Source organism: Nicotiana tabacum, chromosome 10 (genome assembly GCF_000715075.1).
Source record: "Nicotiana tabacum cultivar K326 chromosome 10, ASM71507v2, whole genome shotgun sequence".
Taxonomy (NCBI): Eukaryota; Viridiplantae; Streptophyta; class Magnoliopsida; order Solanales; family Solanaceae; genus Nicotiana; species Nicotiana tabacum.
In genome coordinates, this window is record NC_134089.1 from 73,925,549 (window position 1) to 73,997,637 (window position 72,089).

The 72,089-nt window shown below is 39.6% G+C and overlaps 1 protein-coding gene across 1 annotated transcript; it reads right to left on the reverse strand.

Annotated features, from left to right (window-relative positions):
• Positions 1-13,049: 13,049 nt before the first annotated feature.
• LOC107805395 (leucine--tRNA ligase, cytoplasmic) lies at positions 13,050-17,933 on the reverse strand. Its single transcript, XM_016629424.2, has 2 exons — positions 17,717-17,933; positions 13,050-16,603 (listed from the first exon to the last, which is right to left on the reverse strand). The coding sequence occupies exon 2, from the start codon at positions 16,570-16,572 to the stop codon at positions 13,330-13,332; it is 3,243 nt and encodes a 1,080-aa protein (XP_016484910.1). The 5' UTR covers positions 16,573-16,603; positions 17,717-17,933; the 3' UTR covers positions 13,050-13,329.
• Between the last annotated feature and the right edge of the window lie 54,156 nt (positions 17,934-72,089).

The window sequence follows — 72,089 nt, forward strand, 5'->3', positions numbered from 1 at the left end:
TAAATAACAAGTAGAAATCCACCCTTTGGGAACAGTGTCAATCACTCAGAACAGTATCAGCTCCTCGGGATCACTCTCATCACTTAGTGCTCATTCTCAGCTCTCGACCCATATATCTCTCATAATAACAGAAATTAGAATAACCGCTGCGGCGTGCAGCCCGATCTGTACATCGCTGCGGCGTGCAGTCCGATCCATATAGATAGTCAACTATGCTCACTAGGGGTGTGCAGACTCCGGAGGGGCTCCTACAACCCAAGCGCTATATTGTTGCGGCGTGCAGCCTGATCCATATAAGTATTGTTGCGGCGTGTAGCCCGATCCACATCATATATAATATCCTCACCATTGGGTTCTCAACCCCTCTCAGTCATTAACCTCACAGCCTCTCGGGCACAATAATAGAAGATAGGGATATCACCCCACAAATTCCTCTCATTTAGGAATAGAATGATAAAAATCGACTCGAATCGTTTAAAACAGATAGAAACATGACCAAGGATATGATTTTTAACAAGTATAGTATGAAAAATCAGTCAAAATGCCCGAAGGGTTCAAATAGATGGCACGAAGCCCAAATATGGCAATTATCCCAAATCATGATGATAAAAAATAAGTTTCAGTCAAATACGTTGTAAAATCATCAGTCGGGACGGACCCAATCTCAATCCCCAGTAGTAAAAGACCCCACGCTCATCATCCAGCGTGTGTCTCACCTCAATATAGCACTACGATGTGCAATCCGGGGTTTCAAATCCTCAGGACATCATTTACAATCATTACTCACCTCAAACCAGCTACAACTCTAGCTCGCGACGCCTTTGCCCCTCGAATTGGCCTCCACGTGCGTCGAATCTAACCAAAAGCATAACGAATACGTCATAGTATGCTAAGGGAACAAAGCCCAAGCGAAAACAATCGAAAAATATCAAAATTTCCGAAATTAGCAAAACCCCAGCCCCGGGCCCACTTCTCGAAACTCAAAAATTTTTACATCGACGGGTTACTTATCCTTCCACGAGTTCATACATATCAAAAATTCTCAAATCCGACCTCAAATGGTCCTTCAAATCCCAATTCAAAAGTTCAAAATCTCAAGCCCTAGGTCTTCCATTTTTAGCTTAAGTTCCATGAATTTCTAGGTTAATTTCACAGTAGAATCATGTTTTAGGTTCATAAATCTTACCTCCAATCACTTCTCCTTGAATCTCTCTTCAATCTCCCTCAAAGAGCTCTCAAAATGATCAACCATGGTGGAAAAATGACTCAAAATCGCGGATGAAATAACTTATAAACTTTCTGCCCAGTTCTGACTTTCCTTCTTCGCGAACGCGGTCAAACTCCCGCGTTCGTGATGCACGACTTATCTTGACCAGATTTTCCTTCTACGCAATCGACATAGGACTTGCGAACGCGATGCTTTGCCTAGGCGACCCTTCGCGAAAGCGACATCATACCTGCGGACGCGAAGCACAATTTCACTTCTAATCCCCTGACTTGAATCCTTCTATGTGAATTCGACAGTACCCCTCGCGAACGCGATGCACCAAGCTCACTCCCCTTCGCGAACGCGTGGACTGCCTCGCGAATGCGAAGGCCAATTTCACACCTTCCTCCGCTTACACTTCGCGAACGCAAGGATCCCTATGCGAACGCGAAGAGATAAATTGCTGCAACTGCTGAGATCAATTTTTCTGCAACTTTCGAAACTCAAAAGTGGTCCGATTGACCACCCGAAACTCACCCGAGGCCCCCCGGACCTCAACCAAAAGCACCAACACATCATAAAACCTCATTAAAACTTTCTCCAATCATTAAAACACCTCAAAAAATACCAAATCCATCAATTCACATTGAATTCAAGCCTAAGTTTTCTAAAAACTTCCGAAATACGCTTTCGATCAAAAACACAACCAAACCACGTCCGAATGACCTGAAATTTTGTACACACATCACAAATGACATAATGAAGGTACAGAAACTCTCGGAATTTCATTCCGATCCTCGGATCAAAATCTCACCTACCAATCGGAAATCGCAAAAATACTAATTTTGCCTTTTTAAGCCTAATTCTACATCGGACCTCCAAAACCAATTACGGTCACACTCCTAAGTCATAAATCACCTCTCGAAGCTAACCGAACCATCGGAACTCACATCCAAGGTCTCTAACACACAAGTCAACATCCGGTTGACTTTTCCAACTTGAACCTTCTCAAAAGAGACTAAGTTCTCATTTCTTACCAAATCCACTCCGAATGCAACCTACTCAACTCGATCATATAAAACATGGATAACGAAGTATAATAAAGCAGAAATGAGGAAAACGGAGCGGTAACTCATGAGACGACTGGTCGGGTCGTCACAATACAACAGGATGAAACATATAAAAAATAGAGACAATAAGGAAACTCTTATTATGAAAATAATTATATTGTGGATTTTCATTTAATACTCCGCTTAAGGCTTTATTGTGGTCCGGGCCCGGCCCGGGACCGGACCAGGATCGCGGGCCAAACGGGCCGGTTCAAGCGGGCCCGATCTCTAGTGGTGCATAAGCTCGTAGCGGGTCGGTCCAACCCAAATAGCCCGTGAGCCCGGGACCGTTAAGCCCAGGACCGACAGGCGGGCCTGGGCCGGTCCCAACGGCTATATTTTTAAAAAACGACAACAACGACCCAGTATAATCCCACAAGTCGGCTATATTTTAAAAAAAAATGACCAACGGTCAGATTTTTAAAATCTAACCGTTGGCCATCAATATTCAACCGTTTGGCACTTTAAAAAATAGTCATTTGGCCCCCAAACTTTATTTTAACCCCAAACCTTTTATAATTACACTTTTTCCCAATTCTCAACTATAAATACCCCCCCCCCCCCATTCTTTCATTTTTACTCACAAATTCATCAATCTCTCTCAATCTCTCTCTAATTTTCTTCTATAATTGCTTACTTTATTGTTGCAATTTCGTGAAAAATTGTGAAGTTGGTGAATTGAAGTATTCAAGTCTTCAACGATATTCAATTTTCAAGAAGTTCAATTCGGTAAACTCGTTCCAACTCTTAAATTTTAATATTATAGTTTTGTTAGTTTTATTTAGTATAATTATAATTAATATGGCATTTTCTTTGGAAAAATTTTTTTGGCGGTAAGGGTAAGGGAAAATCTAAAATTAGTGAATCCAGTAGACAAGCTACTACTCTTCCCCCGGCTCCCCGACCCAGACCTGTTACCCGTCCTCATCCACCTATTATTCTTGATAGTGATAACCCTTGATTTCAATTTTCCGATAGTCAATCTTGCCATGATGTTGCACCAGGTCAACAATTAAATGAAGAAGTTATGAATGCTCTTTATCCTAATGAAACTATCTTTTAAAATGATGAGGAAAATGATGATTTAGATGAAACGCAATTGGATTTAGATGATACACCTACTAGTCCTATTAATAACCCCAAATGATGTCCCGCGTGACCCTCCTGTAGTAACCCCTACTTTTAATAGACAACCTGCTAAACGGCCTGAAACATCTCTTGTTTGGCACTTTTTTACTCTACTAAGAGAACAAAATAAGGCTAAGTGTAAAACTTGTGGGTCTCAACTAGTTCATAAATTTACTGGAGACCGTAGCGGTATGGGTAGTTTGACTAGACACATAAAGACACACCCTAGAGATAAAGCTAGATTTTTACAAATGAAAGTTGCGCAAGAGGGGACAAGTGTAGATACTACAGTTAACCCTAGTACAGGTTCAAATCTAGTTCAACCGGGAATTAACACTGTTACCGGTGGCATTTTATATTATGATCCAAATAAAGATCGTGAAGAATTGGCAAAAATGATTATTGTTATGTGTTTACCCTATAGTTTTCCTTCTAACCCTCATTTTGTGCATTATATTAGAAGAGTTTTTAATCCTACTTATAAAGGATGGCCTCGCGCAACCGTAAAGAGCGATATTTATAAATATAAACATAAATATGAACAATATTTGCGCTATTTATTTACTCATATAGATTGTCGCATTGCTATTACTGCTGATATTGGTAGAAATGGTAATTATTGTGATTATCTAACTGTTACAAGTCATTGGATAGATGAGGAGTGGATAATGCAAAAGCACATTATTGCTTATAGAATAATTAATTCACGCCACACAGGTAAGTTTATTGCTAACACAGTTGCAGATATTTGTAGATATTTTTGCATTAGAGATAAAATTATGTCGGTTTCAATGGATAATGCTTCTAGTAACACTAACACTATAGGCTTGCTTACAACTACACTAAATCCTGCATTTAGTAATATTTTTCATGTTAGATGTATTTGTCATATTTACCATTTAATCATCGGTGCTGGTATGAAAGTTTTAAATGTAGAAATCGAAAAGGTTAAAATGGCTCTTAATTGGCTTTTTTATTCAAATCGTAGAAGTAGACTTAGAGACTATTTTAAAAAATGTGATGAATTTGGCCTTAGAGAAAGAAAGGTTCCTAAAGCTTGTCCAACTAGATGGAATTACATGTATGAAAGTTTAGTTGTTGCATATGAATATAGGAACCCAATAAGCGCAACGTATAATGCTCGTGTAGGTGATGGTGATGATAATGATGATGATGAGCACCTTACAAATCGAGATTGGAGTAATGTTAAAATGCTTGTAGACTTTTTAGAACAATTTCATATTGCTACAAATGAATTATCTGGCCAATATTATCCTACTATTTCTAACTGTTTAGTTTATATTGCAACACTTGTAGATTTATTTACTCAATTTTCAGAGGGTGGAGTAATTTATCAAGAAGCTGTTAATTCTATGAAAATTAAGGTTAAAAAATATTTTTTTCCCTATCCCTTCTATTTCTGGTGTTGCTGCATTGTTAAATCCTACAATGAAATTAGGAGGTCCTCACTTTTGGTATTCAAAAATTTATAACGCTTTATCACTTTCAGCTGAGGAATTTGCTACACTTGGAGATGCAAAAACCTCAATTAAAATAAATGCTCAAACAATTTATAATGCTTATCAACCTGCCTTAGATCAAGCTAGACCAAATGTTTCAACTCCTACTTCGTCTAGTTCGCAAGCATCTAAAAGAACTGCGGGCCTAAAAGCCCTTAGTTCTTGGACGGAGTTCAGGGGTTCTCAAGGTGATAATTTTGGTGATAGTTCACAACTAAATGAGCTTCAAGTTTATTTGTTGCAGGGACTTGAATCAGAGAATCCCGACGGCTCCTTCGATGTTTTGGAATGGTAGAAGGACAAACAAAAATACTATCCGGTTCTTTCAAGGATGACTCGAGATATTTTAAGTGTTCAAGCTTCAACAGTGGCATCGGAGAGCGCATTCAGTCAAGCGAGACTTCAAATCGGTGATCATAGAGCGTCTATGAGGGAGAGCTTGGAAAAATCAGTAATCTTCAAAGATTGGATCCGTTCGGAAAGAAGAAATTTTAGACTTGCAGAATCACAACCGGAGATAGATGAAGCTTATGAGGAAATGCTAGCAGAACTTGCGCAGGATGCTGCTTCGCCTGGAAGCGGTGATGAACAAGCTTCTTTTCCACCATCACCAACGGAAATTCCTCCGGACCTTGAAGGATTTATGAGATTTGTTAGAGATAATACATAGACTAACATGTAACTTGTATTTTGGCACATCTTCCTTAGTTTTTTTTCCTTTTAATGGTGGTATTAGTACCTTGTTGTGCTCATTCCATTGGGGGGAGGAAGACTAAGAAAGATATTGGCATTCTTTGTTAATGTCGTAATAGTAAAATATATAAGACATTCCCTTGAATATTTCTTTGCAATTTATTTTGTGTTTAAATTTGATATAGTATATATATTATATATCTAATACATATAAACTATATATATATATATATATATATATATATATATTACATAAGGCAATATATAATTATATATACACATAATACACCCTTATATATACATACTATACATACTATATATACTATATATATTTATATAGTTATATATAAGCAATTTATACTAGTATATACATATATAGTTTACAAGAAAGTGCCTTAGATAAAAAAAATTAAAAAAAATAGCCCGGAACGAAAAAAGCCTGTTAGGCCCGTTTAGGCCTGCAGGCCCGACCCATTTAGCCCGGGACCATGTGGGCTTAGGACCACTGTGGGCCGGTTCCACACATTGGGACCATTTGGCTCGGGACCGTTTGGCTCGGGACCGCCTCAGCCCGGCCCTCCTCAAGCCCAGGCATGTTTAGGCCCGTTTGGCCCGGGCCTGGACCACAATACAGCCCTACTCAGAATATGGCCCCTCGGGCAACCTCTATTACATAAGGTAATATATAATTATATATACACATAATACACCCTTATATACATACTATACATACTATATATACTATATATATTTATATAGCTATATATAAGCAATTTATACTAGTATATACATATATAGTTTACAAGAAAGTACCTTAGATAAAAAAAAATTAAAAAAATAGCCCGGAACGAAAAAAGCCCGTTAGGCCCGCGGGCCCGGCCCATTTAGCCCGGGACCATGTGGGCTTAGGACCACCGTGGGCCGGTTCCACACATTGGAACCATGAAACCCGGGGCCGTTTGACCCGGGACCGCCTCAGCCCGGCCCGCCTAAAGCCCAGGCCCGTTTGGCCTGGCCCGTTTAGGCATGTTTGGCCCGGTCCCGGACCACAATACAGCCTTAACTCCGCTATAGATAATCTTCCTGAAGAAGATTATCCATTTAGTACTCCATTGAAGTTTATCTACAAGCAGCTGATGCAGGCAGGTTGCAAGCAACTCAATGAAATGATCTGCGGCAGTTTCTTATTAAACAGGCAGGTTGCAAGCAGCTCATACAGATAGCTTACAAGCAGCTCAAGAAAAACCTCGTAGCTACTTCCTGGAAAACCTTGCAGCTGCTTCCTGAAAAGCCTCGCAGCTGCTTCTTTTCTTTTTGAATAATATCAATCTCTCTCTCTATACTTGTCTTCGGTTTATTTACTTTATAGTCTTTATTTTATAACACGTTATCAGCACGAGACTCTGCCTTGATCACTTATTTTAAAAGATGTATTACTGTAGTTATCCTCATCGAAAGGCATCAGTTCTCACTGTAAGTAAGACCAAATAGTTGTATTTATGGATTTCTTCCCTTTTTATAGTGCGTTGAACAATTGATATTTCTTAAGCGTCATTTCCATAATTGCAAAGTAAGCATGGAAATAATTCCATGTTTGGCTTAAAGGTTAGTACTTCCTTCATATCACATATTCATGTTTTTTTTGTTGCTACTAACAATATAATTTTTATTCATTTGTCCTAAAGAGCCTAATTGGTTCACTTGGCAGTTCATGTCATAAATTTGTTCCTGAAGAACAATATTATGAGAAGAGATCATGATTTATTATTTTTAACTTTATCAATGGCTATGCATGGGAGTTTGCAAGAAATATATAGCCACCAGTAGTGGCAATATTTTCTATGTCTTGTTATGACTTAAATTTATGATTCACTTAAACTCCAGCAGAGTTTGCAAGAAATATACAGTCATCAGAAGTGGTTATGTTTCGTATATCTCATTGTAATTAAATTTTGTTAACCACCAAAAGTTGTATATGTCTATGACCACCAGAAGTGATAATTTAGGCTTTCTATGGTTACAATTGAAGATAAGTTAGAGAAATATTTTTTATATTACTTGCATACCTCGATTTACTCCTAAAGTAGCATTATCTTAAAAGAGGTTCTAAGCTATCACACAATTTGGTGTGATTAATGCACGTTCAGATAATTATGTTCTGTTCCCTGAAGGATGAGAACTTTTGATATATATATATTCCCTGAAGTGAATATGACAATATTAATAAAGCTCGTAAATATGAACGCATTTTTTATGTGAATATATTACAATTCACCTACAGAAGAGGTAATATGATTGAGGGAATATATACTCAATATTTTATATTTTAAATTTGCTACTGAAGAAGTAACACAATTGAAATTTCCTCCTGAAGTATGAAAATATTACGAAGAGATGTTTTTTTTTTGTGCTTAAACAAAATAATGCGCTATTCAAAGTTATTTTTGAAGCACATTTTCATTCCCTGGAGTGAATGAAGAAATATCACAACTCACCTCCTGAAGAGATAGAATAACAAAGGATATAAATATTATTTTTATGGCATAAAGATCATTGTCGCACGTACCTGTTGTACGTAAAATATCTTGGATAATTTTATTAAGTATCATTCTAAAGCAAAAGCACTCTTGTAGAATGTTTTCTACTACAACCACATTAATATATTATGGTTAGTTATTGAGTTCCCCGAAGGAAATAACAACTCATGTATCTTTCCCTGAAGGATGTAATGACTATGTGGTTGCCGCTTTGATATAAAATATTCAGATGTTAATGGCGTTTCTCCCTGAAGGAGACATTTGTCACAAAGTTGGTGGTAAAAATACTAAAGTTCTTAATTTCTTACATTTATAAATTTAGAATTGTCTTTATATTGTTCATTTGATTATAATTTTCTCTCATGATACTAGAAGTGTCTGAGCAATATTTGATAGTACAAAATATATCAAAAACTCCTGAAGAGCTAACTGTTTGTCTAGAAGACACATGACACCAGTAATGTCAGATAAATATTAAATTGTGGATAATAAATGAAGGCTCTCAAAGAGTTTATATACAAATATGTCATTCATATTATATGATTATGGTCTAAATATATGTTGTAGTAAACCTGAAGTTTATTAATACAAATGACTATCATATTGAGACTATAAATGATTGGAAGATTGAAAATCTTCATGTTTCCACAATCATAGGGGGTAAAATAATATGTATGTGAGAAGTTACCTGCCTTATTCTTCAATTTTGTACTATATCATGTATAAGAGTAAACCAGAAGTTTACTAATGCAAAAACAGTCACAGTAAATCAGAAGTTTACTAATGCAAAAGTTTATGCCATAGTAAATCAAAAGTTTACTAAAAGATATCACATGTCATGGTAAACTTGAAGTTTTCATTTGACATTTTTCAATGAGCTATTTGAGAATTCAGATAAACATATACTGAAGAACTCTAAGATTCTTCAAGAATTCTCCTGTGTTGCTTGTTCTCATAATAAATTAATTATACTAGCTAAATTTGGGACTAAGACCCCTGAATTCTGGAATATATAAAAGGTGAATATGGGCTCATTCACCAATCATGTGAACCACTTATAGATGCATATATGAGATGGTTACATGTATGATTATTGTCAACCTGCAGTTTGGCATTTGAAATTGCTTTTCTCAATTAAGAGCATAATTTTCAGATTATGAAATCAAGACAGTTCATCTTGATAATGCTGGTTTATATCCAAGCTGGTTTAGCATTGAATACCTCCTATTAATGGCTAAATCATTGCTTATGAGAACAAAACGTCATGTGTTGGTCTAAGATTTTCTAAATTGCATATAGCAGCACTTGTATACATCAGACCAATAATATATGATAAGTCCTCCCCTCATAATTGGTTTAGGATCAGAAACCAAATATTTTTACAATCTTTTGATGTGTGGTATATGATTAATTTCTCTACCACAATACACAAAGATATGTTTCTCAAAGAAGATTGGGGATATATGTTAGTTTTTCTAATATTTGGGGGATGAAATAAACAGCTGAAAAATATGTTATATGAATCAAATTATCATTAATATGATCCTCACTCAGAAGATAATTCAAATCAAATGCCAGAAGCATTTGCTGATCCAAAACTAAATATTATATTTCAGCTGCAAATGCTCCTAATTAAAGTCCCTGAAGGATAGAGTTTACTATACGCATGAAGCGTGGTAGACTAATCGGTTCCAAAGGTAAGAATCCTTGAAAATGATAGGAGATGATGATCAAAATGATCATAATGAGGAGGAAATGAGTTCTAGAAGAGCCCACGACATAACATTTCATGAAACTCCAGAAGAAGTTCAGGTACCTGAAAATAAAGAAAGTGATGAGATCTCAACAAGTTATGTCACTTAGGAACTGATAAAAAATGATCGTCGACGATATATTTGATACAATATAGTGCACAATATTGTAAAAGATTATGAGGATCGGACCAGTAGTCCAGACACCTAAAGATGTCATGCCATTTAAATGCAAGTCATAACCTATATGACTCATTTGATTAATTTTATATGAAGATACCCAAAGGATTTAAAATGTCTGAAGCATATAGTTCAAAGTCTCGAGAAATGTACTCGATTAGATTACAAAGGTCTTTGTACGAATTAAAGGAATCTGGGCGCATGTGCTATAATCGCCTCAGCAAATATTTGCTGAAAGAAGGTTATGTAAATAATGTTATTTGTCCATATATTTTTATAATAAAAATATCATCAGAATTCATTATACTTGTTGTTTATGTTGATGACATAAATCTTGTTGGAACTCCAGAAGAGCTCTAAAAAGGCAATTGAATATCTTAAGAAAGAAGTTGAGATGAAAAATCTTGAAAAGGCAAACTTTATCTTGGTTTGCAAATTGACGGGATCTTTATCCATCAATAAGGGTCTTAAAACGCTTTTACATGGACAAAGCGCACCTATTGAGTACACCCATGGTTGTTCGATCACTTGAAGTGAATAAGGATATGTTCCGACCTCCAGAAGAGGATAAGCAACTCCTTGGTCCCGAAATACCTTATCTTAGTGTGATTGGTGCACTTATGTATCTTGCTAATGCTACAAGGTCCGACATAGTATTTTCTGTTAATTTACTAGCAAGATATAGCTCTTCTCCTATACGGAGACATTGGAACGAGATTAAGCATATATTGCGATATTTAAAGGGAACTCTTGATATGGGTTTATTTTATGCTATCAAAGATAGTGCAGATCATGTTGGTTATGCTGATACAAGTTATTTATCTGATCCCTTTAAAGCTCGATCTCAAATCGGGTACGTGTTAACATGTGGAGGTACGGTCATATCATGGCGCTCCACAAAGAAATCTATTGTTTCTACTTCTTCAAATCATGCTAAGATAATAGCTATTCATGAAGCAAGTAGGAAATGCGTATGGTTGAGATCAGTGATTCATTTCATTCGAGAAAAATATGGTTTGGAATGTGATAAAAGATCCACAATTTTCTACAAAGATAATCCTGCATGCATAGCCCAATTGAAGGGAGGATTTATAAAAGGTGATAGAACGAAGCACATTTCACCAAAATTATTCTACACACATGATCTTCAGAAAAATGGTGACATTGATGTGCAACAAATCCGTTCAAGTGACAATCCGGCAGATTTGTTCACTAAATCTTTGCTAACTTCAACTTTTGAGAAGATGATATACAAGATTGGAATGTGGAGACTCAAATACTTGAAATAAGGTTTTCAACATGGGGAGTGAATACACGTTGTACTCTTTTTCCCTTACTAAGATTTTTCCCATGGGGTTTTTCTTGTAAGATTTTTAATGAGGCAGCTAGAAATGTGTATTACTAAATATGTGTACTCTTTTTCCTTCACTAGAATTTGTTCCACTGGGTTTTTTCTAGTAAGGTTTTAACGATGCACAATATCTTTTAATGAACATCCAAGAGGGAGTGTTATGAAAATAATTATATTGTGGATGTTCATTTAATACTCTGCTATAGATAATCTTCCTGAAGAAGATTATCCATTTAGTACTCCATTGAAGTTTATCTACAAGCAGCTGATGCGGGCAGGTTGCAAGCAACTCAATGAAATGATTTGCAGCAGCTTCTTATTAAACAGGCAGGTTGCAAGCAGCTCATACAGACAGCTTACAAGCAGCTCAAGAAAAGCCTCGCATCTGCTTCTTTTCTTCTATAAATAAAGGAGATTTCAGTTCATTATGTACTTCAGTTTGAAGTTGAATAATATCAATCTCTCTCTATACTTGTCTTCGGTTTATTTACTTTACATGCTTTACAGTCTTTATTTTATAACCACTCTTATTTTGTACAATAATGAAAAGTTAAATCTTCTAAATTTTCAACTTCTAGCTCCAGAGAAAATCGTCTGTTTCCCAACCCTTTCAAAGATGTCTTTCTGGATGTAATTAATGAAAATATTAAAATTAAAATAAATCCAGCCACAAAAATTTATTTGAATAGTCACTTCAATTAATTGAGCCCTTGGTGGTTGAGCCTTGCAAAATTAAAATCAGAAATACGTCGCGTAACATTCATTATCATTAGATATACTATGAAAAATTAACCTATACAGCATGAATAAATATCATATATTTACTGGTGATGCTGGTGTGAATTGGTTTCATTCACATTCTTTCTAGACATTGGTTTTCTTCGAATGATCTCTAACATGGCTAGAATAGGCTGGTCTCTAGCTTCTTGAGTCTAATGGTTAAAAATTTCACACATATCACTTTGGCAAAGTAGAAAATGCTCCACTGATTTGATGAAATTATTTACAACCATCTATGAGCTTCTGCATTTCTTTCTTGACTAGCTCCATGAATTTCTCGAAATCTGCAGTTGTACACGATCTAGCTGCAGCCCACATCCAAGTTTGAAATAGGCATACATATGCGTAACACAGAATTTGTGATCCTGCAAAGCAAATTACTATTATAATAGTAGTTATAGGAAATATAAATAGAAGTTTATGTTAAAAAAAATGTACCTTTTTCTCTATCAGCCATGAAAGTCCATCCTTTTGACATCAGTCGTTCAATAAATGGCTGTGGCTCATCAATGTTCTCCATATCTGGGTTGAGTTGATTTGTTAAAGCTTCTTCTAGAGGTTCGCTTGAGTCGGTAAGCTTATCACCATCTGCAGAGTATTCAAAGTCATTTTCTTCATCGCTTTCAGGCAAATATGTTCTATCTGAGTCACTATCCTCCCCTGCTTTATCCTCCTCAACATTATCTTCAACTGGTTCTTCTATCATTTAAGTAACTACATCTGAAATTGTCTAAAACTGTGAAGTAAAATACAACAATACTTGGAAAAATATGCAGAGCAGCAAGAGACACAATTGAGCGATAAGCAGAAAAATTTTATAAGCAAATACAGCTAGGAAAGATGTCTTCGGTTCATATAAAATGTCAAATTGTTACTCAACGAGTTCTAATGTTGAATAAAGTTGCAGTAGCTCTATATTCATGATTGCGGCAAATAAAACGCTAGTTTTGACTGAAAATTCAGTAGAAAATAATTGCATGTATGCAGAATTCTGGGACAAAAAGACCTAGAAAGAGAAAATTATAACATCATTTAGGTTTCAAATCATCACTTGTGCTGCAAAATTCTTGTACTCAGAGAAAGATCGCAGTTGGATCCCCTGGTGATGGAGGATTCTGCCTCACAACAGCAGCATGAGGCCCAGCTCTCTCCAGAGCATCATCCGTCGTAGATAATATATCCAATCTCTCAAGACCAAGTTGTCTCTTGATCAAGTCTGAGTTCTTCTCAAGGACTTCAATCTCGCCAAAAGGAAGCCTCACGTCCAACGCTTGAACCCCAACAGCCACAACTTCATCTTTCTTGAACCTCAAGAAGGGCATACAGAGTTTCTGTATTTGCTTGAAATTGCCTTGTTGCCCAAAATCGCTCTTCTGCAATTCAGAGAGTATTTCTTTGTCAGGTGCAAAGGTGCCGGTTGAAGCATCAAATTTCCTCTGCAGAATCTCCAGACATTCCCTTTTCCATCCACGGTACTGCTCATCCACATATATAAGGCCCATAGTAGGTTTGTTTTGGCTACTCACATTTACATTTCCTTTCTTTGAACCAGAAACCTGCTTCTGCAGGAGCTTCCTCATTGAGACAATAGTGTCTTGCAAATACTTGTTAGCCTTTTTAAGGGTAAGATCTGGCAATTCAGCCTCTGGCCACCCAGCTTTTATGCCACAGCTATCCTTCTTCAAAAGCTCTCTCCAAGCATATTCAGCATAGTGTGGGCATATCGGAGCAATAAGTCGTGTTTGAACATCCATAAATCGCCATAGCAAATTCCGGTTCATGCCTCCTGAACCACACGAAAGCCTGTACTCATCTCTAGCAGCCTGAAGATCATAAAATCCAGTTTTCAGAGCTTCCCGGAACATATATTCACTATAGTTTTTCTCTGTTGTCCTGACTGCAAAATTTATTTCATTAGCAAATACGCAGTCTGCATATGTGGATGGTGGCCCGCTTCTTAAAGATGACTCTGCAGCAAGAACCTCCTCCATCCATGCTATTTCTTTCGTAAGACGTAAGATGGCGGCATTAGCTGTTTCAAAGACAAAGTTAGCATCGTCCATCCCATCACCTGCATCTGCAAGAGCAAATCGTGTGGCATCAGCTGAAAATTCTTCAATTGCCTGCCGCAGTGTCCGGAAATTTCCAGTAGACTTGGACATCTTCTCGGAGTTAAGCATTATATGCCCATTGCATCGGAAACCACGTGGCCAATGGTGCTTAGGGAAAATGGCAGTGTGGTTATAGATGCAAAAGGTAAGATGATTCTGAATAAGATCCTTGCCAGAAACTCTGAGATCGAATGGATACCAGTAGTCAAATTCCTGCTTCATCTCCTTGAGGAGTGAAGAAGATAAAGAAGAATTTTCAGGATAAGGCCCATTACAGAACAAGAATTCCCAGACCTCATCTGTCAGCTGCTCTGGTTTCACTGAAGAATGATCGGTACCATACATGTCCCCTTTCTGCAAGAGATGTGCCACAGTGTAATACGCCATGTAAATAATGGAATCGGATAAGGACTCAACTAGGAAATCCTCATCCCAGGGAATATGAGTTCCAAGGCCAAAATTGCGAGAACATGCCCACTGATTAAGCCAGCTGAGAGTGTGCTCAAAGCCATGCCGTGTCTCATCAGAGTAGAGATTCATACTGGCTAAACAGTCCTCTGCAGCCTTCCTCCATTCCGATTCTCCATAAGTGAGATACCACTGATCAGTCAAAGCCACAACACACTCATCCCCGGATCTCGACATGACCTTCTTCTCAGGTTCACTATATACTACAGCTTGATTCATCTCCAAGAGCTTGCTCCTGATCAGACCTTTCGCTTCTTGGACTCTCATGCCAGCAAATTCTCCAACAATCATGGTTCCCTCATAAAACCCGCCCTTGTATATTGTTTTTTTGGCCTCATCAAGCTTATCTCTCTCATTCTGGCTCTTAATCTTTTTCTCAATGCATATTCTCTCAGCCGACTTGTCTCCAAAATCGGGATGGTTGATAATCGGAACTATCTCAAACGGCAAGACCCACTCATCCTTCAGACCAAATTTGGCCCTGAAAGCTGGCTTTGACTTCAAATCATGGAGGGCCATATAATCATCTGGGGAATCACTGGGAACACTAGTTACAACTCCAGTACCCTTGTCAGTAAGAACAGATAACATGGGCAGAGTGTATATTATCTCATTAAATGCCAAGGGAGACCTCAAGGGCAAACCTATAAGATCTTGACCAGACAATTCAACCAAACAAGTCGGCTTCTCAGGGATACGAGACAACCTTTGATAGGCTAGATTAAGTGCTGCCCTATAAGTCACCACAAAAACCTCAGTATCATTAATCTCAAAAGCCCCGTATTTTCCATCTGGCAATACCCAAGCATTTGTTTGCCCATACATGGTCTCTGGTCTCAATGTAGCTGCCGCAAGGTACACCTTTTTTCCCTCCAGAACACTCATCTTTGGTGGAAAAGGTGGGACAACTTCCATCTTGATAAGAGTATACTCCTGAGGAATAACTCCTTCACCAGAAGCACGGTCATGATCAGCACATGGCTGACCATCTAGGGGTGAATATACGGTGTACCTAAGATCTTTAACGATCTTTCCCAAGGTTTTCAGTTTCCTCATTTGCCACCGGACAAATGAATCAAAGTATGGATTCATATCAGTTGTAATAAAAGTTCTCCGCCAATCGCAGCCCAATCCAAACTCCTTTAGATCCTCCACAGCCAGTGGTGGAAAGTAGGTTAGCCAGTAATATGGATCCGTAAATCTAGCAATCTCCTCGTCAGATAGACCATAGCTCTGCATTATCTGCCACTGGTACTTATCACCTCCAGCCTTTGCTACGGCCTTCGACTTTTTCCCTTTGAATTTTCCACCTGGTGCGGGCTGGTTTCCTTCAGTCTCAACCTTCACATCTGTTTCAATACTCTCCTCTTCCTTCACTACAGGAAATACAGGAGGGTTCCCAAACTTCGCAATTTCCCTCGAAAGCTTATCTGAAGATGCCTTTATTGGCATCCCAGTGCAGTGAAAGGCAAAAGGTAATAACACAGTAGCGCCTCTCAATCTGTGATATGCTGCAGCAAACTCAAGTTTTGACAATGAAAATGCATGGCCCAAATGTAGATATCCATTCATGTAAGGAAAAGGGAAATTCCCATAGAACTTTTCACCCACTTTAGGAGGTGAATCTTTAGGATCAGCTCTGAAAACATCATCTTCTGCCCACCACTTATGGACCTGTGTTTCTATTTCCCGCAATCTGTTCCTTCGGGCAAAACTTCGGCCGCCTTCTTCTGCCATTACTTCTCTATCACCAGCAACCCCGCAGAATCTGCATAATCAGCAAAATGGAAATGAAGAAACACTTTTTCTTTTTTCTTTTTTTTTTGCTGGGTGATTAGAAAAGAAGAAACTTTCCAAGCCACTTCACATAAGCTGCACTGGAACATCACTCAAACTATGTATATTTTAATTTCAAAAAAAAAGGAGAATAGCAATACTGGTCCCTCAGTTATTTGTAAATTCTGATTTTGGTCCTTGTGAAATATGACTAAACGTTTTTAAAAAAAGTGGTGACGGACCAGCTTGCACGCACCTCAACTAATTCCACCGTGTACATGCTATCTCTAACCAGCAAAGTTACACCAACCAGCAAAGTTACAGGGCACCTCTGTCCACCATGTTTTAGACAGATAGGAAGAAATAAGATAGTGTTTTTGCCTCCACTAGGATTTGAACCTGAGACCTCATGGTTCTCCACTCACTTCATTGACCATTAGGCTGCACTATAGGGTTGCAATATGACTCAACACATTTAACCTTCAATTAATTAAAATGTCTTTTTGCTCCCTTTCATTAGGAAATATGTCACATTTAGACTATTTTTAGAACCATATTAGCGTCAAATATGGCAGTACAAGTTTAACATAACACATGGGTAATTAAGTGATGGAAATGTTAATAGTTATGGTCAATTTCTAAATATTCACAAGATGGATCAAAGGATCATATTTCAATTAATTGAAAGTTAAATGTGCTTATTCAGAAATCAAAAGGACCAAAAATCAGAAGTGCTATTAACCAAAAAAAAAAAAAAAAAAACTACTCAAATTATTAGGATAACGAAACAGATGAAATTCAACTGCGCCATTGTTTCAGAAGCTCGCTCTGTTCTTCAAAGGCAAACTACTCAAATTATTAGGATAACGAAATACTTATTTTAAAAACACCAAGATAAACAACAAACAATAAAAGTAACTTAACAATGAACCCACTCAAGACTGAGGCTTTATGATTTTTCTTTTTAGTAGAGGATTTAAGGGTATTAGGAAATTGAAAGAAAAGCAAAGTGATCCATCTGAATTTAGAGAACTATTCCTAACAAATGTAGTTCAGGAATTGAGAAAAATACAGAAAAAAGAGACAAATAGGGAAAAGAGTTTACCTTGATTTGCTTAAATTGAATGGGAAGACAACATATGACGAAAATTGCTTGGGCTGAAGCAGATATCGTCTCAGCGCCACAGTGAAGAATGAGAAGCGAACTAGAATGGAAACTAGGGTTTTTGCTCGAGCAAACTGTTTCCTTTTGTCTTACCACTAAATTTTCTAAGTGGTCCGTACAAAAGCTGGACTAAGCAATTTCACCCCACGAGATTGTCTATTTTATCTCACTTCTCATTTCTTATATAAATGTTCCAAATAAATCCTAACTTACCGACCTCTAACAATTAATTATAGACTTACAAAAACTATCTAAACACATATAAAAATTGAAAATCCAAATAAATAAGGTTTTATTATCTCCAAAAAATCACATACAAAGATCTTCTTCCATATTTTTAAAGTGATCAGCAACATTAGATGCAAGACGGAAAGAAATTTCATGGACGAGGTAGCAAATAAGGTGATGAAGGACCTTTTTCAATGGGTATGGTTGAAATTCATTGAAAACATATCGATAAGTCAATATACAAAATTTGAGGCAAATTGGAGTGATTTGGAGTATTTTGGACTGATTTGGTATCAAAATTCGTAATTAAAATTAAGTTGAAAACAATTCTTTTGCGACACATGTATCACATACATGGGTATTCATGTGATACATATTTGATACATAGTGATACACATATTATTACTTTTCATGTTCATCTTCTATTTCGAATTGTTAATTCAAATCACCTCAAAACTCCACCAAATCATCCCAAAACAAAGATTCAAACTCCTTAAGATGTACCTAATCTACTGTAATAACACTCACTCAAAAGAAAATTAAAATTTAATCTTTTTTGGCTATAAAATAGCTAATTGGCTAGTATTGGTAAAATTTTATGAATTGATCAACTTTTGTAATAAGCTACTTATAAATGAACATTGCTGATAGTTTTTCAAATCTTTTTAGGTCTCATTTGTTTGCGCTTGATAGGGTTATGAGTTTGAGTGATCCTGAATTCAGCCCATTAAGGGCATTTGTTTTTTTAGTTTTTACACGTTTGAATATGTCTGATTGGGTCTGCATCGGTCAGACCTTGAACCTAGTCTTAATAGTATCCAAACCATTTAAAACACGTTTTTATTTCCCAAAACTTCACGCTTCATTTTTTCACGCCTCTCTTTCCTTTTCTCTCTCTCTATCTCTCTCCAACTAGTCGGCTACCCAAATCCTTTTCCCCTGAAAAATTTGAACTCGTAAGATTTTAAAACTTTCAAAAGCATTTCGTCTATTAATTGTCAGATTCATTATATTTTTGGTAACTGCTTGTTTTTTATAAAGAACTCTGTAAATTTTGTTATCCAAATCTTTATTGATTCATTAAAGTGCAAAGGAACTTCATAAGTGACAATATATTATGAATTAGGTGGTGTATCAGAATCGCAAGATCCTATATGCATGTTAGGCTCTCTTTGATAAACAATATTTAATTGCTGGAATATACGTATTCCATGTATATGAACATTCTCAAGAATTGAAATTTGGTTGGAATAATCATGTGTATATGAATTTTGTAATCTAATATCACAACAGTTATCTTGTTGTCGTTATCTTGTTGTCGTGTCTGATTTTCTTTGTAAATATCGCGAATTCTTGATTTATATAGAGTTTAAAGTGAGATATTACAAATATATAAAAAAAAAATCAGTTAACTTGAAGCTTACACCATTCCCTCTTCTTCATACTCTTTAATCCTCTTTTTTCATATAAAAATATTGGGAGAAAAAAAAAAGTGCGGCATTCCCAGATATGGAACTTATTTTTCTTTACAATCACGGTAAGCAAGTCTTTTCATCAGCATTTTGATAAGAACATGAATCAAAAGCCTATGGTCTTTAGCCTATCCTTTTAGGACTAGAACCCATGAGCAACAAAAATGGAACTATTCTGCTAATATCCAATAGCCTAACTGAATATTTGTCACGATCCAAAAATCGATCCGATCGTGATGGCGCCTATCGTGAAACTAGGCCAACCGATGCAACTCCCGAATCAACTATTTTCCAATAAAAGTTGTTTTTATACCATTTATAAATCAATAATCTCATAATGAAATTTAAAAAAAAAGAAAAATGCGGAATAATGACACAAGCCCGACATCAGGGTGTCACTAGTCATGAGCATCTACCAAGGTCTGAATACAACAAGAGTCTAAAAATGCACTAAATACAGTAATGAAACTGAGGGGGGAGGAAAGCAGTGCTGCGAACGTTGTGCAGCCACCTTGCTAACTCCGATGACTCCGCCTCTGAGTAATCAACACTCGTTACTGGATTTCGAAATACCTGAATCTGCACATAAGGTGTAGGGAGTAATGTGAGTACTCCAACCTAGTAAGTAATAAGAGTAAATAAAGATTGAGCAATAAGAAAACGCGTCAACCACGTCTTAGCACCATAGTGATTACAACCTGTTTCCAAATTAGGATACCACTCAAATCATTTCGTTAAACTCCCACTTCAGTAAAATCCTTTAAAAATTATCTTTCTAACTTTTCAATATAGGTTTAATGAAATATATATCTGAAAAATATGATCTATATATTGCAAGTCATGAAAATCATAATCGGCCCCTCACGCGAAACATAGTTCGTATACAGCCTTTCGGCAAAACAGAAATTCATACCCATTTCATAACTTAAAATTTCAGTTCAAATGAAAGTTGTTTAAAGCATTTGTTCAACATTTTCAATAGGGCTCGGTCTAAAGATGAGTGAAAGCAATAATTAAATCAACATATTCAATAGAAACTCACTTTAAGGAAGAGTGAAAAACACTAAGCTCATGACCAGGCCCCTCAGGCAAACATCACTCATGTACATGTATATAGATAGCCCCTCGGGCAAGCCTCTCAGTCACTCGTTACTCAACTCTTATGAATCAGCGCTCACACTCAGCACTCACACTCAATAGGTACCATATAGTAACCGCTGCGGCGTACAGCTCGATCCATATATTGCTGCGACGTGCAGCCCGATCTATATATATAGTCGACTGCGCTCATTGGGGATATGCAGACTCCGGATGGGCTCCTATAGCCCAAGTGCTATATAGCTGTGGCATGCAGCCCGATCCATATATATATATATATATATATTGTTGTGGCGTGCAGCGCGATCCATAAATGTATAATCCTTACAACCAGGCCCTCAATCTCTCAGTCATTAACCTCACGATCACTCGGACCATCAGTAAAACAGGGAACTCAGCCCAAACAGTTTTCACATTTTAAGAAGTAAAGTGATAAAACCAGATTTAAACAATAAACAGGTAAAACATGACTGAGGAAATGTTTTCGAAACAATAGAGTGAGGAAAAATAGTGAAAGTGCCTCTAAGGGTCTCAACAGGTCGGCACAAGGCCCCAAACATGGCATATAACCCAAAATATAATATCAATATCTAAAATATGGAATATCATAAGATTTCAAATCAAATACGCAACTTATCAGTCGTACGGGACGGACCAAGTCACAATTCTCAACGGTGCACGACTCCACGCTCGTCATCTAGCGTGTGCGTCACCTCAAAGTAGTACAATGATGTGAAATCTGGGGTTTCAAACCCTCAGGATAGTATTTACAATCATTACTTACCTCGATCCGGTCCAAACTCTAGCCTGCGATGTCTTTGTCCTTACGAATCAACTTCTGGATGCTCCAAATCTAGCCACAATCAGTACATAACTATTAAAATATGCTAAGGGAACAAAGCCCACTCGAAAATATCTAATTTACATAAAAAATCTCGAAATTGCACAAACCCGGCTCCCGGCCCATGTCTTGGAATCCGAAAAAAGTCACATCAATAGAATTATCATTCTCTCACGAGTCTATACATACCAAGAACATCAAAATCGGATCTCAATTGCCCCTTCAAATTCCTAATTTACACTCTCAAATCCAAGCCCTAATTCCCCAATTTTTAGGCTTTAATTTCCACATTTTTTTCATGATTAAACAAGTAAGAATCAACATTGGATCAAGTATTGAGTTAAAAAATCTTACCTCCAGGTGTTATCCCTTGAATCCCTTTTCAAGTCCTCTCAAAAAGCTCCAAAATCGCCCAAAAATGGTGAAAGTTAGCCCCAAAATTGCGGACAATGGCTATTTAAACGTTCTGCCCAGGCATCCAAAACCTTCTTCGCGAACGCGGTCAACGCCTCGCGTTTGCGAAGCACAAAATAACTTTGACCCAAAATTACTCTTCGTGATCGCGACCAGCCACTCGCGAACGCGATGGCTCCTCAGCTTGACCCTTCGTGATCGGGTTACCTCTCTCGCGAACGCGATGAATAAAACACCTCAAGCCCAACTGGCTAATTTCCTCTACACGAACGCAGAGCTTCACCCGCGAACGCGATGCCCAAACAATTAGCCCTTTGCGAACGCGGAGCCTTCTTCGCGAACGGAAGGCTAAAATTCCAGCCTTTACCAGCTAACCCTTCGCGAACGCGAAGGCCATTTCTCCGCAACACTGATCAGCAATTTTCTGCAATTTCAAACAACATGCAATGGTCCAATTGACCACCCGAAACTCACCCGAGACCCTCGGGACCTCAACCAAACATACCAACATATCCCATAACATCATTCAAACTTGTTCCAACCTTCGGAATGCTCAAAGCAACATCAAAATATCAAAATCACATCGGATTCAAGCCTAAGAATTCCAAGAACTTCCAAATCACACTTTTGATCAAAAACTCATCCAAACCACGTCCGAATGACCTGAAATTCTGCACACATGTCACAAATGACACAACGGAGCTGCTGCAACTTCCGGAATTCCATTCCGACCCTATATCAAAATCTCACCTATCAACTCGAAAATGCCAAAATCTCAATTTCGCCAATTCAAGCCTAAACCTTCCACGGACTTCCAAAATGCATTTCGGTCACGCTCTTGAGTCCCAAATCACCTAACAGAGCTAACCAAATTATAAAAATTTCGATCCGAGATCATATACTAACAAGTCAAATCTTGGTCAATCCTTTCAAATTTCAAGCTTCAAACTGAGAATCGAGATTCAGCCCATTATGGGCATTTATTTTTTTATTTTTTACACGTCTAAATATGTCTAAATAGGTCTGAATTGGTGAGACCTTAAACCTAGTCTTAATAGTGTCCAAACCCTTTAAAACACGCTTTTATTTCCCAAAACTTCACGCTTAATTTTTTCATGCCTCTCTTTTCTTTTCTCTGTTATATCCCATACTTTAATATTAGTAATTGAAGAAAATCGAGATTTAAATTAAGAATAAATAATAATAGCACTTTTTATGGAACAACATATGTTACATTTCGTTTCTAATATTTCTTTGTTAGGAAATTTTTAGAATTAAACTAATGGCTATGGAATGTTCTTCAAATGTAAATTTTAGTTAATTAGAGCCAAATAACAATGATGATATTAGTAATAATAAGAATAATAATCAAGACTATAAACGATCAGGCCTTTTATCACTCGCTCTAGCTTATATTTGATTGCCACTTTTAAGTAGTTAAAGCAATGCAGCCGTGACGAGGATACTCTAGGATTTCTAGGAATTACAGGCTCCAGAATTTAAGTAGATAAACAAAGAAATTCACAGGACAATAAAGACCCCGTAAGTTTAACAACATTGACACCGTTATATATATTAGATATGATATTTTGAGTGAAATATTTTTGTAAAAAGTTTGAAAAAAATATATATGATTTTATATAGTTATTAATATTACTACTTTCGAATATGTTGTAAATTATACATATATATAACATGAGGAAGTTTATGAGATTTTTTTTATTGTAAAGATAAAAATTATTTTCTCACAAGAAAAGAAGGTTATCTTTTACCATATTAAAAATTAAGCGTACGAAAATTTTACTCTTTATATGAGAGTAGGAAAATTAGAAGTTGAGAAAATATATGAAAATATACATGGATGTTTTAATGAAATAATAGTGTATATATTTTTTATATGATACCACATGACCATGATAGTAGGGTATATATAAAGTGTATTAAAAGTGAATAGTATATCAAGTAATTTGAAATAATTCTTAATTATACGGGTAATTAATTAATTATCGGATAACGGGTCATTACTTAGTTAATTAATAGTTAAGAGATAAGATAAAATACCCTACCCGCATGTGACAGCCCCCTTTTAATTTAAAAATGACTCATTAGTCATTTTTCTACAACAAAAAGCTAGAGCCTTTTTGGTATGTAAGCAATGTAAGGCACATGCTTTCATAGTTTTCCTAGTTCATCTCGGACTCAAAATCTTAACTATTATAAGATTATGGTTTTACTATAAAAGTGCACACAAATACATTAATCAACCACTATACATTTTTCTACTTCAAAATCAATCCCTTTCCAGAATACAATTCAAGAAACAACAAAATTCCTTTCCAAAACCAGTACTCACTCAAAGAAATATGGCAGTTGAGATTGCAGGAACAACAACACCAAGGCAATGGTCTAATTTTTCAAAAAAATTGGGTTCAAAATCCACTACTTACATGCTTGGACAACAAAAAAAGTGCTCGCTCCGACCCTTATTCCGTCCATGTTGAGAAGTCCATTACATTGTCTGCATTTCCATTTGAGATATTCCAAAATAGAAATATCTGTTAATATAAGTTGTTTATTTAGGTTTCTACACCTTTTATTGGATATACTAAGAAATAGTTTAACCTGAGGAAATTGTGGAAACAGTTAAATGAAGGTGTAACGCTCACAGTAATGCCTCCTCAAAGAAGTGGAAGTTCGAACTTAGAGAATATCATACGGATTTTTTCTTACTTCAGGTATGTTAAGGCTATCCATTCTTTCCTTTTGGCATGATCCATACGATGCAAACGAAACGAGCAAATGTACAACTTCCATAAATGACTCTATTCATAGAAACGCTAGAGATACTTATATTATTGATTCCATATTATTATATCATTTGGTCATGAGTCTCAGAAAAATACGTAAGTTGAAAAAAGTTTATTTCATGATATTATTCAAAGGCATAATGGTCTTATGACATTCCGAAAGATTTTATTAACGTACTTCTCATGCATTGCATTCGTTTACATGTGCATTTACCCATGACTCAGACGGCGTTATATACGTGTATATATGTATATAAATGTATATGGGATATGGGAAAATGTTACGGCGTTATATACACACCACTACCTGATCAGCTTGTATACGATGATGATGTTGCCCATAATGGCTGAAATATGACTCAGAAGGCATTATATATGCGTATATATGTAAATGGGATATGGAAAAAGGTTACGACGTTATATACGCACCACCACCTGATCAGCTGGTATACGTTGATGATTTTGCCCACAGTGATCCAGATGATATGATGGGATGTCCTCAAAGGCTTAATGATGTTATGAGCACATGTACCTATGCACAACATGGCATTCATACGCATATGCATGAAACTATAATTATTAAATGATATATAGAATTATCCAGTCTTACAGGTTGAGTCATGTACTCCATGTTCTTTCATGTCCTTTATATACTGATTTACATGCCTTACATACTCAGTACATTATTCGTACTGACATCCTTTTGTTGGGGACGCTGCATTCATGCCTGCAGGTATAGATAATCAGTTGATGAGCCTCATAGTAGACGAGATTGGCATTCAACGAATGATCGGTAAAACTTCACCTCATTCGGAGTGCAGTCGAGTCTATGCGTCATCGTGTCAGAGTTTTGCTATAGACTTATGGATAGGCCGGTACCCTGTTCCATTTGATGTCAGTTAATCTTAGAGGCTTTGTAGACAGACGTTCAGTTTGTACAGTAGGTCAGAGGCCTTGACGGCCCATGTGTATTCATGTTTTAAGAAAAATGGTTGAGTGGTACAATGTTTTTTTTCCACTTACAATTGTACATTATGACTTGTAGCCATGGTTGCCCATGATAGTTATAAAAGGAATGAATGAGTTACAAAGTGGTTCGCTCGAGCCGCTACGACACCGGGTGCCAGCCACGCCTCCCCAGGTTCGGGGCGTGACAAAGTGGTATCAGAGCGGATCGTGTCCTAGAGAAGTCAAAAAAGTCGTGCCTAGTAGAGTCTCACTTATGGGTGTGTTGCGCGCCACATTTATAATTGAGAGGCTATAGGGCATTTAGGAAATGTTACCCTTCTTTTGTTTCCAGATCGTGCCATAGAGTTGAGTCGTAACAAATCAGTATGAAGCTTTCGTCAAATATTGTATGCACCAGAGGTGTAGGTATCGAGCTTTAAGGCGTAATAGTCACTTATGTTGAAGAAATGTTATGAAAGCGACAAAAGATACGATGCAAGATTGAAAGGTAAATAAGGTAAAGGTGAAGAGGATATAAGATACTCAAGTGCAAAGGGTGTGAATTGTCCAGACTTCAAACAGAGGTTGAGTTTTAGTTTAAGTTTACAGAGGGGACTTTAGCAAAAATTTTGTTAGTTTCTAAGAGTCAACATTCGAGGATGAATGTTTCTAAAGGGGGGAAGGATGTTACATTCCATACTTTAATATTAGTAATTGAAGAAAATCGAGATTTAAATTAAGAATAGATAATAATAGCACTTTTTATAGAACAATGTATGGTACATTTGGTTTCTAATATTTCTTTGTAGGAAATTTTTAGAATTAAACTAATGGCTGTCACACCTTCTTTTTTCTACCCCGAAAGGGGTATAGGGGAGTTTTTTTCAAATTAAAGTGATAATAACCAAAACATGATTATTTATTTAAGATTCAGAGTCGCCTCTTGGGATAATTTATAGTATCCCAAGTCACCGGTTTAAAATCCTGAATCGAGAAAGTTGACTCTTATTTATGGTCTGCGAACACAGAAATCTAGGTAAGGAATTATGTTAACCCGGGAGAAAGTGTTAGGCATTCCCGGATTCCGTGGTTTTAGCACGGTCGCTCAACTATTATTATTGACCTAATTATCTGATTTTAAAACATCTTTGAAACCTATGTGCATTTTTATCTCTTTTAAACCGCTTTTAATAATCCATGATTGTCATACAGCTAATTATTTGATACACAATTGCGAATCATATCACGGGAACCGTACCCATGATCTAAAACATATTTATTTTATTAACAAAATTAAATTATGACCGGGTCACATAGATGTACCCCGGATTTAGGAATTACGTATCGTAACCATACCACGAAAACCGTAACCATGACCACGATAATTTATTTACGCACCTAAAACAAACTATGTTTGTTTATAAGTTAATTAATCTATTAATTTACAAGAGACAAAATACTTATTAATTTCCCTGGGCTTAATCATCCCATAGCCAAAATATTCAGTAGCCAGACTTACCGCTTGAAAGGTTAGGCTAACTTCTGCCGAAACCCAAATGAACTTAAAAGCTACACTCTCAAAAGATGCCATATGACCCCTTAACAAATGAATCAGCTCCTAATTAACAATTGGCCAACATGAATATTTTTTCCTTCTTAATATAACATTCACAACGTGCTAGAAATTAACAACTTATGCAATAACCAACAAAGCTCAACAATACGATGGAACAAAAATTTGTAGGAGAATTATTCTAATCTCACAAATCACATAAAGACAAAATCATATATCCATGAACTTGGTATTCAAATAAAAGTATATCGGAAGAGAAGAACCTCAATGACGGCTGCCGAGAAGAATACTTGAACAAGAATCGAAGACCGTTGATCCAGACCTCGGAACGGCAACCTCGACATCAATGAAAATTCCTATCCGTTTTCCCCCTTTTACTGTATCTCTACTAGTTGAAAAGGCAATTAAGCATAGGAAAATAGCGACCTTTAACCCAGTTTTGCCATCCATGCCCTTGAAACTTCTATAAGCTCAATCGGAAGCTCCGCATAGAACAAATTGTATTATTTTCTTTTTCTATCTTATGATCACCGACGACGGCGATGATTTGCAAGGTCCACCGACGATAAATGCAGAATGGTCCAAGCTTGTAGGCAGGCAAAAAAAGGTGAATTGGGTTTGACTATAATTGCAATTATTTATCTTCAATGTGAATTTTTCTGCGGCTTCTATTTAGAGGTTGCCTTCGGAATTTTTGAAAAGGGCAGAAGCTGCCGTTTTTGCTTTCTTCTTTTGGAATTAGGAATTCAAAGTCTGCTCCTTTTTTGTTCTTTCAAATGAGAGTCAAATATCCCTTTTCAAAGGGCTGTTGGTCTTTGAAGAAAGAGGAGTGGTTCGGCTATTGCTAAGGAGAAGATGTCAAGCTCCTCCCATTTTCTTCAGCCGTTTTTTTTTTAGTCTAGGTCCTCATTTAGGAATTAGGAATTCTTTTTTATAGGAGTTAGGTTAGATCAAATAGGGAATATGTATGTACTTTGATCTAGGAAATTGGGTTGGACCATGTCTTTTTTTTGTTTAAATTTAGGCTAAGAAGACCAAATAATACAATGTATTTATAAAGTGTAAAAATCATTCTTAATTAAAATAAACTAATATAAAACTAAATACTAAAAGTGAAACTAATTTTTTTGTATTTTCAAATGTTATATACTATAATATAAATATATTAATTGTTACGACCCCGGTTCGCCCTCCGTGAACCATCGTGACGGCACCTAGCCTTTACGACTAGGTAAGCCTAAACTTGCGAAAGTAAAACAATTTAAAAACAGAAATAAGGCAATAATAGTGTAAAATGTGTCGCTCGATATACACCATATTTATATAGATCTCAAAACCAATATCTAAATCCAAGACCCGAAAATCCACGAATCACAATCTAAGATCAATACTACATAGCTCTAACTCCGGAATGTCTAATAAGAACAGGAAAGTACAGAAGGGCTAAATACTAAAAGCAGAAATAGAAAGAGACTTCTCGGTCTACGGACGCGGCAGATGTACCTCAAAATCTCTAGAGCAGTCGCCTCCCTTAAGGATAGTATGCCTGAGTAGCGGTACCTGGATCTGCACATGAAAAACATGCGCAGAAGAGGCGTGAGTACACCACAGCGGTATTTAGTAAGTGTCAAGCCTAACCTCGGTCGGGTAGTGACGAGGAAGGTCAAGACCCTACTGAGGTTAAATACAATATAAAGGTTAATAGTGTGGAGTAAAACAGTATAAATAAGTGCAATAGTAAGAAATAACATAGAATTGATAGAACAACAACAACTAGAACAGAGACAAAATAAACCACGGAAAGAAATACAGCTCAACACAGAGATAACAACCAGGGCACCTTCCAGAATACCGTCCTATAGTCCCAATTACAACTGTCCAGTGGATTTTTCGGGATACCGTCCCGTAGTCCATCATATATATGTCCGAAGGATCTCCCGGGATCTCGTCCCGTAGTCCAACTATCAATGTGCGGGGATCTACCGGAATCCCGATCTGTAGTCCCAAATGTAAATACCTAGTACTGGGGGAATCTACTGAGTGCATTCTCGTAGTTCCATATAACTGTGCAGGGGATCTACCGGGAATCTAACCTATAATCCCAAAGTAAATGTGCAGGGGGATCTACCGAGAATCTAACCCGTAGTCCCAAAGGAAACAGACAAGGGGGAGCTACCGGAATCCCACATCTGTAGTCTTAAAATAAATACACAGCAGCAGCAGGAAGATATACAGAAATGACAAAATTTCATATTAAGGAAATAAGTGATTCTAGCCTAGCATGCTGCACAGAATTCAAGTAAGGCAGGTTGAATCAAAAGCAATTAAATCACTTAGACATGCTTTCCTAAGCTAACAACAGACTTAATAGAGCAAGAAATAGAAACAGGAAAGGAAACATACTAGTAATTATTTAAAGAAAACCAGATTTCCAACAATCAGCACAAGTACGGACTCGTCACTTCACGTACAAGGCATTTCAATTACCAAATATACCAATCCTAAGGGGAAGGTCCCCCACACAAGGTTAGACAAGCCACTTACTTCGATGCCATGAACACAATTCACGACTCAACTATAGCTTTACCCCTTGATTCCACCACCAATTCGCCTGTATCTAGTCACAAGTTACTTAATTTCATCAATAAACGCTAAATGAATCAACCCCAATGCATGAAAATTAGTTTTCCAAAGTTTTACCCAAAAAGTCAAAAATCGCCCCCAGGCCCACATTGTCAAAACTCGAGGTTCGAACCAAAATCTGATTACTCATTCCCCCACGAACCCAAATAAATGATTTGTTTTGAAATCGGACCTCAAATCGAGGTCCAAATCCCCAATTTTTGAAAAACCTAGGTTCTACCCAAAACACCCAATTTCCCCCATGAAAATCATTGATTTTGAGTTGAAATCATGTTAAAAGATGTTAATGATCAAAGAAAATTAGTTAAAAATGACTTACAATTGATTTGGAGAAGAAGAAGCCTTTGAAAAAGCGTCCTAGGTTGTTTATGTTTTGAGAGGATATGAAAAATGGGTTTAAAATCGGTTAAATATAAAAGTTGCAGGTCGCATGTATGGAAAATGCGAACAGGGGTTCGCAATGGCGAGCCCTGGCCTCTGCTAACTTGGGAATTGCAAAACAGGATTCAGAAATGCTGAACTTTCGCATTTGCGAAAATAGTGTCGCATTTGCGATACATAGGTTGCATTTGCGATCATTGGCCCATTGGAAAATCTTCGCATGTGCGATGAAAATCTCGCATTTGCGAGCCAATGCAGGTCTGGGCTGGTTTCGCATTTGCGAGCCAGGCTTCGCAAATCCGAAGCCTGCAGGCCTGGGCACACCAGCTAAAATTCTGCAATTTTTTCTAAGTTCAAAATACACCCCGTGACCTATCCAAAACTCACCCGAGCCCTCGTGGATTCAAACCAAATGTACACACAACCTCAAAAACATCCCACGGACTTATTTGTGTACTCATATCACCAAAATAACATCAGAAACATCAAATTAAACCTCAATATCAATGAAGTTTATCAAAACTTCTTAAACATCAAATTTTGCAATTAAGGTCCGAATCACGTCAGATAGATTCCGTTTCTTACCAAACTTCACAGAATTATCTTAAATCTTATATAAGACCTGTACCGGACGCCGAAACCAAAATACGGGCCCGATACCAACATGTTCTGATCAAAATTCATTTTCAAACTTTATAAACAATTTCAGAAAATAATTTTCTTCAAAAATTCATTTTTCGGGCTTGGGACCTTGGAATTTGATTCCGGGCACACGCCCAAGTCCCATATTTTCCTACGGATCCTTCGGGACCGTCAAATCACGGGTTCAGGTCCGTTTACCCAAAACATTGACTGAAGTCAAATAAATTCATTTTAAAGTCAAAATTTATCATTTTTCACAGATTTTCACATTTAGGCTTTCCGCCAAGTGCCCAAACTGTGCACGCAAATTAAGGTGATGCTAATATAGGTTTTTAAGACCTCGGAATGCAAAATTTCATTTTAAAACAAGTGATGACCTTTTGGGTCATCACATTCTCCACCTCTAAAACAACCGTTCGTCCTCGAATGGACAGAAGAAGGAAGTACCTGAGTCGGGGAAAAGATGGGGATAACAGCTCCGCATATCCTGCTCGGTCTCCCAGGTTGCCTCCTCGACCGGGTGACCCCGCCACTGAACCTTCACTAATGTAATGTTCTTTGACCTCAGCTTTCTAACCTGTCTGTCTAATATTGCCACTGGCTCCTCAATATAAGATAGATCCTTATCCAACTGGACTGAACCGAAATCCAACACGTGCAACGGATCGCCGTGATACCTCCGGAGCATCGAAACATGAAATACCGGATGAACTCCTGCCAAGCTAGGAGGTAAGGCAAGCTCATAAGCAACCTCCCCCAGATGCCTCAATATCTCAAAAGGTCCAATAAACCTCGGACTCAACTTCCCTTTCTTCTCGAATCTCATAACGCCCTTCATAAGCGAAACCCGAAGCAGAATCAGCTTTCCAACCATATAGGAAACATCACGAACCTTCCGGTCTGCGTAACTCTTCTGTCTGGACTGGGCTATACGGAGTCTATCTTGAATCACCTTAACCTTCTCTAAAGCATCATGTACTAAGTCTGTGCCCAATAGTCTAGCCTCACCCGGCTCAAACCAACCTACCAGAGATCTACAGCGCCTCCCATATAAAGCCTCATACGGTGCCATCTGAATGCTGGACTGATAGTTGTTGTTATAAGCAAACTCTGCCAATGGCAAGAATTGATCCCAAGACCCTCCAAACTCAATTACACATGCACAGAGCATATCCTCAAGAATCTGAATAGTGCGCTCGGACTGTCAGACCGTCTGAGGGTGAAATGTTGTACTCAACTCCACCTGAGTACCCAACTCATGCTGAATGGATCTCCAGAACCGTGATGTGAACTGGGTACCTCTATCTGAAATGATGGAAACCGGGATACCATGCAGACGAACAATCTCCCGAATATAGATCTCTGTCAGCCGCTCCGAGGAATAAGTAGTACAAACAGGAATAAAATGAGCGGACTTGGTCAGCCGATCCACAATTACCCAAATATCATTAAACTTTCTCAAAGTCTGTGCGAGCCCAACTACAAAGTCCATAGTGATCTGCTCCCACTTCCACTCCGGAATCTCTATCTGCTGAAGCAATCCACCCGGTCTCTGGTGCTCATACTTCACCTACTGACAGTTGAGGCACCGAGCTACAAATCCAACTATTTCCTTCTTCATCCGCCTCCACTAATAGTGTTGTCTCAAATCCTGATACATCTTCGCGGCACCCGGATGGATGGAATACCGCGAACTATGGGCCTCCTCTAGAATGAACTCTCGAAGCCCATCAACATTGGGTACACAAATACGACCTTGCATCCTCAATACCCTATCATTACCAATAGTCACATCTCTGGCATCACCGTGCTGAACCTTATCCTTAAGGACAAGCAAATGAGGGTAATCATACTGCCGCTCCCTAATACGATCAAATAAGGAAGACCGAGAAACCACGCAAGCTAGAACCCGACTGGGCTCCGAAAGATCCAATCTCACAAACTGGCTGGCTAAGGCCTGAACATCCATCGCCATAGGCCTATTTGATGCTGGTAAATAAGCCAAACTCCCCAAACTCTCTGCCCGGTGACTCAAAGCATCGGCCACCATATTGGCCTTGCCCGGGTGATAAAAAATGGTGATGTCATAGTCCTTCAGCAACTCTAACCACCTCTTCTAGCGCAAATTTAGATCATTTTGCTTGAATAAGTGCTGCAAGCTCCGATGGTCAGTATAAATCTCACAGGGAACCCCGTATAAATAATGGCGCCAAATCTTCAGGGCGTGAACAATGGCAGCTAACACAAGGTCGTGAATAAGGTAGTTCTTCTCATGTATCTTCAACTGTCTGGACGTGTAGGAAATCACCCTACCATCCTGCATCAACACCGCTCCAAGGACAACCCTTGAGGTATCACAATAGACCGTATAAGACCCTGAACCTGTAGGCAGTATCAAAATTGGGGCTGTGGTCAAAGCTGTCTTGAGCTTCTGAAAGCTCACCTCACCACTCCTTCGTCCACTGAAACGGAGCACCCTTCTGGTTCAACCTGGTCATAGGGGCTGCAATCGATGAAAACCACTCCACAAAATGATGGTAGTAGCCAGCCAAAGTAGCCAGCCAAACCAAGGAAACTGCGGATCTCTGTAGTTGAGGATGGTCTGGGCCAACTCTGCATGGCCTCTATCTTCTTCGGATCCACCTGAATACCCTCACTCGATACCGCGTGGCCTAGGAATGCCACTGAATCCAACCAAAACTCACATTTTGAGAATTTAGCATATAACTTCTTCTCTCTCAAAGTCTGAAGCACAATCCTCATGTGCTGCTCATAATCTTCCCGACTCCGGGAATACACCAGAATATCATCAATAAAGACAATGACGAACGAGTCAAGATATGGACGGAACACACTGTGCATCAAATGCATAAAAGCTGCTAGGGCATTGGTCAGCCCAAATGACATGACAAGGAACTCGTAATGGCCATACCGAGTCCGGAAAGTAGTCTTCGGGATATCTGGCTCCCGAATCTTCAACTGATGGTAACCTGAGCACAAATCAATCTTAGAAAACACCCGTACGCCCTGAAGCTGGTCAAACAGGTCATCAATACGAGGCAAAGGATAACGGTTCTTCACTTTAACCTTGTTTAATTGGAGATAATCAATACACATATGCATAGAACCATTCTTTTTCTTCACAAACAAGATAGGAGCACCCCAAGGTGAAACACTGGGTCGAATAAAACCCTTATCAAGCAATTCCTGTAACTGATCCTTCAACTCCTTCAACACAGGAGGAGCCATACGATATGGAGGAATAAAAACGGGCTGAGTGCCCGGCAATAGATCAATGCCAAAATCAATATCTCTATCATGTGGCATGCCCGGAAGATCAGCTGGAAACACATCGAGAATATCCCGTACTACTAGAACTGAATCAACTGAAGGGGTATCACTACTGACATCTTTCACATAAGCTAAATACGCGTCACACCCCTTCTAAACCATACGCTGAGCTTTAAGAAAAGAAATAACTCTACTAGGAGTGTGATCTAAAGTACCCCTCCACTCAACATGCGGTACACCTAGCATAGCTGGCATCACGGTTTTAGCATGACAATCAAGAATAGCATAATGGGGAGACAACCAGTCCATGCCCAAGATAATATCAAAATCAATCATGTTGAGTAATAATAGATCAGCTCTGGTCTCAAAACCACTAAGAGCAACCAAACACGACCAATAAACGCGATCGACAACAAGAGAATCTCCCACATGAGTAGAAACATAAATAGGGGAACTCAAGGAATCCCGAGGTACACCCAAATGCGGAGCAAAATAAGAAGACACATAAGAGTAAGTAGAGCCTGGATCGAATAGAACCGATGCATCTCTGTGACAAACCAATATAATACCTGTGATGATAGAATCGGAGGCAACAACCTCGGTACGGGAAGGAAAGGCATAGTATCTGGCCTGGCCTCCCCATCTAGGGCGACCTCTACTTCCCGGACCTCCACCTCTAGCTGGCTGAGCAGGTGGGGTAGTAACTGGCACTGTAACCATAACCTGAGAACTTTGCGAGGCACGCTGTGGCTGAGAAGTCTGTGGAGGTGCACCCCTACCAAGTCTGCGGCAATCCCTCATCATATGGCATGTGTCACCATACTCAAACCAAGCTTTGGGAGAACGTGGTGGCTGTGACTAGCTAGGGCCAGGTCTGTTGGACTGACCTCTGAAAGCACCCCGCGCAGGAGGCGCGCTAGATACCGGTGGTGCATAATAAGGCTCATGAGGTCTAGGAAGAGCTGGAGCACTACTAGCTACTGGAAGAGCTGAATGAACATGGTGACTCATATAAACCCTACCATGACGACCTACAGCTGGGGTACGGGCACCAGAATAATGGCCCGACTCTCGAGACCTCTTGGCCTCTCTCTCCTCTCTCTCCCTAGCATGCATACCCTCGATCCTCCTAGCAATGCTCACCACCTGCTGATAAGAAATATTCATCTCCAATTCACAATCCATGCTAGATCTGATGCTGGGGATAAATCCCTCAATAAACCGGCGAACCCTCTCGCGGACAGTAACATCCAAGGCTGGTGCATGCCTAGCCAGACTGGTGTAACAGACTGCATATTCTGAAACAGTCATAGCACCCTGGCGCAAATGCTCAAACTCTGCGCGCTATGCGTCCTGAGGCTCTGAGGAACATACTCCCTCATGAACAGATCTAAAAACTGAGCCCAAGTCAGTAAAGCAGCCTCATCTGGACTGTCTAACTCATAGGTGCGCCACCACTCATAGGCGGCTCCTCGAAGCTGAAAGGTAGTGAAAGAAACCCCACTCGATCCTGAGATACCCATGGTACGGAGAATGCGGTAACACTCATCAAGAAATCCCAGAGTATCCTCCGATGCTAGACCACTAAATATAGGGGGATTGTACTTCTTGAACCTCTCAAGCCTCAACTGCTCAACCTCAGAAGCTGCTGCCCTGTCCTCGGGCTGAACTAGCACTACAGGAGGCACAGGAATAATCTTAGGGACCTGATCAACATGCACTCGCTGCTCAAGAGTGCGGGCGGCGGGAGTATGTGCTCCTCCCCCGGTCTGAGATGTGGCTACAACAAGGGGAAGCAACCCTGCCTAAGCCAAGGTGGTGTACATGCTCATGAATTGCGCCAAAGTCTCCTGAAGGGCTAGAGTAATAGTAGTAGTAGGTGTATCAGGTTCCTGGACTCCGGCTGGAACTGCGGGTGGTACCTCAGCTGCAGCTTGCGTAAGTGCTCTGGCTGCACCACGTGCGCGTCCCTGACCTCTACCCCGGCCCCAACCTCTGACGGCTGCAGTAGGGGGCGTAGGTTCCTGATCATCTCGAGTAGCTCGTGTCCTCACCATCTGTGAGAGAATAGAAGATAGAAGTTTAGAATTGTGATGTCAAAATATTGCACGATAAGGAAATCAAATGAAGTGGAAATTTTCCTAACAGTTACCTAGCCTCTCGTAGATAAGTACAGACGTCTCCATACCGATCAGCGAGACCTAATAAACCGCCTTGTGATACATAAATCCTATGAACCTAGAGCTCTGATACAACCATGTCACAACCCCGGTTCGCCCTCCGTGAACCATCATGATGGAACCTAGCCTCTACGACTAGGTAAGCTTAAACTTGTAGAAGATAACCAAACTTGCGGAAGTAAAACAATTTAAAAACAAAAATAAGGCAATAACAGTGTTAAATGTGCCGCTTGGCATACACCATATTTATATAGATCTCAAAACCAATATCTAAATCCAAGACCCGGAAATCCACGAATCACAAGATAAGATCAATACTACATAGCTCAAACTCCGGAATGTCTAATAAGAACAGGAAAGTACAGAAGGGCTAAATACTAAAAGCAGAAATAGAAAGAGACTTCTTGGTCTACGGACGCGGAAGATGTACCTCGAAGTCTCTAGAGCAGTCGCCTCCCTCAAGTATAGTGCGTCTGAGTAGAGGTACCTGGATCTGCACATGAAAAACATGCGCAGAAGAGGCGTGAGTACACCACAGTGGTACTCAGTAAGTGCCAAGCCTAACCTCGATCGGGTAGTGACGAGGAAGGTCAGGGCCCTACTGAGATTAAATACAATATAAGGGTTAACAGTGTGGAATAAAATTATATAAATAAGTGCAACAGTAATAAATAACATAGAATTGACAGAACAACAACTAGAATCGAGACAAAACAAACCACGGAAAGAAATACAGCTCAACACAGAGATAACAACCAGGGCACCTTCCAGGATACTATCCTGTAGTCCCAATTACAACTGTCCAGTGGATTTTCTGGGATACCGTCCCGTAGTCCATCATATATATGTCCGAAGGATCTCCCGGGATCCCGTCCTGTATTCCAACTATCAATGCGCGGGGATTTACCGGAATCCCGATCCGTAGTCCCAAATGTAAATACCCAGTACTGGGTGAATCTACCAGGTGCATTCTCGTAGTTCCATATAACTATACAGGGGGGATCTACCGGGAATCTAACCCGTAGTCCCAAAGTAAATGTGCAAGGGGATCTACCGGGAATCTAACCCGTAGTCCCAAAGGAAACAAACAAGGTGAAGCTACCGGAATCCCACATTCGTAGTCCCAAAATAAATACACAGCAGCAGCATGAAGATATACAGAAATGGCAAAACATATTAAGGAAATAAGTGATTCTAGCCTAGCATGCTGCACAGAATTCAAGTAAGGCAGGTTGAATGAAATAAAGCAATTAAGTCACTTAGACATGCTTTCCTAAGCTAACAACAGGCTTAATAGTGCAAGAAATAGAAACAGGAAAGGAAACATACTAGTAATTACTTAAAGAAAATCGGATTTCCAACAATCAGCACAAGTACGCACTCATCACCTCACGTACAAGGCATTTCAATTACCAAATATACCAATCCTAAGGGGAAGGTCCCCAACACAAGGTTAGACAAGCCACTTACCTCGATGCCATGAACACAATTCATGATTCAACTATAGCTTTACCCCTTGATTTCACCACCAATTCGCTCGTATCTAGTCACAAGTTACTTAATTACATCAATAAACGCTAAATGAATCAACCCCAATGCATGAAAATGAGTTTTCTAAAGTTTTACCCAAAAAGTCAAAAATCGCCCCCGGGCCCACATGGTCAAAACCCGAGGTTCGAACCAAAAGCTGATTACCCATTTCCCCATGAACCCAAATATATGATTTGTTTTGATATCGGACCTCAAATCGAGGTCCAAATCCCCAATTTTTGAAAAACCTAGGTTCTACCAAAAATACCCAATTTCTCCCGTGAAAATCATTTATTTTGAGTTGAAATCATGTTAAAAGATGTTTATGATCGAAGAAAACTAGTTAAAAACGACTTACAATTGATTTGTAGAAGAAGAAGCTGTTGAAAAATCGTCCTAGGGTGTTTATGCTTTCTGAGGATATGAAAAATGGGTTTAAAATTGGTTAAGTATAAAAGTTGCAGGTCGCAGGTATGGGAAATGCGAATTGCGAACCCTTCAGAAATGCTGATTTCGCATTTGCGAAAATAGTGTCGCATTTGCGACTTCGCATTTGCGATACATAGGTCGCATTTGCGAGCACTGGCCCATTGGAAAATCTTCACATTTGCGAATAAAATCTCGCATTTGCGAGCCAAGGCAAGCCTGGGCTGGTTTCGCATTTGCGATCCAGCCTTCGCATTTGCGAGCCAGGCTTTGCAAATGCGAAGCCTACAGGCCTGGGCACACCAGCTAAAATTCTGCAATTTTTACTAAGTTCCAAATGGCACCCCGTGGCCTATAACTCACCCGAGCCCTCGGGGCTCCAAACCAAATATACACACAACCTCAAAAACATCCCACGAACTTATTCGTATACTCATATCACCAAAATAACATCAGAAACATCGAATTAAACCTCAATATCAATGAAATTTATCAAAACTTCTTAAACATCAAATTTTGCTATTAAGGTCTGAATCACGTCAAACGGATTCCGTTTCGTACCAAACTTCACAGAATCATCTTAAATCATATATAAGACCTGTATCGGGCAACAGAACCAGAATACGGGCCCGATACCAACATGTTCTAATCAAAATTCATTTCCAAACTTTATAAACAATTTCAAAAAATAATTTTCTTCAAAACTTCATTTCTCGGGCTTGGGACCTCGGAATTCGATTCCGGGTACACGCTCAAGTCCCATATTTTCCGACGGACCCTCCGGGATAGTCAAATCACGGGTCCGGGTCCGTTTACCCAAAATATTGACCGAAGTCAAATGAATTCATTTTATAGTCAAAATTTATCATTTTTCACAGATTTTCACATTTAGGCTTTTCAGCTACGCGGCCGAACTGCGCATGCAAATTGAGGTGATGCTAAAAGAGGTTTTTAAGACCTCAGAACGTAGAATTTCATTTTAAAACAAGTGATGACCTTTTGGGTCATCACACTAATTGACTTTAAACTAAAGATAAACAATATTTTTTTTAACTTTTATTTTTTGTGATAAAATTAAGTAAAAGAGTCAAGACTATTTAGAATAGCAATACTGAACCTAAACTAAATATATTACGCTAAAAATGTATAAAATCTTGGGGAGGGTAAAAAATTACATGTCTACAGCTGCCCCTCTTTGACTCGAAACACGAAGAGTTTTTAGACAAAGAACGATGGGTCAAGTTTTTTGACCCGACCCTTATTTAGAGAGACCAAAAGCTAAAAGAAAGGAGAATGTGACCGAGCCCTGGTATTTGAGCTGCCTACATATCCTTGGCTATAAAGGAATTAGGCCACGTGTAGTTCAGAAGTAAGAATAATGATGGAGTATACTGAGGTGGAGAGCCAATTGAGGTGCCGTTCCATCAAGGTTTCGGTTCGCGGTCCTATTATTATATCAAAATCAAAAATGAAAAAGACTAACTAAGCCTGTCAACTATGAGTTATAAGATTCCTATCTATAAGTCTTCTGAAGCTTGATCTTGAGTCTTGCGTGGTTCTTCATACAGACTTTAGATTTGAACCTTGACGCTTGCTAGCTGTAGGTGCTAGTTCATTCTTCTTCGGATCAAGACCGGACATGCAATGCTCGTGATTTCATCCATGTTTTGAGCAGTTCACATCTTTCTCTACTTCTGCATTTTGGATTCACTATTTTCTTTCTTTTTTATTTTGGATTGTGACTAACTTCTGTTGATCATCTCGGACTAATGACTCGCATTCTTGCCACGGGCTTCTACTACTTCTAACTTGAATTGGACTCTGAAATGACTTTCCTTGTTTTCTAGGTGGGCGCCTGATGGTGGATATTTTGAAATGGATTCCCTTATTTTTTAGGTAGGTGCCTGATGGTGGATATTTTGAAATGGATTCCCTTATTTTTTAGGTAGGTGCCTGATTACCAAAACTTGAACTGTATTCCCTTGTTCTCCAGGTGGTCACCTGATTTCCAAAACTTAAACTGTATTCTCTTATTTTCCATGTGGGCACCTGATTGCCAAAAAATTGAACTGTATTCCCTTGTTCTCCAGGTGGGCGCCTGATTGCCCAAACTTGAATTGTATTCCCTTGTTCTCTAGGTGGGTGCTTGATTGCCAAAACTTGAACTGTATTCCCTTATTCTCCAGGTGGGTGCCTGATTGCCAAAAACTTGAACTGTATTCCCTTGTTCTCCAGGTAGGCGCCTGATTGCCAAAACTTGAACTGTATTCCCTTGTTCTCCAGGTGGGCGCCTGATTGCCAACACTTGAACTGCATTCCCTTGTTTTCCAGGTGAGCGCCTAATTTCTAAAAACTTGAACTGTATTCCCTTGTTCTCCAGGTGGGCGCATGATTTCCAAAAACTTGAACTGTATTCCCTTGTTCTCCAGGTGGGTGCCTGATTGCCAAAACTTAAACTGTATTCCCTTGTTCTCCAGGTGGGCGCCTGATTGCCGAAACTTGAATTGTATTCCCTTGTTCTCCAGGTGGGCGCCTGATTGCCAAAACTTGAATTGTATTCCCTTGTTCTCCAGGTGGGCGCCTGATTGCCAAAACTTGAACTGTATTCCCTTGTTCTCTAGTTAGGCGCCTGATTGCCAAAACTTGAACTGTATTCCATTGTTCTCTAGGTGGGCGCCTGATTGCCAAAACTTGAACTGTATTCCCTTGTTCTCCAGGTGGGCGCCTGATTGCCAAAAACTTGAACTGTATTCCGTTGTTCTCCAGGTGGCCGACCGATTGCCAAAACTTGCACTGTATTCCCTTGTTCTCCAGGTGGGCGCCTTATTGCGAAAACTTGTACTGAATACCCTTGTTCTCCAGGTGGGTGCCTGATTGCCAAAACTTGAACTGTATTCCCTTGTTCTCCAGGTGGGCGCATGATTGCCAAAACTTGAACTGTATTCCCTTGTTCTCTAGGTGGGCGCCTGCCATTATAACAAAACAGACAAAACAAAAGAAACTTTTCTGCCCCAGTTTGGTACTGGGAACATCTGTGAGTGTTAATCGAATCTTGTTACCCAAAAGAGCTCGGAGAATTTAAAAGCTAAATCCCATTATCCAAGAGGGCCCCAAAAATTTCAAATTGAATCTCATCTTAAGAGTGAAAACTTTAAAGCTAAATTATATTTCCTAAAGGTAGAGTTTACGCCAAATCTTGTTATCTATGAAGGTCTTGAAATTTAACTAGTTCCCATTACCTAGGAAGGTCCTGAATTTTTTTAAAAAAATTAAATCTCATTATCCAGGAGGGCCCTGAAATTTTTTAAACTAAATCCCATTATCTAGGAGGATCCTAAGAACTTTTAAAATTAAATCCCATTATCTAGGAGGGCCCTGAAATTTTTTAAATTAAATCCCATTATCCAGGAGGGTCCTGAAAATTTTAAATTAAATCCCATTATCCAGGAGGGTCCTGAAAATTTTAAATTAAATCCCATTATCCAGGAGGGTCTTGAAGATTTACGGTTGAACCTGTCTAGTGCGTGCTTTCCCCACGGAGGATTCCCCCTGAATAAACGAAATTTCCTGCCCCTGTTTCGATCAAAGATAATTTTATCAGTTTGAAAATGTGGTGGTTAGTTTGCGTCATTCTTGCTGAAGGGGCCCTTTCACTGCCGTGCTTTGCTTTGACTGGCTGCCTTGAACTAGCCAAAAATTGTTTGCCTTTCTGACTGAAGTTCAACCGCAGGACCCTGAATGACCCGAGTACTCTACACCCAACCTGCTGTTTTACATTTCTGTCCTTCCTACCTGAACCTCTGTATCTTTCACATAATTCCCAAACCACTCGACCAATGGAGCTTTCACTGACACCTTATTTTCCACTTTGCATCATGGCATCTCTAGTATGTTTGGCCGCACTTTGCTTTGTGCAATTTGGAAGTTGGTAGTAAGCTTTGAAATCCTTTCTCACTTGCTTAAACAAAGCTGACATTGGAAAACCTTAGAGAAATAAACCCAAAAGAAATGAAATGCAATGACTTTGAAAGTTAGGAATAAAGAAGAAAATCCAAAACTGGATGACTGTTTGAGGGAGAAAAAGAAGGAGACTTATCTGAGTGAGGCAGTTGTCACCAATGATCATGACATGCATTTCGGATTAATCAGTCCCGCCCATTCAACCAATCACCTTTTAGTTGTTATACTTTATGCCCAGGGATCTCCATAACCCAATCTCTTTGCCAAGTCACTGACATTGTTCGGCTTGCGATGCCCTGAAGGGTTTTTACCAACAAACCTCTCTCATTTGTTCAACTCTTAACTCACTATCGTCTTATGGTACCCGTGAAGGTTTTCATCAATAAGACTCTCTTAGTTTTCCTTCTCTCATCTTTTCGTCGCCCTAGGGTGCCCCTGAGGGTTTTCATCAATAGGACTCTCTCATTTATTCATTTTCCTTTGTGCAGCATGGAGTGTTGCCCCTAGTGCGAATCATACCTCTGTCTCGCTTGACTTGGCACTCTCAAATATTAGTCGGAAGGTCTTTCTTTGGACCGTAATGTGGGCTTTTGGATGGGGTTAAAAAGAAAGGATAAAGGCTCAAAACAAATTTAGTGTGTTCACAATTACAACTTTTGGAATGAGATCTTTTACATAAGCACAACTTCTGCCCCAGTTTCTTTACCTGTGGGCTTTTGAATTTTTATTTGGATGGGACCGAACCGTGAGGCTGCCTACATATCCTTAAAAGGAATTAGGTCGAACGTAGTTCATGACATAGGAATTGCTTTGTTGTTGTTACTATTCTCTTTTCTCTTTTTTTCTCTTTTTTTTCTTTTCTCTCTTTTTTTCTTCTTCTTTTTTTCCCCCACTCTTTTTCATTCTTTTCTTTCTCTTTTTCTCTTATCTTTCCTCTTTTCCTTCTTTATTTACCTTTTTTATCCGTGTTTCTGAACTTTGCTACTGATTCCAACAGAGGGGTATGAAAGAAAATAAATAAGGCTAAAAGGGGTAACAAAGGGTAAAATGTTTAGATAGCAGAATAAAATGCATTCGTCATTCCAATCTTCAAAACATGCCAAGTACAAACACACACAATTTAAACCAAAGAAATCATACATAATATCTTTTGACTACATTTGAATTGATAGCCATATCTACACATTTGCCTTCTATATCTGTTAAATACAAAGCACCATTAGACAACACTCTCGTTACGATGAACGACCCCTGCCAATTTGGGACAAACTTGCCTTTTGCTTCAGCCTGATGTGGAAGGATGTATTTCAATACTTGCTGACCCACTTCAAATTTCCGGGGACACACCTTATTGTTGTATGCTCTTGCCATTCTCTTTTGATACAACTGGCCATGGCACACTGTTGCCAGTCTTCTCTCGTCAATCAGACTTAATTGCTCTAAATGGGTTTTGACCCACTCATCATCATCAATTTTGGCTTCAGCAACAATCCGAAGAGATAGAATTTCATCTTCCGCGGGTATCACTGCTTCAGTACCATATACTAACAAATAAGGAGTTGCACCTACTAAAGTACGAACAATAGTGCGGTAACCCAGCAGAGCAAAGTGCAACTTTTCATGCCATTTCCTGGAACCTTGCACCATTTTCTGAAGTATCTTCTTTATATTCTTGTTGGCTGCCTCGACAGCTCCATTCGCCTTGGGGCGATATGGGGTGGAATTTCGATGCGTAATCTTAAACTGTTGGCATACTTCTTTCATCAAATGACTATTAAGATTAGCACCATTGTCTGTGATGATTACCTTTGGGATTCCGAACCGACAAATGATATTTGAATGAACAAAGTCGACCACTGCCTTCTTCGTCACAGATTTGAAAGTTTCAGCTTCAACCCACTTAGTGAAATAGTCAATGGCCACCATAATGAACTTGTGCCCGTTTGATGCTGTGGGCTCAATTGGTCTAATGACATCCATGCCCCAAGCAACAAAGGGCCACAGTGCGGACATTGTGTGCAACTCAGATGGCGGAGAATGAATCAAGTCTCCGTGTACCTGGCATTGATGACACTTACGCACAAAGCTGACGCAATCTCGTTCCATAGTGAGCCAATAATACCTCGCTCGAAGAATCTTCTTTGCCAAAACATACTCGCTCATATGCGACCCGCAAACTACGGAATTTACCTCGGGCATGATAGTCGTGGTTTTCTTAGCATCGATGCACCTCAATAGCCCATGATCCGGAGTTCTTTAGTACAAAATTCCCCCACTCAAGAAATATCCACTAGCCAGACATCGAATTGTTCTCTTTTGATCACCTATGGCTTGTATCGGATATACCCCCATTTTGATGTACTCTCTGAGTTCATGGAATCACGGTTCGCCATCAAGTTCTTCCTCAACCACATTACAATAGGCATGCTAATCACGAACTTGAATATGCAGAGGGTTGACATAAGCTTTGTCCGGGTGGTGCAACATTGATGCCAAGGTAGCCAAAGCATCGACAACCTCATTATGGATCCTTGGAATATGTCTGAACTCTATTGATCGAAATCGTTGACAAAGATCATGCAAACATTATCGATACAGGATGAGCTTTAAATCCCGTGTCTCCCATTCTCCTTGAATCTGGTGCACCAGAAGGTCCGAGTCTCCCAAGACCAAGACTTCCGGGACTCCCATGTCTACAGCTAACCTCAAACCCAAAATGCATGCCTCGTACTCAGCCATGTTGTTGGTACAATAGAAACGAAGCTGAGCCGTAACAGGGTAATGATGCCCTATTTTAGAAATAAGCACAGCCCCTATCCCAACACCTTTCATGTTAGTGGCTCCATTAAAGAAAAGTTTCCAACCTAGTTTTTCAACCTGCTCCACCTCGTCAATATGCATCACCTCCTCATCAGGAAAATAAGTTCTCAATGGTTCATACTCTTTGTTGACCGGGTTCTCGGCCAAATGATCGGCCAATGCTTGGGCTTTCATTGCGGTCCGAGTCACATAGATAATGTCAAACTCTGTGAGCAAAATCTGCCACTTCACAAGTCTCCCTGTGGGCATAGGCTTCTGAAAAATATACATTAAAGGATCCAGGCGAGAAATGAGGTAAGTAGTATAAGACGACAGATGATGCTTCAACTTTTCTGCCACCCAAGTCAGGGTGCAACATGTTCTTTCAAGGGGAGTATACTTAACCTCAGATGATGTGAACTTTTTGCTGAGATAATAGATGGCTTGCTCCTTCCTGCCAGTGATGTCATGATGACCCAATACACAACCAAAAGAATTGTCCAAGACTGTCAAATAAAGAATAAAAGGCCTCCCAGGTTCTGGTGGGACTAACACAGGTGGGTTTGACAAATACTCTCTGATCTTATCAAATGCTTCCTGGCACTCGTCAGTCTATTTGACCGTAACATCCTTCTTCAGCAACTTAAAGATGGGCTCACAAGTTGTCGTGAGCTGAGCAATAAACCTACTAATGTAATTCAACCTACCTAGCAGACTTATCACCTCGGCCTTGTTCTTTGGCGGTAGTAACTCCTGGATAGCTTTGATCTTTGACGGATCCAACTCAATGCCCCGCCGACTAACTATAAATACTAATAGTTTCCCATATGGAACACTAAATGCACACTTTGCAGGGTTGATCTTAAGATTGTACCTGCGGAGCTTTTGGAATAACTTTTTCAAATCTTTGACGTGGTCAAACTGCTTCCTGGACTTTATGATCACATCATCCACGTAAACCTCAATCTCCTTGTGTATCATGTCATGGAATATGGTTGTCATTGCCCTCATGTAAGTTGCCCCAGCGTTTTTCAAACCAAAAGGCATGACCTGGTAGCAATATGTTCCCCACGGCGTGATGAATGCCATCTTTTTGGCATCTTCCTCATCCATTAAAATTTGATAATACCCCGCATAGCAGTCCACAAAAGACCCAATATCATGCTTGGCACAATTATCAATCAAAATGTGGATATTTGGTAGTGGGAAATTGTCCTTTGGGCTTGCTTTGTTGAGGTCACGATAATCAACACACACTCTGGTCTTACCGTCTTTCTTTGGCACAGGCACAACATTGGCTAACCACGTGGGATACCGCATGACTCGAATGACCTTTGAATCAAGCTGCTTTGTGACTTCTTCTTTAATCTTCACATTCATGCCAGTTTTGAACTTTCTCAACTTCTGCTTAACGGGAGGGAATGCTGGATCAATTGACAATTTATGGACCACCAAATTGGTACTCAAGCCTGGCATGTCATCATACGACCATGCAAAAATATCCTTATATTCAAACAATGTTTTAATTATTTCTTCCCTGATTTGTGGTTCAATATGGACACTTATCTTGGTTTCTCTGACATTATCTAGATCTCCTAAATTGATTGCTTTTGTTTCATTCAGATTAGACTTGGATTTTTCTTCAAAATGATTTTATTCCTTACTAATTTCCTCAAATGTCTCGTCCTCATCATATTCTGTTTCATCATCACACTCTATTTCTTGGATTATTATTTCAGAATTAGATTGACTTTTAAGACTTGGCCGGAGATTCCTCATGCATGTCATGTCATTGAAACCAACATAGAAAGAACTGTACAAAGAAGAAAAGAAAACAAAAAAACAAGAATTATTAGGAAAGAAGGAAAATGGAAATTTAATTTTATTGAAAAATAAAGGATAATAGGGTTTGTACATCAGACAAGCGAAAAATAAAAATCTGGGTCACAGCCGTGGAATAACCCAGATAGAAAGGAAAACAAAACAAACTACCAAGACTCCTTCCGAGTAGGGAGAGGAGTAGACTTCCAATTGTTAAGCTTTACATTCGGCCCGACAAACTGCACGTCTACTTTGTTGGACCCTTCTCCGACTTCTACCATGTTCGCATCATTAAACAACCTCTGGAACCTTCAATTAACTCTTCATCAGTGTCAATCACAGAACATGAAACTGCTATCACTGAGCGTTTTCTGGCACCGGGCTTGACAAAGGACCTGAATAGACGCAGGATAGGCTTTGGAAGTGCCCACGCCTTCTATTTCAACCTTTTAGCCCTTTTCACATCTACCTCTATAGGTTTGAATCCAATACCGAACGCACCCAAATTTTCAGGGAGGGACACTGACTGTACTATACCCTGCAAAGATGCACCCAGACCTTTACCTAGCACAAAGCCATTTTTTAGTATTTCAGAGGCCACCATGACTGAAGCAGAGGCTATCTTTGGAGTTGGAATACATTTCCCTTCTGGAATCTTCTCGACTGCCACTATTTCGAAAACTTGATAGACCCAAGGCCCTTTGTCATCTTCGGCCTCAATAAATGGGACAGAGGCATCACTGTGAGCACACAAATTCTCCTTACCATGCACGACGATCTCCTGTCTATCCCACTCGAACTTGACCATCTGGTGCAAAGTGGACGGGACTACTTTGGCGGCATGTATCCAAGGCTGACCTAACAGCAAATTGTAAGAAATGACTACCTCCATTACCTGGAACTCCATGGTGAATTCCACCAGTCTTATTGTCAATTCAAGCACTATATCACCAACTGAGTCTTTTCCTCCACCGTCAACACCTCGGATGCATATGCTGTTCTTGTGAATCTTCTTATCATCAACTTTTAACTTGTTCAGAGTAGAGAGAGGGCAGATGTTTGCACTGGAACCATTGTCAACTAACACCCCGGTGACCACAGAATCTTCGCATTTTATCGCGAGATAGAAAGCTTTGTTATGTTCAGTACCTTCCACAGGCAAGTCGTCATCAGAGAAAGTGATCCTGTTCAACTCAAATATCTTGTTAGCGATCTTCTCCAGATGGTTTACTGAGATTTTGTCGGGGACATGAGCTTCGTTCAAAATTTTCATCAGGGTCCGACGATGCTCATCTGAATGGATCAACAATGATAGCAAGGAAATCTGAGCGGGCGTCTTTCTCAGTTGTTCCACGATGGAGTAATCTTGTACCTTCATTTTCCTCAAAAACTCCTCGCCTCTTCTTCAATGACTGCTTTCTTTACTAGAACTGGATTATCTCTGGATATTTTAGCTTTCCTTAACTCTTCCGGGGCAAAGCATCTCCCCAAACGAGTTAATCCCTGGGCCTCATTGACTTCTTCTTTCACTTCCTTTCCCTTATAGGTCACTATCACCCGTTCATAGTTCCATGGGATAGCCTTGGTGTTGATTACCGGCAACTGGGTTACAGGCTTAATGATGACAGGGTCCGTACGGGCACCCTCTACAATCATGATAGGCTTATTTGCCAACCCTGGCACGACCATTTTTGACTTTTCTTGCTTTCCTACAACATCACTTGGGAATATTTTCTCAACTGCCACAGATGGCTCACCGTTTGTCATGCTCAACTTGTTCACCGATCCTACAACCGTTGGTTTCTTGACTGGCTTGACCTCGCTAGACCGAATCATCATAATGGATTATGAAGCCTTCTTGGGTTCCCTATCCTTGTGTACTATCTCGATCATGTTTGTTTCCTCATGGTTGGCAATGGGTTCTGATTGATGTTGGGTGCCTCCGGAGTTTGGACTTCAATCTAGTTTGTGTCGATGAGCTTCTGGATGGCATTTTTCAAGTGCCAGCATTTCTCTGTATCATGCCCCGGAGTACCAGAACAATATGCACAGCTCAGGTAGTAATCAAGATTCTTTGGAGGAGGGTTTGGCAATTTCGACTCAATTGGCCTCAGCATATCCAACTACCTCAATCTCTAGAACAAACTGGTATAAGACTCTCCCAACGGGGTGAAAGTTTTCTTCCGCTGCAACCTCTCATTTCTGAATACTGGTTTAGGCCGGAAACCTGGACCGATAGGGTTTCAGTAGGCTCGTGGGGGTGGGTAAGCATTTTGTAGAGCTGGGTAGGTGTTTTGTGGGGCCGGGGCACTCCATTGTGGGAAGGAAGGAGGTTGAGTATATGACTAGGCGTGGTAGACAGAAATTTGAGGGTTTGGTGATGGGAAGTAATGTTGGGGTGGATTATATAGGGTTTAAGTGTAGGTCTGGTGATGGGGTTGAGGCTGGGCATAATGGTGTGACGGGCCCCTCGGTCCAAACCATGATCCTGAATCAACTGTTGCCACATCTTCTTTCTTCTTTTTTCCGATCACTCATGCAGTACCATTCTGAATGGCTTGGGTAGTTGCATTGAAGGCCGAGTAGCTCATGATTTTGCTTGATTCAAGCCCTTTTTCCACCATGCCCCCCATCTTCACTACCTCGTTGAAAGACTTGCCTATGGCCGATATCAGATGGCCAAAGTAAGTAGGCTCCAGAGCCTGCAGAAAGTACTCCACCGTTTCGTTCTCCTCCATCGGGGGGTTAACTCTAGCTGCTTGTTCTTTCAAGCGAAAACCATATTCCCTGAAACTTTCACTAGGCCTCTTCTCAATCTTCGTCAGAGACAAACGGTCTGGAACAATCTCGATGTTGTATTGGAAATGACGAGCGAATGCTTGGGCCAAATTATCCCAGGTGTACCATCGGCTGTGATCCTGATGAGTGTACCACTCCAACGCTGCACGACTCAGACTCTGGCTAACGTATTCTATCAACAACTCATCTTTCCCACCGGCTCCACTTATTTTACTGCAGAATCCCCTCAAGTGGGCCACCGGGTCTCCATGCCCATCATATAGGTCGAATTTAGGCATCTTAAATCCCATAGGAAACTGAACATCGGGAAATAGACACAAATCTTTGTAGGCTACGCTCACCTAGCCTCCCAATCCATACATGTTTCTGAATGATTATTCCAAGCTTCTTACCTTCCTGAACATCTCCTCCTGCTCTAGGTTTTTAGGTGGTCTCTCAGGCTCGACAAGGAGGTCGAAACGCGAAGTATAAGAGTAATGATCTGGGGCCCTGAAAGTAGGCTCCGGGGGATAGTATTGATTATCTTGGGTATGGAATAATGGCTCACTGGAAGATCGATGGAGTGTAGCTAGCGGTGGTGCTACGAAAATAGGGGTGGCTGGTGGAGGGGGGTATAGGATTGGTTTGGCTGGTGGTGCTTGTGTGGTCTGGGAAGTGGTGCCCTGATAATGGTGGTAATGGGGAAGCCTAGAGATGAATCAACAATGAGAGGTTCTTGGGATTGAGCCAGTGGCAGGACAAAAGTCGGGTTAGCGGGGTATAATGGTGGTGGATGCCCTTTCATCCATGCATGGTACATCTCTCTGCCATTTGGTGTTTCAACTTATGTAACTCCTCTTTCAGATTAACATCAGACTCTTCTCCCTCCCTCGACGGATCAATAACACTTGCATCCAGTTCTTGGCCAGCCATGATCAACTTGTCTTTAGACCTGGTGTTGTACGGGTGGGTTGCCAGAATGCCGAACAAACTAACCACCTGCCTGTTACTTGATGAAAACAAGCAAATTCGTTAGCGATTAGAGCTTAACAGATAGGCAACCATAGGTTGGGGATGCAATGCACCTAAGCAGTTAACCATTTCTATTATGCATTTGAACGGCCACTTGCATCATCCCGGCTTTCACTAATTTTCATTTTGTAATTTCTTTCTCTTTTTTTTTCATTCCTGATTTTCTTTGCTTGTTTGTTGTCTTTATTCTTTTATTCTCCCATTTTTCCTCTCCTGTTTTGCCATTATTTCTTTTCCCGCAATTTTCTTGTTTTCTCTCCTCTTTTTCCTTTTTATTTCATGGTTGTGATCGAATCCTATGGGGATTGCCTATGTATCATGACGCTGCATGAATCAGACCAAGCGTAGTTCTGGGAACATGTGCAATTTTTTTTGGGGGTTTCAACTTTTTCATAAAATAAAATAAAATAAAATAAAAACATCTTGTTTACGATGACTTCCCCTACAGATTTAAACATAAAAATTGACAGACTCGATGAGTGGACCAACAAACTTCAAAAGAAAACTGAGAATACAAACTCGAAAATGAACAAACTTTAGAAGAAACTGACAATACAGACTCGAAAAATGAACTAACAAATACAGACTCAAACAAACAAAGTCAAGAATACATAAGTGCCTCAACTACTGCTCCAGTTGACCTTGCTGCGGGCCTTTGCGCCATATCTTCTTGGAGGTGAAACAAGTTATCCGTGATTTGTCAGACAAAAATTATAACTGAAGCGAAGAACATGGACCTGGTCATGCCTTCACATTCGTTGCACTTCATCACAATGTAGTCCACAATTCTCCTAATCCTCTTCCTGATGATACCCTTCTCTTGTAGCAATCGTTCAATGTGCTGAGATCTGGCATCCAAAACTTGTTCGGCTGTATGATTTTGCTCTTGAAGCTGCTGCAGGTCCTTTTCTAACTGCGACATCAGGGCATAGCAATGTTCTGTTTCTGCTTTGAAATCTATTGCCTGCTTCGCCATTTCGTTCTCAAGGTCGGTGATCTTTTTCTTGCCCCATGATTCCATTTTCATACTTTCCTTTTAACTGTTGAACAAAGCGTGCTCGTTCCTCCGCATTCTTGGCCAATTTTGTTCGAGCCTTCGCCAGTTTGCCCTTGGTCTTTTTAAGATCAAAACCATATTCACCCACTTTCCATCCAAGGTTATCTATAAGTTTTTCATCTTTTGCACTTCTGGCGGGGTTCTCGGCTGCTATTTTCATTTTTTGAATTTGGGCTCGGGGGGCGTCATTTTCTTTGGCTAATATTTTCTTTTCACCCTCATCCGCGGTGGCTTGTAAGCCATTCTCAAACTGAAGATCCCTGACTTGTTTTTTCAATTTGCCTATTGTGGCCCTGTACTCATTCTCCTTGGCCAACCAAGCCCACCGTTCCTGCGACGCTTCAACAAATTCCTGGATGTGAGGCCTTTTGGTTTCAGGTTCGGCCTTTGCAGTGTTCTTCTTTCTATACCAGGCAAGATAGGCGGGTGAGACCTTGCCTCTAGATAGGTCACGCACTCGAGTGTTTGCTATCAAATACTGGCACTCATTCCAAATATGACGAACTGTTTCTTCATGAATTTGGCCGTCGGAGCTGACTTCGACCGCATAAACACTAAGATTTTCATCTAGGTGCGTCACCTGGCATTTTCCCAACTATGTCATCACCCGGTATGGAGCGTAAGGCTGAATGCCCCGAAGACCCATTAGGAGGAGGTAAGGACCGGTAGTAGGCATATACACAATTTCTACAATAGGAAGCCAACCCAGTGTCCACTCTACTAGCCCCGCAGTGATGGAGCGAAGGCGGGATACCCAATCTCCAAACCCTTCTGGCAATTTGAACCCTGAGATCCTTGTGTCGAACTCTTCAATGCAGCTTTTCCCCATGGATCCATAACTCATATATTGAGGGCGGTGACACAGATGCTTAATCATCCACATATGTAATAGCAAAATGCACCCCTCGAAAAAGTCTACCCCAATAAGCAAAGCAGCCTTCCGGCATCCCGCAGGGACATTCAGCTATTTAGACAAAACGGCATCACCCACTTTATTTATGACAAAATGATGACACTTCATATGTTTTTTTTTCAAAATTTTCAAAAAGCGGGGCTGGACCCGATGAGGGTTTCCTACGTATCCCACGTCCGGTGAGAATCAAACCCACGTAGTTCGGCTAGTTTTGTCATGAAAAGGAAAAACAAAAACCATTTTGGACTAACTCTTCTCTTTTTTTCTATTTTTTCAAGGAATCGTTTTCTTCTTCTTTTTTTTAAAAAATTCGGTAGAGTTTCGAGACATTTTGGGCACCATTTTTGGGAAACGGGTGAAATCCTCTCTCATACCTCAAACTTGGTTTTTCTTTTGATTTTCCTCACTTAATCTAGAAGCCGGTCAACATGCAATCCGAAACAAATTAAATGCACAGGTAGCACATAAAATGCATCACGTTGGTCTTTTATTTTCGGGTACGCCTGTCCTAGACGGACCCAACCCCTGTGTTGAGTCCCCAAAGTCAAATGCATATGATGCAAACAAGTGTTCCTACTAGGGATCTGTCATGAGGCTGAGTTATTCTAGGTTTAAAACCTGGGTGTATTGTTCTAGACCTAGCTTACCCGAGCAGACAACTCGAGCCGGGGGAGGGGGTATCGTACTGGTAACCAAAAGATCACCCGGCTTTGCAACTTGTCCGAACCACGTTCTAAATTGGGATATGACACTAACAGAAAGAAGTCACGCCAGTGTGCACTCCTCAGAAGATAGAAGATAGGGGTTTCGTAGTAGTTTATATACAGTTTAGATAATATCAAAGCGGTAAAAAATAACATTTAGCACATTAGGCCCAGACATGTAATAAAATTAGATAATAAATAAAGCCAAATATAACAATAATTCTAAGCTCGAATTCTTGAACCCTGAACCAGAAGTTCATGGTTCTTGTCCCCAGCAGAGTCGTTGGAGCTGTCATACCTCTTTTTTTTACCACCAGAAGGGGTGATAGGGAAGTTTTTTCCAATTTAAGTGACAATCGAAACATGATTATCTATTTGAATTTCAGAGTCACCACTTGGGATAATTTATGGTGTACCAAGTCACCGGTTTAAATCCCGAATCGAGGAAAGATGGACTCTATTTTACAGTCCACGAATACAGAAATCTGGGTAAGGAATTTTGTTGACCCGAGAGAAGGTTTTAGGCATTTTCGGGTTCCGTGGTTTTAGCACGGTCGCTCAACTGTTATTATTGACCTATTTATTTAATTTTAAAACATCTTTGAAACCTATGTGCATTTTTATTCCTTCTAAACCGCTTTTAATAATCCGATTATTACACAACTAATTATTTGATTACACGTTGCGAATCATGTCACGGAAACCATACCCACGATCCACATCATGTTTATTTTATTAACAAGATTAAATTATGGCCGGGTCACATAAATATACCCCCGGATTTTAAAATTATGTATCATAACTACGTCACGGGAACCGTACCCGTAGCTATGACACTTTATTTAATTAATGCGCATAGAGTAAACTACGAGAGTTCAAGGCATCTTTTCCACGCTAGTTAAGATAATTAATATGAGGGCCATAGATGATTTAATTATTGTGGCACACCTCACTCTAAAAATAACTACGTTCAACTAGGAGATTGTAAGGCTCTTGATTAATCTAACTCAAAATTTAGTCTAAGGCCCTAATTACGGACGTGCAGCGAGGTAACTAAATGACTTTAGTTACTTGAAGGAAAATGAACCGGCTGCAGACCAGCTGATAAACTCACGAATCATGCATTGGGCTGGGCTCGAAGTTGATCCCATCTCTCAAATTGAAAGCCAAATACGCCCAACATTGAGGTCGGGTCAAATATAGGTCCAGCGAAAAACTGGACATCACGTTACAATCCAGTTCCTTAAACATAAAATGCAATAAAAGCAAGAAGGGGTGGGGGTAAATATTCTTGGGCCTGAAATTGTGCCCAAACATGGCAAAACAAAACAGAGGCAAAGACCAGAAAACCAACAGTACGTAAATTATCATGCAACTCCTTTGGGATTTCCAGCAGGTTTAATACATCAAAATAAAACTACTAGAGGCATTCATTTCTGACCCTCAAAACTTCTTTATACATTGCATTTACTTACATGTAGGCTCAGTGCTTAGTTAACAAGACATTGGGCCATTGAAGAACAATAAACTAGTAAATGAAGATTAAACAAGACTTGTCCTACGAAATAGCCAACAAAATTAACCTAAACTATTAAAACCAAATACACATTTGGATTGTAATCCTCCATAAAGCTGCCAGCTCTTCCCACACATGAGTAATATCAATTTTAGCTTCTATCTCTCATGGATCTGATCATGTCGAGATCAGATCCACCAAGAGCCATGTTGCACACATGCTGACCATTGGCTACACACAAAACTCAACCCATGAAGCAAAATATTAGGCAAGAATGATCAATAAAACAATGTATGTATAACTCAGGCCCAACAGATATCAACTAATGCATTTGAAACACAAGAAAAGCATGTTTTTAAGCATAAGAAACAAGAATCAACAGAGATATACATCTTATTATTCAAGCAACACTTCTAGCCTTCATGCGAGGTCAAGATTACAAAGATTTTGGCATAAGGCCATGGTGTGTACCTTGGTGCCTGAAATTCTGCTCTAAAATACCAACTAGAAAACAGATACTTCAGCAGTAGAGAGCAAGGCACCAATAACCAATAAACAACTTCAGTATCAAGTCAAAAGAGCTCCAAAAACCCAGAAATACCAAACAGGATTGTTCAGTTCTTTTTTCAACCAGAAGAAAAGAAGAGCCTACTATTTGAGATTTTTGAGAGATTTTTAGGGGTCTATTTTCCGTGTGTAGAGAGTGGGGAGAGTGCCCTATTTATCCCCAAAATCTGTCGTGTGCCTTCCAAGTCAAGGAATGAGAATTTTTACAAAATACCCCTCACAAAGCAATTTTTTCTAACAGTAATTGGACAACTGACCAATTTTAATTGGCTTCAGCAGCTTGTACTGGCAAAATAACACCAGTTGTCCATGCTATAGAACCTTCTAGATATCTTATCCAATTTCTAAACTCCCAAATTACCCCCTTAAGTCTTCTATTGTCCCTTTAACCCCTCCTAAGTTTCTGCTATTCCCAAATCAAGACTAACACATTCAGGCAACGAACAAATCGAAATACAGATTGAACAAACAAAAATCATTAAGCATTTGAACCTTTTAAGCTAACAAAAAAAACAATTAAGAAAACAGAAGCATTTACATCTAAAACCAAACGAGTCTCAAATGAAAATTATTCAAACTTATTGAAGCTATGAGATGAAAGACCTAACAGAAATCTAATGAACATAAAATTAAACTAAACTAAAACATGAAAACTAAGTAAGGAAACAAATACGAAAGGAAAAATTAACCGGGGACCAACAGAAATCAGAAAGAACCAAATCCGGATTCAGAAGATTTCTCGTCAATTAATTCTGAATTAACCTAAGAACAAAATTAAACCTCTAACAATTTCAGAAAAGAGAGAAGAAGAATACCCTCTGAAAAAGGAAAACTCTGAACTTCGAATGCATTTTGTCCGGTCAAAGGCAAATTGACCGGGTCTTAACCAATCTGAAATGAGTCGAAACTCATATTAATCAACGGCTCTTGACAAAAGCCATTAACTAATGTTAGTTTTGACTCAAAGCATGCTAAAAATTAATCGAAAATTCGAGGGAAAAAGGGCGTGATATTCCAGACAACTTTTAGATCCAAAATCCAAGTAACTTCAGGGTGCTTTGGGGAAAATCAACAAGGGATTTTGGGTTTAGGAGAGTGGGGAGGTTATAGGGTGTGAATTTGGGTGAGTTTGGAGACTTAGGGTTTTTTGGGCATGAATCTCGGATTTGAAATTTGAGATTCTAGTTGGTGATTTGAAAGAAACTAACGGGAGATTTGGAATGAGGAGGTGATGGAGATTCTGTGGTGTTAAAATGGTGGTGTTTGGGGTGTCGCCACCGTCATGGGCGATTTCCGACGGGTGGTTGACGGCGGAGACGGTAAGGATATTGGTGCGGCTAGGGTTTCTCTTAGGTTTGGGGTTAGAGACGGATTGGGGGAGGTTTCGAAGTGGGGAAGTGGGAGGTATGATTTCGGACATATATGTATTTAGCAGGCCATTAGTTCCGAGCCATTGGATTATCAAAATCCAACGACTGTGATCAGATCTTTACAAAATGAGGTCGTTTGGTTTGAGAGTGGGGAGATGGACTGGGTTATTTGGTTGGGCTAGGGCGAATTGGGCCAAAAAATTGTTTGGGTCCAATTAAAACAACCTCTTTTTTTTTCTAATTCTCTTTTTTTCTCTTTTTTCAATTATTTTTCTCTTCCTTTTTCTTTAATTAATTAAAACCTAAATTAATTTCTTAAGTTAAATTAATTTACAAAATTAAGCTAATTATCTACTATAATATTTATAAAAATTAATTACTCCTAGATTAAAAGAGGAAATTATTATCTGAAATTAAAAATACAAAAATGCAAAAGTGAGCCAATTTTGTGATTTTCATTTTTAAATAAAACAACTAATTCACTAATTAATCTTAAAAATATGAAAACAAAATCTCAATTCAATGCAAGGTATTTTTGATATTTTTCATGATTTTTTAACAAAAGTAAACATGCACAAAAATGCAAACAAATAGCAAAAATTTCCACAAATTCCTATAAAATTGCAAAAAAATGGGAAAAAATTGTTTTCTTATATTTTCTAGGGGTAATTCCTATAGGGAAAAAATTACGTGCTCACAGTTGTGAGCACATGATTTTTGCCCTTTAGGAATTACTCCCATAAACTACAAGAAAATAAATTTTCCCATTATTTGCAATTTTATAGATTTGTTGTAGAATTTTATTAATTATTTACATTTTGTGCACATTTAATTTTCATTGAGCAGAGGGAAGTGGGCGTGGATGTGAGGCTTGAATCGCAGGTCATCCAAAGTAGAGACAGCTTCAAGTACCTTGGGTCGGTTATCCAGGGGGGAGGGGAGATCGACGAGGATGTTACGCACCGTATCGGGGTAGGATGGATGAAGTGGAGGTTAGCATCTGGAGTATTGTGTGACAAAAGAGTGCCACTGACACTCAAAGGTAAGTTCTATAAAGCGGTGGTTAGGCCGGCCATGATGTATGGGGCTGAGTGTTGGCCGGTTAAGAAATCACATATCCAGAAGATGAAGGTAGCAGAAATGAGGATGTTGAGGTGAATGTGCGAGCATAGTAGGATGGATAAGATTAAGAATGATGATATTCGAGAGAATGTGTGCGTGACTCCCATTGATGACAAGATGCGAGAAACAAGGCTCAGGTGGTTCGGGCACGTTCAGAGGAGAAGCCCAGATGCTCCGGTAAGGAGGTGTGAACGGCTGGTTGTGGAGGGCTCGAGAAGAGGTAGAGGGCGGCCTAAGAAGTATTGGGGGGAGATGATTAAGCAGGATATGACGATGTTTCAGATTTCCGAGGACATGGCACTTGATAGGAATATGTGAAGGTCGAGTATTAAGGTTGTAGGCTAGGAGGTAGCTGAGTATCGTCTTATGTCATAACTTTGGGGGACTAGTTTGGTAAGGATACTATTTTGCTTTTGCTTGGTATCATGCCTCTTGATTTCATGTTGTTCTTATTTTTCCATATATATTTCTTTCATATTGTTCTGGGGTGTTACTAATATTGTTTCCTTTTGTTCTTTTGTCCTTTTGTCTTATTGAGCCGAGGGTCTTTCAGAAACAGCCTCTCTACTCATCCGGGGTAGGGGTAAGGTCTGCGTACACACTACCCTCCCCAGACCCCACTAGTGGGATTACACTAGGTTGTTGTTATTGTATTTGTCTTATTATTAAAAAAAATAAAAATCACAAAAATTGGCTTACTTTTATAATTTTAGCCTTTTAATTTTAAATTAGTAATTTTCTCTCTTAATTTAGGAGTAATTAATTTTATAAATATTATAGTAGATAATTAGCTTAATATTTTCAAATTAATTATTTTAGGAGTTTTAATTTAAGTTTTAATTAAAATAGGAAAAGAGAAAAATTGAAAGAAAAAAGGAAAAGAGAATTAAAAAGAAAGGGCTGTTTAATTGAGACCCAAATCCTTTGACCCAACTCACCCGCCCGGTCTAACCCAGACCCATTCCCCGGCTCGCCGTGCCCGCCCCGTTTCCCCCTACTATAAAGCCTCATTATAACATTTTCCCCAATTAAACGCTAAATTCCAAACCCAAGTAGCGGCGCCCAGCTACTGTTATTCTTCTCCAACCAGTGATTCAACCCCAACTTGCCTGAAAACTCAGGCGAGTTCACTCACACGCACCTTATCTCACCACGTCAGCAAGATTCTAACGGCCTCTGACAAACAAGAAGGTTCCTTCCGAATTTTTCACTTGCTCTTTAGCTCTTGAGCGATATTTTGGACGAATGGGAGCCGTGAATGGACGAAAATCAATCCATGCCCTCCATTTGTCCCTAAATCGTTCACGAAAGATTGAAAGAATTTTCAAATTTTTAGAGGAAGGTTCGAGAAAATCTTAAGGTCTACATAAGGTGAGGACGTTTTCTTATGTGGTGGGGGGGGGGGGGGTGATTTTTGGAGAAAATTTGTAGAAGTTCTTTTTTCAGAGAATTGTTTCGGAAAAATTGAAAGAAAAAAAAATTAGGTTTCAAAATATTCTTCTTCTTCTAAGGTTCTTTTTCGTTTCTGGTCTTGGGGAGGGAAAAAATTTCGAAGAAGAAAATAGGAAGAAAGAATTATGTCTTGGTTTTTTTTCTTCAGATTTTGTTCTTCTTTTTGAGTTTGTTTTCTGATTAGTCATATTAAAAAAAATACACAAAAAAGGAGTGATTTTTTTGGTTCTACTGTTGTTTTTAAAAAAAGGGTCTGTTTTTTCCGTTTTCATTTTTTTTGGATTCTGTTTGGAATTATTGGAGTTCGATCGAATTTACTTTGGTTTCGAGTTTTTCTGGTGCTGTTTGGAGATTTGTTCGAGTTTCAAGCACTCTTCGTTTCTCTTTGTTGCGCGTAAGTCTTGCGCGAATTCCAGTTCGGATGTCATCTTCTCGTTGTAGTTCCGGCCCGACACGTTAATTTGTTGAAGTTTTGTTGTTCAAATAAAAGATTACACTTTAACTTTACTTTTTGTTTCCCGATTTTTTCCGGATTTATGTCACAAACGTTTGTATAATATGTTTGATGGTCTTTGTTTCTGATATACGATTATGTGACTGCCTTTTTTTGGTTGAATGGATAAGTTTATTTCATTCATGTATGAACATTTGAGCATTGAAAGGCTGAAGTTATGTGTTCAGTAAAAAATACTATGGTTTTCTGATTTTTCTTTAATGATGGATCATACTATTGTTTCTGAGTTAGGGTTTTGATTTTAATGGGTATAATTGATTTACCTTGGAGTCACATATTTGATCCTTCCCTTCTAAGTAAGTAGCACCCTTTTGTGACCCTTCTGTATTGGAGATCTGCAAAATAGCCTTTAAACTGATAAGTATATGGTAGTTAGCTTCTAGTGACTTCTGGGACTTTGTTTAACCCTTTGAGCTGAGTCTATATCATGATGATTGTGTTTTCCCTTAAAGTTTGCTGGAGTAAAATAGTGGGAAGTAGTTTGGTTTTCAAATTTGGCATCAATATTAACATCTCTCTGAATTCATTTAGTCATCCCTTGACCTCGCGTTAGAAGAAAATTTCTGACCAAAGAAATAGGGAAAGAAATCTGAAGTTCTGATTTTGTAGTTCTATTAGTAAGATAATATTTTGCTAATTATTTTCTCATTCTGATTCCAAGTATTTGCTAAGGGTTGATATATTTGGATAGTGTAGTTTCCCTTGGTTCAGGTGTAACCTCTCCGTTGTCTTCATGTAATAATTGGCAAGTTACAGCTGACACAATAAGGACAATTGAATGAATTTAGCGCATATTAAAACGTTTGTTGATGGCATGAATTTAGCCCATGTACAGATTTTATGGGCTTGGACATCAATTTTCTCTGCTGGGTTGGATTTTGGAGCTAATGTACGGAAGTCCTCGATATTTTTCTAATTTCTCTATCTGGGTTTGCTAAAGGGCATTAGATTGTGGGTAAAGATAATGGTGGAATCTCGGTCTACATGTAATGTTACAGAATTGCCGGTTGAACAATTCAAGCTCCTGTACAAATAATTTTCTGTCTGGAATTTCTCTGGTTTTGATTTAGTAATTTGATTGTTAGGAGCTACGTAGGCCGTTAAGAAAAAAATGAATTTTCGTAGAAAGCCTTTAGGCGCGTTAAAATACAATTGTGATTGTGTACACGTTCGCATGACATAATTTTTGACGCGCCAAACAAATGGGTACACGTACGCGTGACCCGTTTCAAGATAATTTCTTAAATTAAAAAAGGCAAATGCACATAGGTTCTAAAATGAGTAATAGACAATTTGATTAAGCCAAGTATGATCAAAGCGACCGTGCTAGAACTACGGAACTCGGGAATGCCTAACACCTTCTCCCGTGTTAACAAAATTTCTTACCCGGATTTCTATGTTCGCAGACCGTAAATAGAGTCAACTTTCTCGATTCGGGATTTTAACCGATAACTTGGGACACCATAAATTATCCCAAGTGTCGACTCTTATTTTAATATAAATAATCTCGTTTCGATTGTCACTTAATTAGAGCCAAATAACAATGATGATATTAGTAATACTAAGAATAATAATCAAGACTATAGACGATCAGGCCTTTTATCACTCGATCTAGATTACATTTGATTGCCCCTTTTAAGTAGTTGAAGCGATGCAGCTGTGACGAGGACACTCTAGGATCTCTGGGAATTAAAGGCTCCAGAATTTAAGTAGATAAACAAAGAAATTCACAGGACAATGAAGACCCCGTAAGTTTAACAATATTGACACCGTTATATACATTAAATATGATATTTTGAGTGAAATATTTTTGTAAACAGTTTGAAAAATATATATATAATTTTATATAGTTATTAATATTACAACTTTCGAATATGTTTTAAATTATACATATATATAATATGAGGAAGTTTATGAGATTTTCTTTATTGTAAAGATAAAAATTATTTTTTCACAAGAAAAGAAGGTTACTTTTACCATATTAAAAATTAAGCGAACGAAAATTTTTACTCTTTATATAAGAGTAGGAAAGTTAGAAGTTGGAAAATATATGTATCTTTACGTGAATGTTTTAATGAAATAATAGTATATGTATTTTTTTTGTATGATACCACATGTCCATGATAGTAGGGTATATATAAAGTGTATTAAAAGTGAATAGTATATCAAGTAATTTAAAATAATTCTTAATTATGCGGGTAATTGATTAATTATCGGGTAACAGATCATTACATAGTTAATTAATAGTTAAGGGATAAGATAAAATACCCCACCCCCATGTGGCAGCCCCCTTTTAATTTAAAAATGACTCATTAGTCATTTAGTACATGTGTCACGTTAAGAATTTGTTCTACAACAAAAAGCTAGAGCCTTTTGGTACGTAAGCAATGTAGGGCACATGCTTTCATAGTTTTCCTAGCTCTTCTCGGACACAAAATCCTAACTATTATAGGATTATGGTTTTACTATAAAAGTGCATACAAATACATTAATCAACCACTATACATTTTCTACTACAAAATCAATCCCTTTCCAGAATACAATTCAAGAATCAACAAAATTCCTTTCCAAAACCAGTACTCACTCAAAGAAATATGTTTGTTGAGATTGCAGGAACAACACCACCAAGGAAATGGCCTAAATTTTCAAAAAAATTCTTATGTGTGCGTGACAGGTTCAAAATCCACTACTTACATGCTTAGACAACAAAAGAAGTGCTCGCTCCGACCCTCATTCCGTCCATGTTGAGAAGTCTGTTACATTGTCTGCGTTTTCATTTAAGATATTCCAAAATGGAAATATCTGTTAATATTGGTTGTTTATTTAGGTTTCTACACCTTTTATTGGATATAGTAAGAAATAGTTTAACATGAGAAAATTGTGGAAACAGTTAAAGGAAGGTGTAATGCTCACAGTAATGCCTCCTCAAAGAAGTGGAAGTTTGAACTTAGAGAATATCATATGGATTTTTCCCTACTCCAGGTATGTTAAGGTCTTTTCTTTTGGCATGATCCATAAAATGCAAACGAAACGAGCAAATGTACAACTTCCACAAATGACTCTACTCATAGAAATGCTAGAGATACTTATATTCTTGATTCCCCATGTGTCATATTGTTATATCATTTGTTCATGAGTCTCAGAAAAATACGTAAGTTGAAAAAGTTTATTTCATTATATTATTCAAAGGCATCATGGTCTTTTGATATTTTGAAAGATTTTATTAACGTACTTCTCATGCATTGCATTCATTTACATATGTATTTACTCATGACTCAGACAGCGTTATATACGCGTATATATGTATATATATGTATATGGGATATGTGAAAAGGTTACAGCGTTATATACGTACCACCACCTGATCAACTAGTATACGATGATGATGTTGCCCACAGTGGCTGAAATATGACTCAGACAGCGTTATATATATACATACATATCTATATATGGGATATGGGAAAAGGTTACAACGTTATATACGCACCACCACCTGATCAGCTGGTATATATTGATGATTTTGCCCACAGTGGTCGAGATGATATGATGGGATGCCTTTAGAGGCTTGATGATGTTATGAGCACATGTACTTATGCACGACATGACATTCATACGCATATGCATGACACCATAAGTACTAAATGATATACAGAATTATCCAACCTTAAAGGTTGAGTCATGTACTCCATGTTCTTTCATGTCTTTTATATACTGATTTACATGCCTTACATACTTAGTACATTATTCGTATCGACGCCCTTTTGTTGGGGACACTGCATTCATGCCTGCAGGTATAGATAATCAGTTGACGAGCTCACATAGTAGATGAGATTGACATTCAGCGAATGATCGGTAAAACTCCACCTCATTCGGAGAGTAGCCGAGTTTATGAGTCATCGTGTCAGAGTTTTGCTATAGACATATGAGTAGGCCGATACCTTGTCCCATTTGATGTAAGTTAATCTTAGAGGCTTTGTAGATATAGGTTCAGTTTGTACAGTAGGTCAGAGGCCTTGTCGGCCCATGTGTATTCATGTTTTAAGAAAAATGGTTTAGTGGTACAGTGTTATTTTCCACTTATAATTGTACATTATGACTTGTAACCATGTTGGCCCATGATAGTTATAAAAGGAATGAATAAGTTACAGAGTGGTTCACTCGGACCACTACGACACCGGATGCTAGCCACGCCTCCCCAAGTTCGGGGCGTTACACACACTCTCTCTCTATCTCTGTCCACCTATTAGTCGGCTACCCAAATCCTTTCCCCTGAAAAATTTGAACTGGTAAGATTTTAAAACTTTCATAAGCATTTCATCTATTAATTTGTCAGATTCATTATATTTTTGGTGACTGCTTGTTTTTATAAAGAACTCTGTAAATTTTGTTATCCAAATCTTTATTGATTCATTAAAGTGCAAAGGAACTTCATAAGTAACCATATATTGTGAATTAGGTGATGTATCAGAATCGCAAGATCCTATATGCATGTTAGGCTCTCTTTGATGAACAATATTATAATTGTTGGAGGTATTTATATGCGGTAAAAATCAGAGGGTCCAATTTTATTGTCATTATAATGCTTTGTAAGCACGTTTCCAAAGGCTCGAGACAATGGTCGAGGTTAAACCTCGAGGGGTTATCAACATTTAACCTCGGGGCAGCGCAGATCGGTGGTTATGATGGAAAAATAGGAAGTTCCCAAGACACGTGATTTAGGTTGACCAAGTTTATTAGGCTAATGAGCCCGTATCGTGGCATCAAATGGCTATACCAGCCATATATCTTTATAATAAATGCATTTGTACTATGTTGGTATTCCCCCTCATATATAAATGGGACCCTTGTCATTTAGTATAAACACACACAACATTCAATACAAGAACAAGAACATTCTCTGTTCTCTAACTTAAACACATTCACTCTTGATTCTATTACTTACATTTATTGCTTACATTTATTGTATTTCATTAATTGTTCTTTATTTATTACTCATTATTGATCTTAAAGAGCCTTCATCAAAGCTCTCAAAACTGTTAGTTCTTCATCGGCTATCCACAACTTAGTATCTAGCTCGACCTCGAGGCCCCGTATAATCTAGCTCGAGGCGCCGATTCTCAACCACTCGATTTGCTTAAACATACTGCTTTCAAAATTCTTATCTCATTTTCTAGTCTCACACTTAGCATCTACTGCTTAACAACTAGCATAAAAACAAATCACGTATTTTTAGAACCACAAAATCAAATCTAATTGTAATTATCATTTTCAAGGTAAACAGTTTGGCGCCCACCGTGGGGCTAAAAATAATAGTGGTTTTTTCTTGCTGGTTTACTGCATAAGGCAAGTTATTCTTCACACTTTTTCTTGTCCAAGAATATTTGATTTCAGGTCAAAATGTCTAACTCAGTAAACGCACATGAAAACAACGGTCTTGAGGACCATGGAGAGAATGGTGTAGCTGTTCCAGGTATTGGTGTACCACCACAAAACCCTGAGGATGCACCAGAACCAATTCCCATGGACGTGCTCTCGCGCAACGCCTAACATGTCGACATAAGCTCCCACACCACCAAATTATACGCCAAGAAAACCAACAAGAAGCTTAGGAAATCTCAGCAAGGGGAGCAAGAGGTTAGCCTTCATGTTATTTTTGAGATGTTACAGGCGCAACAACTGGCAATTTCTCAACTGCAAAAACTCCAAGCATAGTAGCACTGGAAACGGCTCCTCGAGCCGAACAGGTACCAGAAAGATCGAGTAATAACGGGTCAGCAGCCGACCCCGCTATTATGAAGATGCTCGAGGACCTCACAAAGAGGATTGAGTTGGGCGAAAAGATGATAGAAGCCAACGTCAAAAATGTGGAGACCTACAATTCAAGGGTCGACCAGATTCTGGGCACCCCCGATCCTGAAGGGTGTTGACTAAAAGAAATTCGTATAAAAGCCATTCCTGTCAAGTACGGCTCCGAAGCCCATCCCAAAGAAATTCAGAATGCCCAATCTCCCGAAGTACAATGGGACATTGGACCCTAACGAGCACGTTACAACTTACACTTGTGCCGTAACGGGAAATGACCTAAAGGATGCCGAGATTGAATCCGTCTTGCTAAAAATGTTTGGAGAAACACTTTTGAAAGGGTCCATGATGCGGTATCACAACCTGGCTCCGAATTCAATAGACTCATTTGCCATGTTAGCAGATTCTTTCATAAAGGCACATGCCGGTGCCATCAAGGTAGCTACAAGGAAATCTGACATCTTTAAAATCTAACAAAGAGAAAACGAGATGCTACGGGAGTTCGTGTGTCACTTTCAAATGGAGCGAATGGAATTACAACCTGTCTCCGATGACTGGGCAGTACAGGCCTTCACCCAAGGCTTGAACGAACGAAGCTTGGTGGCTTCGAAGCAGCTGAAGCAGAATTTTGTTGAATACCTGGCCGTGACTTGGTTGGATGTCCACAACCGATATCAGTCGAAGATTAGGGTCGAGGACGACCAACTGGGAGCCCCCTTGGGCTCGGTATATCAAAGCAGACTCCTGGGAAAGGATCCAAATTAAAACAAGGAAAGGTACCAACCATACACCGAATAAAGGAAAAACGCCCCAAGGCTTAACATACCCCAAAATGATCGAAGGATAGATCGAGGTCAGAATCCTCGGGGACCCGTGAGCAGAGCTAGATTCAACAGACACACAGGACCGACGGAGGCACCCCTCCTGTCGGAATACAACTTCAACGTTGATGTTTCGGACATCGTATCTACCATCAGTAAAATCAGAGACACCAGGTGGCCAAGATCTGTGCTATCAGACCTGTCGCAGAGGAACCCCAACTTAGTGTGGGAATTTCACGGCACACACGATCATAGGACCGAAGATTGCAGACAGCTCCGAGAAGAAGTAGCCCGACTACTCAGCAAAGGGCACCTCCGAGAGTTCCTTAGCGACCGAGCCAAAAATCAGTTTTGGGAAAGAGAGGTGAACAGGAAGAATGAAATAGATGAGCCGCAACATGTTATCCACATGATCGTTGGAGGAATCGACATCCCGCGGGAACCTATTGTCAAAAGAACAAAATAATCCATCACTAGGGAAAAGCGGACTCGAGGTTTCATACCTGAGGATGCTCTCACATTCAGCAACGAGGACATCGTGACCCTGTCTCAACCTCAGAACGACACATTGGTAATCTCTTTTCTTGTGAATACATTTCAAATTAAATGTGTACTTGTGGATCCAGGTAGCTCGACCAACATTATTAGGTCGAGGGTGGTGGAGCAACTCGGACTACTCGACCCAATCATGCCCGCCTCTCGAGTCCTCAACGGATTCAACATGGCGAGCAAAACAACGAAAGGGGAAATCAACCCTCCCGGTCAACGTGGCCAGCACAACCCAAAATGTCAAGTTTCGTGTCATCGAAAGAGACATGAGGTATAATTCCTTGCTCGGAAGGCCATGGATACACTGCATGAGAGCAATACCATCAACCCTTCATCAAATGATGAAGTTTTCAACGAAGGACGGAATAAAAATCGTGTATGGGGAACAACATGCAGCGAGAGAAATGTTTGCGGTGCACGATGTGGCACCAGCACCAATGTCTCCGACATCAAAGGAGCCAAAGGATAAGCAAACTGTGAAGTAGCAATCACGAGACCCATACTCGGCTACACCCAAATAAAACAAGCAAAGGACCATGCCGCGTCCCCGAAGCAATTGTTTGAAGCACATCGAGGCTCAAAGCGACATCACCACTAAGGTATAACCATCTCCCTTTTTATTTACATCTCACACTAGCCTTTGTGCAGGCGCCCGATCAGAACTATCGAAGCGCTGTCCAGCTCGAAGGCCTTAGGTTTAAACGCATACGTTGCATTCTTTTCCTTCGATCGGGTTTTATCCCAAGAAGGGTTTCACCAGCACGGTTTTTAATGAGGCAACATCTATATGCTACCTAAGGAGAACTTCATAAGTATTCAAGGCTTCTCTTCAATCAACTTCGAACACTAGGGGGCATCCCTCTGGAAGACCACGTTCTCGAAGAAGTCAAGATGTGCCAAAAGGGGTCTCAATAGGAAAATGATGTATCGGGCCAAATGGTCGAATGAACCGTGTCTGCATATAATAATTGAGCCCTTGACGGTAAAAACATGTATACTTGTACCAAGTAATCAGAGAATATTTCCCCTCCATCAAAATGCTCTGCGCTTCAAATAAGTATGCTCCAGAGCCAGAAATTTCCCGAACACTCGGGGACTGACACCAAAAGTTCGAGGCCACATGACCTCCAGGTCAGAAACTTCAAACTTGTAAGCCCTCATAGAGGCAATACCAAGTTTACAAGGAACGACTCTAGAGCCAAGAAACTTTCGATGACTCGGGGACTGTCGCCGACTATTTCCCCCATCAATTTGTCAAAAACCCGAGGCTATATGACCCCTGCGGGAAATCTCGAGCTCATAAGACCTTCATAAGGCAACACCAAATCTCTAAGCCCTCATGCAAGGCGTGAATTATACTTGTACCAAGTAACCAAATCTGTAATACCTCAAGCAAGGCGTGAATTATACTTGTACCAAGTAACCGAATCTGTAAGACCTCAAGTAGGTCATGATAAAATTTATAAGACCTTGCAAAAAGGCATCATCTTGATCTTAAAGTTACGGATATATATTCGAACTTGTAAGACCCCTAAAAAGGCATACCCTCGATATAAATGCCGAAGCTACTTCACTCGGGGACTGAAAGTCTACGGCCAAATGCAACGACTCTAGTTATAATGATCCGGCCAAACTCACGCGACTCAGGGACGCCCGACCATCACTATAAAATCACAGGCCTTTAATTACTTCGAAAAAACTTCAAAAAGAACCGGTTAATCAGGTTACCCTCGGCATAAGCAAAAGAGCTTCGATTATATCAGCTCCAAACAATAGGCTTCAAAACAATTCAGCCATCGAGCGAAACCTCTCGAGGTTCTCATTCATCGCTATATAACAACTCACAATCGAGGTTCTTATCGAGCCGTCGAAGAGCCAAGTGAACACAAAAACTTCAAGAAGTCTATAGAGAGGGAAACATAAAGCCTACATTAGAGGTCGTACCAACCCAATGCGTAAGAGCCACTGTCGCCAGCCTATATTAGAGGTTGTACGACCCAATACGTAAGAGCCACTATTGCCAACCTATATTAGAGGTCGTACCGACCCAATGCATAAGAGCCACTATTGTCAACCAATATTAGAGGTCGTACCGATCAAATGCATAAGAGCCACTATCGCCAGTTTAAAATTAAAGGTCGTACCGACCTAATGTTTAAGAGCCACTATTGTCAGCTAAAATTAAAGGTTGTACCAACCCTATACATAAGAGCCAACTTAAAATTCAAAAACATAAGGGTCAATGAGCTCGAGTCAAAATCCGACTCAGATACTGAGCCTGAAAAAGTTAACTAAAAATGCCTAAGGGAAAATGCGTAAGAATCCTACGAGCCAGGCCAACAAGCCTCAGGGCCGACTTACAAACCTACGGGTTTTACCTTGAATGAAAGATTAAACCGAAAGGTTTCCTTTTATACGCATACATGAAACAATACAAGGCTAAATTTACAAAGTTTTCTAACAACACTGTACAAAGAATCAAAAAGAAAAAAGCCTAGTCTATTTTCCCTCGGGAACTGCTGCCCTATCGACATCTTCTCCATTATCTTCGGCATCGGACAAAAGGAACTTGGCATCATATTCCTATGCATTTGCCTGCTTTATCTCTTCCGAGAGATCAAAGCCCAAGCGTGGATCTCCTTGAGGGTTTCCCTCCAAGATTTGCACCAGGCATATTCGTTGCTTCTGCTCTCTCGATCAGAAGCCCCTCTCATCTCAGCTCGAGCGTCAGCAACGTCTTTTAAATAGACGACCACTTTCTTGTCAGCCTTAGCCTGAACCTCTTTAGCTTCAGACCAGGCATCCACGACCTCGGCCTTCATCTCAAAAAGGTCGGACTCGAGCCTTGCAATCCTGCTCGTCTGAACCGAGCAATTTTCACGGGCGTTGCGGAGCTGTACCTCTAGGGTATAAACCTTGGCCAAAACATTCTTCTTGGATGCAATCTGGGCATCTATCTGAGCCTTTAGCTCGTTACACTCATGCTTGGCCTAACTAACCTCGCCCCGAAGGCGTTCCAGATCCTCTGTCTTGCTCTGCAACTGAAGTATCAAAATATTAATCTTTGAGGATAGAATAAGAAACATGCATTCCCTCGGAGCAAATGTTACATGTTTCTCGAGGTATCTTTAGTAGTTAATTCTTCGATTCGCCTTGTACCGAAGGTGCCTCAATTCTTTTCCCCTTTTATCATAAAGAAGCCTGAGGTATCTCTCCCCATCCAAGGCTTTCCTCAACCCGACTTCACAGCAGAGCAGCTCATACTTTAGCTTGTCAAAGGCCTATGAAAAAGAAGCTCAATGAGAAAACGAAAATGTAAAATCAAAAGATCAACGAAGTCAACCAAAGCTCACCACCGAACAAAGCCGCTAAGCCTCCTCAAAGGTTGAGCGTGCATCTACTGGCCTGGTCTCACCGGCCCCAATTGAACCGATCTCAGTGGGGACATGGTCGCTCGAGACCCCACTTGATTTAGGTGGCCCATGGTCTCGAACATCCCTCGAAGTACCTTTGACGGGGGGCGAGAACGACTACTGAACTTGTATCCCTCGAATTAACTTCGACGGGAAATGAAGATAGCGGCAAGGGAGGGACCACTTTTCCAAGGCTAGAAGCCTCATATGCCGCAGGCTCAGCAGATACATCTTCTTTAAGACTTTGGGCAGGGCTTGCCTCACTATAAGCACCCTCGTCCTTCGAGGACTTCTTCCGTTTGTTATCAGTCCTTGACCCCAAAGCCGACGATTCTTCCTCCTCCCTGAGGGGGCACGACTTCATCTCAGAAAAATCTCCAATACCTGCGGTGAAGAAGTTAGTACACATAAAATAATGTACCTTTCAAATAAATCAAGCCACACACCACGTACCGTGATGTTTTTCTTCCATCTACCCTTGTCCAGATCTCTCCACTTACGCTTATCATAAGTCGAGCAAGCTGCTAGTTTTCAAGACCAATCCGCTAGGTCAGGAACCTCGTATGGCATCCATGGGATTGCTGCAAAAAAGAAAAGAAAAAGAAAGCATCTTTATAGAGCATGCCTCCACCATGGGCAAAAATAATAAGAACACAAATGTACCACTTACGTGTGAAATTTAATTTCTCAGGAAATGGAAGGAACTCTGTAGGGATAATATCGATAGTCCGCTCTCGGACGAAACGACTCATCCACCCTCGATCCCCATCTTCTTCATTATTGGCAACAAAGGGCCGAGTGGATCGACGTCACAGATTAATTAGGCCTCGATGTTGCAAGGGCCGGTACAGTCTAAGTAGATGACTGAGGGTGAAATTGAGCCTGGATTTATCTGCAAAATACCTTATCATCAACACTATCCTCCAAAACGACGGGTGAACCTATGCTAGGGTAACCCGACATCTTCTACAAAATTTGAGCACGACCCTATCGAGAGGGGCCAATGTAAAAGGGTACGCATATATGTTCAAAAACCCCTCAACATGAGCTATGATGCTCTCTTCTAGGGAAGGTACCTGCAGTACCACTTTTTCTGCCCAATCCGCAGTCTTTACTAACTATCTCGAGGTGTTCCTCCCCTATTGAGGAGATAAACCTAGATGCATGCTCCCGATGGGCCCGAACGTTGGGAGGTCTCTCTAATGTAAAGTCTCTCCTAGAGACAAAACACCTCGAGGTTAGCTCACCAAACACCAATGGTGTACCACCGACCAAGCGTGAAACAGAGGAAGAACTCTCCTCTCCTTGGTGAATGGATTTGGACGTAGCTACCATGGCTATGGTGAAATAAGAAAAGGAGGACGAAGACTTGGGCGAAAGCTTTGAGTTGAAATGGTAAGAGAACTAGCATAAAGAATAAGAGCTCTATAAAAGGGATAGTTATTCAAAGTATCAGAGTCCTCAGTTAAGAAACAAGCAAATGCATATATAGAGCAAGCATCGACTGTTCGCCTATTCTGAAGGCCAATTAATTCCAACCATGTCAGTACCACTTTTGGGGAAATGTACCAGTGGGACCACCCCGGTTGCTTCGCGGCTATGCCATACGAATGACGCTGTCATATGGCGTTCGAAGGGCCAAGATTCCC

What these genes read in the sequence shown, in the direction of transcription:
- LOC107805395 (XM_016629424.2), bottom strand. Translation starts at nt 16,572, where the DNA reads ATGGCAGAAGAAGGCGGCCGAAGTTTTGCCCGAAGGAACAGATTGCGG.